The sequence below is a fragment of the Oreochromis niloticus genome, linkage group LG3 (genome assembly GCF_001858045.2).
Source record: "Oreochromis niloticus isolate F11D_XX linkage group LG3, O_niloticus_UMD_NMBU, whole genome shotgun sequence".
NCBI classification, from domain to species: domain Eukaryota; kingdom Metazoa; phylum Chordata; class Actinopteri; order Cichliformes; family Cichlidae; genus Oreochromis; species Oreochromis niloticus.
In genome coordinates, this window is record NC_031967.2 from 47,461,438 (window position 1) to 47,533,526 (window position 72,089).

At 39.7% G+C, this 72,089-nt stretch overlaps 1 protein-coding gene and 3 long non-coding RNA genes across 4 annotated transcripts; 1 reads left to right on the forward strand and 3 right to left on the reverse strand.

Annotated features, from left to right (window-relative positions):
- Nucleotides 1–24,006: 24,006 nt before the first annotated feature.
- Nucleotides 24,007–24,504, reverse strand: LOC109199124 (uncharacterized). Its single transcript, XR_002059597.1, has 2 exons — nt 24,229–24,504; nt 24,007–24,140 (listed from the first exon to the last, which is right to left on the reverse strand). It is a non-coding gene; the product is annotated as an uncharacterized LOC109199124 (long non-coding RNA).
- A 51-nt stretch (nt 24,505–24,555) lies between these two features.
- Nucleotides 24,556–25,491, reverse strand: LOC112845741 (uncharacterized). The gene is made up of 2 exons (XM_025905106.1): nt 25,437–25,491; nt 24,556–25,163 (listed from the first exon to the last, which is right to left on the reverse strand). The coding sequence occupies exons 1-2, from the start codon at nt 25,489–25,491 to the stop codon at nt 24,556–24,558; spliced, it is 663 nt and encodes a 220-aa protein (XP_025760891.1).
- A 3,490-nt stretch (nt 25,492–28,981) lies between these two features.
- On the reverse strand, nt 28,982–29,599 carry LOC102078446 (uncharacterized). The gene is made up of 2 exons (XR_267228.4): nt 29,204–29,599; nt 28,982–29,115 (listed from the first exon to the last, which is right to left on the reverse strand). It is a non-coding gene; the product is annotated as an uncharacterized LOC102078446 (long non-coding RNA).
- A 36,290-nt stretch (nt 29,600–65,889) lies between these two features.
- Nucleotides 65,890–70,047, forward strand: LOC109199121 (uncharacterized). Its single transcript, XR_002059594.2, has 5 exons — nt 65,890–66,367; nt 66,757–66,910; nt 66,997–67,089; nt 68,130–69,003; nt 69,432–70,047. It is a non-coding gene; the product is annotated as an uncharacterized LOC109199121 (long non-coding RNA).
- The last annotated feature ends 2,042 nt before the right edge of the window (nt 70,048–72,089 follow it).

The following is a 72,089-nucleotide window of genomic DNA, read 5'->3' on the forward strand; positions in this document are numbered from 1 at the left end:
AATGCAACTACTGTCAGAGCCTACAGCACCAGAACTCGTTTGTCTAAAATAAACCAGTATGTGTCTCAATAAAATAAAGCTGAATACATATAACTTAGAGTTTTTAAATGATGACTTTATTTCTAAAAGTTAAACGCTAATCAAGCCTATGTCCAATGTGAAAAAGCAACCTCCTTTTCACGGTTTGCGTGGCAAGCCGTGTGGGAATTATTAAAGGACCCAAGATGCTGGCACTGCTGATGTGAGTGAGCTTTATTGAGGAGGATGACATACAACAAAAGGCGAGGGTGGCGAGAACAGAACTTGCAAAACCTAAACTGGGAAATCTAAGAATAAAACAAACCTGATACCTTGAGACACAAACGGAGATGCAAGGGAACCATACAGACAAACCAGCAACGCACACTAGAAAACACAGGGCTTAAATACACACAGGGCAATCAGGGAATGGGAGACAGGAGGGAGACACAACTGGGATTAATTGGACATAACGAAACCGGGGGAAGCGAAACTAGAAACACTGACAAGAGACACAGACCTTCAAAATAAAACAGGAAACACACAAACCTTACACAGACTGGGGAGACAGAACATAGGAATGTGAAACGTGGAACAGGAGAGTACAAAGGACATGAATCTCTAGGGATAATCATAAAAAACAACCCAAAATAAACTAAACCACAGAAGATTAATAAACTTAAACATAAACACTGAGTCCAGAGACTCCAGACCATGACAATCCCTCCCTCTCCTCCACACCACCATTAAATAAAGTTTCACCATCTAAAAAAAGAAATAAAGTGGAAAAATCCAGATGCTATTGCTGCTGTTATGGAGTAGATAACAAATTTTCTCATGCGAAAATCTATATTTTTAAATATGTAAGACTATAGTATGGTAAATGGTAAATGGCCTGTATTTGTATAGCGCTTTACTTAGTCCCTAAGGACCCCAAAGCGCTTTACACTACATTCAGTCATCCACCCATTCACACACACACACTGGTGATGGCAAGCTACATTGTAGCCACAGCTGCCCTGGGGTGCACTGACAAGGGCGAGGCTGCCGGACACTGGCGCCACCGGGCCCTCTGACCACCACCATAGTAGTGCATATGCAATCTATCATCCTCAAGTTAACCTTCACGTTCACTTATTTTTATAAAAGCAACATCTGAGTTTTCCTGCCGTGTGTAGATAAAGGAGAGGCAAAATCAAATGACTTGGCAAGTTGAACCAGCTTACACTCATATCAACCACACACTTGATAGTGCGATTCAGCTCAGGGTGTTGGTTCACCGTGATGTTTACAAGCAGCCCTACAAACCACAACCAGAGCATGCCTAATATAGAGGTGATGGTGCAGAAAGCTCTCTGCTTTGTTTGGTTGACCAACTCCTTTTCTCTGACTCCCCCTCTTGGCCCTGAACGAATCAAAGCATAAAGAACAGAGAGGCTGCAGAAAGATATGATTATTATCGACAAAACCAAAGTACAGAACAGTAGAATGGCGATGTCATTACGGATACAAAGAGCTCTAACTAACGTCAGTCCAAAGCTCAGCAGTCAAGCACATCCAATGCTAATGTTTCTCATCTTGACCCCACGGGCAGTTCTTAGACTCAGGTAGGTGGTGGGGTGAACAACAGCCAGGTAACGCTCTACACAGGTCAGGATGTGTAAGAATATCTCTGCATAGAAAGTGATGTAATGAACACATACTCCTATCACTGCCATTAATGAGTGATTAGTGTATGTGCCATATAAATAGCAGAAACTCCCCAAAATCCACATCAGCTCTATCACAACCATGTGATAAGTGATGATGTCGGCATGACTTGCTGTTTTAAAGGAGCGCTGCTGCCTCCATCTTTGGTGAGTCAGGCAGAGGACGAAGGTGCAGAGAGGGAGGATGAGGGTGATTCTCAACGAAGTGAAGCCAATGTTCATATAAAAACGAACCGTCGAGCATTGGCCACCCAGAACATTGTTGTAGACGGATGAAGAGTTACCAGACATATCTGCTGTTAGAGAGACTAAGAAAAGGAATAGTGAGATTAAAACAAATTGAAAAGGAGTGATAATTTTTGTTATTCCAGTAACTCCAGTGTTTCTTTGAGTCTTTTTCATTGTTCTTGTTCTTTTTGTCAACAAATTCTTAAACAACTCATCAATTCATGCTTTGCATGTTTCTGCAGGTGGGTAGTGTAAAATATTTGAAAAAAACAAACAACCAAAAAACAGATGAGTTTAGTGTCACAAACTATTAAATTAACCTTAAGGTGAATCTCTGCTCTCTTTTAAGAGTAAACCTAGCAGTAGTTAGTTACTGATTAGTTTTTTCAAGTAACTTGACCAACACTGTTTTCAAGTATATATATTTTGTTCATCTTCCTGCAGAACAGTTGTGTTTGCAGTATTTTAGCATATAGCTAAGATTACAGAAGAGAAGCAAGCAGTGTTTTAAGTTGCTGAAAATTTCAAATGCAGTGTTTAGATAACATAGATAAATTTGAAGTCACTTTATTTTCCAGGGGTGAAGAAACAAACAATAAGGAGAGTTAATATGTCATATTTGATCATCTATGCAAAATGTGTTTTTAGGTTATCTAAGTTATTGAGAATGTCCACTGACAACACTACAGGAAAGAATGAAAACAGGCTTTATGTCCAGTGTTGTTAATGTTACAAAGCTGTTGCTGCTTTGTGCAGCATGGCTTCTCATCTATAGCCTAACAAAGCTTTTGCTGATGTGGCATGTTCCTCATCTTATCTGCTTTGCCACAAATAGTTCTTTAACTTTTTTAATGACTGAGCCTTTGCCTTAGATTTGGTAACTAAAGGCTCCACCCTAATATTGGTGGATTAGATTGAAATCATCTGATTATTCATTCTAAATTACAATAGTTCATCTAACTAATTGGGTTGCCTTTGAAGGTAACATTTTAATGTTTTTCAAATTGAATTGAGATTTGCAAATGTGGAAAGAGCTGATTACATTTGCAAACAATATATTCCCTTAATATTAATTATAAGGCATTTTATGCATGGCATGATTATTGGGAGCCGAGCCCCCCTAAATCTTTGAACCTAGATTCTCCCCTGGGTCCTAAGTAAAAGAGACAGGACAGTGGAAGAGCTCTGAACAGAAATGCATGGAAAAATTTTGAAACAGCAAAATGGTGGTAGAAGTTCAATTTCAAGATGGCATAAATGTTGTCTTGGAAAAAAAATCTATTGTAATGTTAGTACGTGTACATGGATGGACATTATCTGGAATCTATAAAACCAGTTTAATTTGAGTAATTCGATAAAACTAATGAAGATACATACATTTAGTATCTTGCTGCCACGTTACTAGATTATTTATTTGTCTTTTTATTATTGAAATTCATAGTTCAACTGGTGTTTACAGATAACATTGTCATAACACCATGGCTTAATTCATCATTATCAAGTTTGGGATGACCAAAGAGAGGTTGATTCCTCCACCCCCTGGTATTGAGTATTAGGGTTTAGGAAAATATTGGTAGCTTGTAAATGTAACAACAGTCAGGCATGTACATTTTTAATTCCAAGTGAGTTATTATTTGGATAATTATCACATTTTATTACCTATGTATTACCCTACAAATGCCATACAAGTTTTAATGTAAAGTGTTCCCAAAGCAGCAAATCACTGCAAGACAGGCAATGTATTCGCTGCTATTACAAAGAATGCATAAGGTAGTTGAAAGAAAAAAATCTTATTGCCATTAGTAATTAACGAACTAACCAAATGGAATTTACACTTTTTAAATCTGTTGAAGATATTTTGTTATGCTGCTTGAATAAATAAGTTACTTTAGGAAATTAAAAAATAATAATTATTATTATTTGTGTGAAATGAGGACATTTAAAATATTACATTAAACAACACTAACCTTGTTAGTAGTGTCCTTTGCTCCAAAGTCAGTGACTACTGCATCATGGTTGATGATGTTCATGTGTACAGCTGCAGAACGTTGTGGGTGTTTTGCATGATTATGTGGTGTTATGTGCCTTCATTTACACCATAGCTGCAATAAACATCAAATTACTCTTCACCATGTGGGTCAGAAAGGATTATATACATATTTTTTCCTTTGAACAATGACCAGTTTCTAACTAATATAGAAAATCTTTCAGCCAAATTTGGCATGTTTGATTCAAAAGTTCAGAAAATTAAACCTGTTTGTGTAATTAGCATTGAGCTGATATTCATTTTATAACACCAGAGATCCAAAAAGCTAAAGTGTGAACTTTTAGTTAAATGTAAAAAATGAAAAAGTAATCCCTCTTAGAAGCTAGAGCAGTGAACATAAGTGGCTCATTTCCATATAAATAGCTCTGCTGCATTCTATCAATTCAATACATTTGTCAGTATTCAAATTTCCCTGTACAGGTGTTCATTAAAGTAAAACACTAGCAATATAGTAAGAGTGAACACAGAGGAACTTCTCATTTACATGAGCCATAATTTTAGTACCCATTGGCCCCAGTTGTCATTATTAATAGCAGGATTAGTGAAATATTTAACCAGTTTTTGTATATAAATATACAAATACTGAATTACAGAAAACAGTAATGGTAGTATTTGGTTTGTAATGAACCAGAGAATTAGCACCTATAATTTTGGACAAATTTCTGTTATTTCCGATCAAATGGTTTAATTATTTTGGTGCCACCATGAATGCCCTTACAATTTGTTTTTTCATCTTTCTGACTACCCCATGTTTTCTTTGCTGAACTCCTTCTTTGAATACTTTCCTGTGCAATCTTGTGTTTCTTGTCTTCTTACTCTCCTTCCTCAGTCCACAGGGTACACCAAACACTTTCTTTGCAATTACCTTTGGTGCTAAAGCTGCACTTTTCTAGTCATCTGTTAAAACTTACCCCCAGAGTCTGTCTTAACTCCTTCCTTAAATCTTTGAAGGGTTCTTCCTTAAACTCATAGGCACAGATGTGGATTTAGCTAACTCTGCAATTTATTTTCTTTTAATTCTAACATTGAACATTTGTGTGATTCTCCCATATAAATTATCTCAAGAGAGGTGGGATTTAAAGAGACCGAAGTCTCCCCATTACCTCTATTTACATCTGAGAGAGTAAAAGGACTTAACATCCAGTCTTTCATGCTAAAAGTGATCAAATGCTAAAACAGACTTTATCTAATATGTGAGTTTCCTAATACAATCCCAATCAAAAGTTTTTGACCACATGAAAAAAGGCAAAAAATAATAATAATAATTTTTTGCATGGTCAGATGGTAAATGGACTGGTTCTTATATAGCGCTTTTCTACTCTGAGCACTCAAAGCACTTTATACAACTAATTCTTTCACCCAATCACACCCATTCACTTTTTCTAAGCTATAAGTGCTCACTATCTAACAGTCATACACATTCACACACCAATGGATGCATTGGAGGGCAACATAGGGTTAGTATCTTGCCCAAGGATATTTAGGCAAGATTTGGCATGCAGACTGGAGCAGACTGCGATCGAACCACCAGTAGCTGACCTGCTCTGTCACCTGAGCTACAGCCACCATAGATCTTAACAAGGTTCCAACTAGAGCTTCCACATGCAACAAGAAGAAATGAGAATGAGACAAAAAATTTTTTAAGCATGCAATTTATTGGAAACAATGTTTAAACTGGAAAAAGGTGACAGGAGAAATGTTGTGCAGTTAATGGTTCAAACATTTAATTAATAACTGACCCCGAAATTATGAAGTGATTTTTATTCATATAGCAGGTCTCTCTCTCAGTATACTTCAAGAACAGTTTCCCGTCTAAAAATCTGTTTTGTGCATTATTCGCTTGCTTGTTACGCACAAGTCTACTGTTGTTTACAGCGCTGTCGGCTGCTGTTTTTTTTTTTCGTTTTACATACTTCCGAAAAGAAAACCTAATTTCTGCCGTTCAATACTGAACCAATTTAAACTTTTTAAAATTATGCAAAATGCAAAACGCTCAGCCGTGTCTCTAATAAAACCGCTGTAACGTCAGAGGTAACGTTCATATGTTGATTAATGGTTTTCTTTCGTTTTTGATGTACTGCAGAATATTTTTATAAAATCCCAGGCCAGGAAAACCACCTTCATGTTTTTCTGTGTTTTATCTTCAGCTTCTTTGACACAAAGGCATCTGCTGTGACGCTTACACCTTTGATAAAGTCTTGCGTGTGTCAGCTTCCTTTTTATAGATACAGAAATATGTAAATGTACTGATCTGAATTATAATATTTCTGACTGTCAAAATTTCCCAGATTCAAATCGAATTGAATCGAATCGTGGATCAAATCGATTCGGGACCTTGTGAATCGGAAACGAATCGATTCTAGAAATCAGTGACGATACCCAGCCCTAGTTATTACTACTACTTTATTAATATCACAACTGAAATTCTAATGTTAAAGGATCAGGACAAAAATAAAAATAATCAAATTTACAAAAAATGAAAAACATAGTGAAAGTAAGTATCATAAAGGGAAATCCAAAACACCCAACCTCTGTGCTTTTTTTTCCCCATTCGTTTTAATCCTCTTCTGCAGGCAAAAAACTGTGAGTGAGTAATAACAGTGACAGGTTAAGATAAAGAACAGTAAAAAGTAAGAATGCATGTGCAAGAGAGTACTGCAGATTGCATGTAGAGATGCACATGTATAAAGCTAACAAACAGGTACAATATGATATAATACATAAATATGTGTGTAAACTTTCAGGTTTGTTCACCAGAAACAGAATGAAGAATTATTGTACAGTTTCAATGAGAACAGTAGAAATTATTTCCTGAAGCATTCTTAATTACAGTAGGGTTGAATTAGTCTGAGGGTGAATCAGCTCTGGTGCCTAAATAGTCTGGAATGGACTGGGAGAGATCGATTGTCCATGAAGGAGAGCACTTCAGTGACCTCCTGTCTTTCACTGACATCTCTTCTCATTTGTTCCAGGCTGCTGGCCTAACAGGAGACAGCATACAGCAAACTAACACTCATTACCACAGTCTGTTAGAGATCTCCAACATCTTGCTGTGCAGATTAAAGGATCTGAGGACTTGGTGACAGTGTTTCATTTTCCAGTTATTCATGAAGACAGAGCTAGTATTACTGTAACTTTATGATGCGTGTGAGCCAATAAGTTAAAGATTAGGATAATGAAGTACAAGAAAAAAATAAACAGATTTTAAAAATTAGCCCATTTTTATTGTAAATTCTCTTTAGACTCAACTAAATATTGATAAGTTCTGGTTTGTACAAAGTTAATCAAATCCTTACATTTAACATAATTAAAACATTATTCAAACAGGTGTTAAATTAAACAAACTTGTTTGGTTTTTGCTTTTCCACATCTTTTTCAAAAGACTTAAATACATGCTGACATGTGTGGCAAAAGAAGTCCTAACAGCCCATCCACAGTTTCTAAAGACATGTCACACAAAACTATATTTAGTCACATAGCGGAAAAAAAATCTATAAATTTTAATCATAGAATACACATTACATCATTTGATTTGAAATAACATCTAATAGTGTAATTATTTCAAATTGTAATTGACTTTAGAACATGATTAAAATTGTATTCAGACACGTGTGAAATTAAAAAAAAAAACATTTTGAATTACACTATTAGATGTCGACTTTACACAGACACCACTTAAACACAGTATTGGAATCTGATTGGAATTCAACCAATTTATCATCTATTAAAGAGCTGAAGAATCAAGAAACACTAAAATTAAATGAAAGCTATCTTATCAAATACAGAACATATCCAACTAAATACAACCAATATCCTACAAATTCTAAAGAGACCACTACGAAATCCTTAAAAACATCCTAATAAGAAATTACAACACCTAAACACCTGTTAGAATTTTGTGAAAGACTTTATAACCCAAACATTTCTACATGAAGCAAAATCTCTGCTATAAATCACTATTAGTTGATACTGAAAAATAAAATGCTAATTTTTTTGTAAATAAGCAAAATATTAATGGTAGACATTGTTGCTGATGTACTCATCAATGCCTTTATTCACTGCTCAAGCCGCATGAGAGTTTTCCTATCTTGTGCAGATACAGCAGAGGTAACACGAAACTGCTGGGCACATTAAACCAGAATGAAATAAGTTGCACTGCACACTTCACAGTGCTGCTTAGCACAGGTGAGTTGTTCATAGCTATAAAACCAAAGACCCCCAGAAACCACAACCAAACAACACAGGTTATAGTCGCAATGTAGCACAAAGCTCTCTGTTTTGACTGGTTATGCTTCTCCTTTTCTCCATGTTGCTGTCCTGGCCCTGGGCGAATCAGAACCCAGAGTACAGAGAGACTGCAGAAAGATATGATTATTAAACACAAAACTAAAAAGCAAAACAAAATTATGATGCTTTTGTCAACTGTATCCATGGCTGCAAGTCCAAAGCAAAGAAGCCAAGCACAACCAGTGGTAATGTTTCTGATCCTGGCCCCACGGGCATTTCTTAATCCCAGGTAAATGATGGGGTGAACAACAGCCAAGTAACGATCTACACAGGTCAGGACATGAAAAATAATCTCTCCATTGTAAGTTAACAAACAAGCAAAAGACCCCACTGTTTGAATCACTCTCTGAGAAGTGTATATGCCATAATAGTGGATAAAAATCCCCAAAACCCAGATCAGCTCCATGGCAGCCACTTGGTAGGTGAAGATGTCAGAGTGGCTTGCTGTGTTGAAGGAGCGCTTCTGCTGCCATTGTTGGCGACCAAGATAAAGGACAAGGCTGGAGAGAGGGAGGAGGAGGATGACTCTCAATGCAAAGAAAGAAGTGTTAATGTATGAGGTGATTGTGGTGCAGTTGTAGATCAGAAGATTGTTGGAGGTGACGTTGGAAGAGTTCAAGAACATTTCCGCTGCATTTGTTGCAGGTCTTAAGAGATAAAAATAAAAAGAGAGACATGTTTGAATAAAAACGAGAGAAAAGAGATTGAAACACACCTATGACAGATTATATTTCAGTCATTTACAGTAAGTTTAAATAACTGCAATATAAAAAAAACAAAACAAAGAACACAACCACACATTACTTCAGTGGCATTTTTAATCTCATGCTGACTGATGTTACATTTATAAAATAACTGATAAAAAAGGACAGGTTAGGAATCTAAATTAGGGGTTGGTTGATTTTAGATAACTACCCCTAAAAATCCTGCAAATTTAAATATATAGAAACCATCCATCCATCCATTCGCTTGCACTTATCCTTTTCAGGGTCTCGGGATATGCTGGAGCCTATCCCAGCTGTCATCGGCCGAGAGGCAGGGTACACCCTGGACAGGTCACCAGTCTGTTTCAGGACTAACACATATACGCAGACAACCATTCACGCTGACATTCACTCCCACATTCACATCTATGGGCATTTTAGAATTTCCAATTAACCTATCCCTACCAAAAATGTTATAGTTACTTGTTTGTTTGACCTTCACATTATCCAACCAAAATACTGATTTTCACTGACCCATGACAACCATAAATATAAGTAACATTTTGACTTTGTTGTAAAATTAGTGAAAGTTATTATTTTATGGTGTTCCAAAAAAATGATTTAATGTAAATCTAATACACATATAAAAATCTTAAAATATATTAGACTGCACAAAAATGAGTGCAACAATTGCTATAAATGCTATGAATTAGGTAGTTCACTAAAAGCACAGTCTTGCTTAGCTTACAAAATTATCAGTTTCAATTATGGTCTTTTAGTGCCATCAAGTAATGTATTTTATCAGTGTAGTTCATCTGTGTATGAATTGCAGCGTTGTCATTAAGGAGCCATTTCTTGAGGAAAGTGAACTCTTAAACTAAACAACATGAATTGCACGATTATACTGGAAGCAGTATCACTGAATTATACTTCCATCTTACTTATCACTTCATTATACTAACCACTTTTTGGTAGGAATGAGTGAGTTGTGTTAATTAAACAAAAAATATAACACATGTTTAAAAGTATCTGAAAATTTGTAAGTGCTGATATATTTGTAGTCCTTTCAACAGCATCAGTAAAATTAACAACTTCAAAAGTTCAAGGAGAAACAGCCCTTTAAAATACTATACCTTGTTAGAAGAATTGTTTCTTGTTGATGTTTCTCTGATGGCTTTTCTCCTGACTCTCAGAACTTACTGAGTGGCTTGGACTTGCACTTTATTTGAATTTATGACATGTCCTTATTTGCAGAGCATGTGATGAGCAGGGATGAGTTCATGCAAAACTGGCAAAGACTATTGGATATTTTTCATGGTAAATTTCAACAGGCAAATTTTTGCTCTCTTGCTGACACGAGACAGAAAAAGGTGTGTTTATTCACCAAGTTTCACGCAATAAAACCAAGTTTATTTAAAGGGCATATTTCATGTGATACCAGAAGACTGTTTACAATATACATCTTTTCTGGTTCAGTTAATCATACATTTAATCACATTAATTTGCCAAGGATATAATTGCAACAATGTATTTTTCTAAGCATGTAAACATTATACAGACATGATCTGAATACAGTATTCAAATCTTCTTGTCATTCTAAATATGTTTACCCATCATTAATAAAAAATTTGACTTTAATGTGACAATGCAACTACTGTCAGAGCCTACAGCGCCAGAACTCGTTTGTCTAAAATAAACCAGTATGTGTCTCAGATAAAATAAAGCTGAATACATATAACTTAGAGTTTTTAAATGATGACTTTATTTCTAAAAGTTAAACGCTAATCAAGCCTATGTCCAATGTGAAAAAGCAACCTCCTTTTCACGGTTTGCGTGGCAAGCCGTGTGGGAATTATTAAAGGACCCAAGATGCTGGCACTGCTGATGTGAGTGAGCTTTATTGAGGAGGATGACATACAACAAAAGGCGAGGGTGGCGAGAACAGAACTTGCAAAACCTAAACTGGGAAATCTAAGAATAAAACAAACCTGATACCTTGAGACACAAACGGAGATGCAAGGGAACCATACAGACAAACCAGCAACGCACACTAGAAAACACAGGGCTTAAATACACACAGGGCAATCAGGGAATGGGAGACAGGAGGGAGACACAACTGGGATTAATTGGACATAACGAAACCGGGGGAAGCGAAACTAGAAACACTGACAAGAGACACAGACCTTCAAAATAAAACAGGAAACACACAAACCTTACACAGACTGGGGAGACAGAACATAGGAATGTGAAACGTGGAACAGGAGAGTACAAAGGACATGAATTACAATTTAATTTAAATTTAATTAATTAAATTTAAATTTTATTAATTTAATTAATTAATTGTATTAATTAATTAATTAATTAATTAATTGTAAATTTAATTAAATTTACAATATTCATCTTTTCTGGTTCAGTTAATCATACATGCAATCACATTATTTCTCCAAAATATAATTGCAACAATTTATTATACTACACATTACAGAACAGTACCCATAACACAGACACTATTTAATTACAGTATTCAGATCTTCTTGTGATTCAGTATATTTCCTGCTAGAGCTGGGCGATATATCGAGTATTTTAAAAATATCGATATATTTTTATACGAGATATAAGATGTGACAATATCCTTTATATCGATATAGTCTATGTTACGTTATAATTATACTTGTGGAGCTGCAAGTTTGCCTCTCTTTCGTCCACTTTTGTCTCTACGCAACGTTACTCGGCCTCGCCTCTCCTTCACTGAACACAACTCCCTCTCCCCCATCGCTTCACCTGCAGGCAGCGACAAGATGGACACGGCAAATCTCCGTTAACGAGCTACTGGGCATCGCCCCGTGCGTGGGGCTGGACGCCGTCAACGTGTTAACGAGCTAACCGCGCTAACGAGCTAACCACGCTAATGCTATGCAGCCCACAGGGGCCGATTTTATGTGATACACGGCGCTCAGCAATCTGTCAATAAATGTTTTAGTTCGACTTTGGTAAGCTACGGAGCTGCACCGCTTGATGGATTGTCGGAGCATTACGGCTACCGAGGAGCCTCACGGAGTGATACGTACTGTGCTTCAACGTAATATTACCGTACTGTGTGTATATAAGGACCATAAATGGCACCTGTTCAGAGACATGGTTACGAAGCGGATTTCAAACTCCAGGCTGTCAGTCACGCAGTAGAAGTTGGGAATAGAGCAGCTGTGAAATCTGTCTGTCTTTGTTATTATGCTCAGCGTCTTTTAGTTTACATTTTGACTGCACAATTGTGAGCTCTTTGTTATGCACAAAACAACATTGTTTTATTTTATTTATGGAGCATTATTGTTTAATGCTCATAATTTGAGTAATTTTTTCATGTACATCTACACTGTATGTTAATAAAAGTGCCTGTGTGACATCTGGGACACAGCTTTGACTAAGAACTCTCTTTTTGTTCTTACTTTATGGCTTTAAAAAAAAATATCGAGATATATATCTTATATCGCCATCCAGCTAAAAAATATCGAGATATGAATTTTGGGTCATATCGCCCAGCCCTATTTCCTGCTATGAGAATCTCCTGTACACCTACATCTGTCTACAATGCTAGATTAAAAAAAAATTCAGTCTTAGACAAACATAAGATCAAATCAATTCAAATTTTTAATTAATTTAATTAGCCCCCAGGCCCAACCCAAAACAGACACAATAATATCATCAATCAATTTTCCTAGCTGCTAATCTTGTGGAATGCCCTATTAAATCACATTTCCCACTCGGAAGGTTGGAGCCAGCCCTGAGTTAGCGGCCCAAGATGGTGCCACCTAAAGTAAAATTTAAACTGTAAAATGTTAATCTCTACTGTCACTGTCGTGCATTTTTGACTCACTAAGCCATAAAATTAAAAAAGCACTATCCTGTATTACTGGTGATACCTGCATAGATCTACCTTAATAAGAACCAAAACAAATCCTGAACTTGTGACGTCACAACTGAGTTTTGACACCTAAGTACTTAGAACACAGTATCAGATGTGCTACACGACTTAAGACAGTACTTTGCCACATCAGATATCTTGCAATGCTAGTATTTGCATGTATGTTAAGTAATGATGGTCAAATTTGATTCCAAAAAGTAAATGATGATGAACACGGTTCCTGTTTGGCCAGACAATCTTCATTACACAAAATTGCCTACCCAAATACTATACTGTGTCAGTGTTAGGCCTTGTCTTTTTGTAGAGTTTGTCTTGAAGTCTTTCCTGTCTTGCGAGCCAGCCGTTTGATGAGGTTAGTAGGTTCTTTTTCTAAACTTGCCAAAGTCCTTTGGCTTTCAAATAAATGAAGTCTCAAGTTCTTTACATAGAAATCACTGATAGAATGATTGAGGAAGATGCCACTTTTTCCAAGCAAACCTGTAAATTCAGATCTATCCATATGCAGCACTGCAGTAGTTGTTCAAATAACTATAAATATAATATTGCAATAAAGTTATTTTGAGACAAATAAAACAAAATATAAAATCCAGATGCTACTGTTGCAAGTGCTGGTATAGAGCTGATAACAATTTTTCTCATCCTAAAATCAATTTACAAAGTATGTAAAACTATAGTACTGCATAAGCAAATCTATTATCCTCAAGTTAACCCTCATGTTCACTTATTTTTATAAAAGCAGTACTTGAGTTTTCCTGCCCTTTGTAGATAAAGGAGAGGCAAAACCAAATGACTTGGCAAGTTGAACAGGCTTAGAAACATATCTAGCACACACTTGATGTTGGTATTCAGCTGAGGATATTGGCTCACTGTAATGTTAACAAACAGCCCTACAAGCCACAACCAGAACATGCCTAATATAGCTGTGATGGTGTAGAAAGCTCTCTGCTTTGTTTGGTTGACCAACTCCTTTTCTCTGACTCTCTCTCTTGGCCCTGAGCAAATCAAAACATAAAGAACAGACAAGCTGCAGGAAGATATGATTATTATTGAAATGACCAAAACACACTGCTGGATGGTGATGTTATTAGGCATATACAGAACTCTAACTAAGATCATTCCAAAGCTCAGCAGCCAAGTACAGCCAATGCTGATGTTTCTAATCTTGACCCCACGGGCATTTCTTAGACCCAAGTAAGTGATGGGGTGAACAACAGCCAGGTAACGCTCTACACAGGTTAGGAGGTGTAAAAATATCCCTGCATAGCAAGTGGTGTAACGGACATTTAGTCCTACTGTTTTCATTAATGAGTCATTAGTGTATGTGCCACTTAAATAACAGAAACCCCCCAAGATCCAGATCGGCTCGATGACAACCATGTGATAAGTGATGATGTCGGCGTGACTTGCTGTTTTAAAGGAGCGCTGCTGCCTCCATCGTTGGTGAGCCACGCAGAGGACCAAGGTGCAGAGAGGGACGATGAGAATGACTTTCAATAAATCAAAGCCAATGTTTATATAAAAATCAACTGTCGAGCAGCTGTCATCCAGAAAATTGTTGTAGGCGGATGAAGAGTTGACAGACATATCTGCTGTTAGATGGAAAAATAAGGAAACTTGGGAATAGACAAAGAGAAAGGAGGAAAAGCAAGATAAACACAAAGTAACTGTTGGGATAACTGTTGTTCAGGTTATATTGTAATTGTACTTTAAGTCAGTCTGTGAAAGGTGGCACAGTGGTGAAGACTGAGACCAACCAGTGTTTCATTTTGTATCATTTTCTTCCTTTGTTAGTTTTTGTCAACAAATTCTAACATGACAAATCAATTCACACTTTGTATGTCCCTCCAGGTGGTTCTGTATAAAAGCTTTGACCAAAAAAAAACAGGTGAGTTCAGTGCCATGAACAATTAAATTAATCTTCAACTGACTCACTGTTCTCTTTTAAGAGTAAATTCCTCCGTGTAGCTGTATTAACCCAAATGGAAAAGATATATATAAATCCTATAAAGTTTGTATCTGTCTTGTGTGAAACTTGTATGAAAAGCATACAAGAGTGAAAACAGATATAAGATCCCTTGAAAGTTTATATAAATGAAACTTGTATGTTTTGGATACTTCCTAAAACAATATATGAAAGTAATGAGAAAGTGGCCACTTTCATGAGTAAATCATATAAGCCTTATATGATTCACTATATGAAGTAGGCCACATCTTATGCAAGTCTTTTATAAGTTTTTACTATTTCTTTTCCATTTGGGAACCTAATAGAGAAACTATAACAGTACAATACGCAAAAACCAAACAAACAAACAAACAAACCAAAAAAACTTAAAAATGATAAAAAAGTCACATAATAGTTTCTATTTTTGAGCTCCAGTAGATTTGTTTTGTGTGCTGCATTGTTACATCAGAACTTATGATTCATCCACCTGCCACAAACCCACATTAGCCCCACTTTATACACTTCATAATAGTTTATAATTATTCCAAACCTTATCCATGAATGTTTACCATGACATAAATGAGACCAGTTAAATTTGGAGACATGTAGATGGCATAAATGTGTTGCTTATGTTACAAAATAGGCTTCTTGTACTATTAGTATGTGGACATTTTCTGCATGTCTTTTCATGATGCAAATCAATCAAAATAGCTGACCACTATTTATTTAATTTTTTTTTACATTAAATAGATAATAATAATAATTAACTGAATTTTTGCTCTCCTTATTGCTACCACCTTACCAATTTATTCATTGGTCTTTGGTAATTATTTTGAATCCGTAGTTCAAATGGTGTGCAGGAAAATACGTAAACAGCACAGGCAAAACAGAGGCAGTAGATGATATAAAAAAGATAAGCAAATATAATTTTACCACTTTAACTAAGGAAATGTAATGAAATCATTTGTATTTGCTGCTTGAATAAACCAAAGTCACCAAAGTAAAAAAAAGTATTTATGTAAAGGAGGATATTTAAAAATCTATTAGGCATCACCTACCTTGTTGGCAGTGTCTGCAAACTCAGTGACTACTGTTCACAACAACTGTCCACTCTTTCTTCATGGATTCAGCTCATTTCCATATAAAAAGCTATTCTTCATTCTTTCAATTCATTACATTTGGCAGGATTCAAATGTCCTGTACAGAAAAAAAAAACATAAGCAGGTGTTCACTAAGGTAAGGCAGCATTAATGTAGTAAGAATGTACATAGGTCTTAGACAAATGACTTTTTATTTATGTGATTTATAATTTTGTTATGCAAAGCAGTTGTTACCCAATTGCCATTATTATTTGCTGGATTAGTAAAATATTGAACCAATTTTGGGAGGGCATTATAAATATAGAAGTGCTGAATTACAGAAAAACCATAATGCAACTATATGTTTTGTAATGAACCAGAGAAATGGTGCCAATAGTTTCTGACACGTTTCTGTCATGATCAGATGATTTAGCATTGTGGTGATGATATCCAAAATCACAGTAGTATTCAACCTTGAGGCACCATGTACCATTTTTTTCTTCTTCTTGAACTGAATTGATTATTCCACATTTTCTTTGCTCACCTGTTCTTTTCAATAAATTCCTGTACCTCTTCATTCAACCAGCAAGTCTCGCTGTCTTTCCTCTGTTCAGAGGATAGTGCTTCCCGTCATGCAGTCTATCTTTATCTCTACCTGAACACTGTGCAGCATTATTCAGCCCATAGGCACACACATAGCGTTTTCTTCTTTTTTCAATGCACATGCTGGATAAACAGTGTGGGTTGCTACATTATGTGTTTGATTTTATTTACAGAAACAAAGAATTATTGTTCTACTTTTGGTAAGGGATGTTCAGCTACTTTATTTTTTATTGTGATTACCCCATACATATTGTTAACCAAGCTTTACCATTGGACATTTCCAACGGTAAAAACAGTGTTTTCTACAGACAGCGCTAGCAAACACTCTCCGCTTGCGAGTGAAAAAAGAAAAAGAATAAACACCCCTTCCCTATTGGTGTTAGAGTTTACCATGTCAGCCAATCAAAAAAATGATAAGGCAACATGTGACATCTGGTTGTTTAGGGAGAAGGGGAAGTTTTTAGGAGTGACACCCACGACGGAAAGCGGGCGAGCGAAAGAAAGAGAGAGAGCGAGTTTTCATATGTGAGACATTAGTGACGTTTAGCGTGTTTGGAGGCTGTAGTTAGTGTGTTGTGTAGTTATTGTTTTGTATTGTGTGTCAGTTATACTGCTGAATGTCACAGTTGCTCCAAAAAAGCCACCAACGGCAGATTCCAGTGTAAACGCTGTTCCCACATGGAAAACTGGACTGATTCACCTCCTGATGTCAGACCTGCAGGGTTTAGGCCTGTGGTGTTCTCCTCTGTCTTATACTGAACACAAACTACATTTTTTGGACTGGCACAAATAATTTGTGTGCCTTCTTATTTGATGCAGCACACCTGATTGTTCTGTAAATAGATTTAAATGGTTATATAAAAAATGCCTGAGGCCTTTGCTGCATTTTTAGGTAAATTGTACCATATAACTTTGTTGTTTGCAAAACATGTGCATAATTTTTAGAAATGTACAATTTCTATTTGCATTTCAAGTTATGAAAATGATTCGTTAAACATGTTTGTGGGATTTACAGTAAAAAATATAACTTTTTTCTACTCGGATTTTGAATTTTTTGTCTGAATTTAGATCAACTGTGCTAATATAGTATACCAAAATGAAAAAATAACTCAAATTTCAGATATTTGAGGTTGTGCTGAAAATAATGATACCAAACAAGGAAAGAAAAACATATTTTAAAGGTGAAATATAGAGGTAAAATCAAAAGTAGTCAAAAACGGCCAATTATACCCTGGACCCCAGAGGGTTAAAAATACTAAATACCAATTCACTGCTTGTTCAGAGTGGTTCTCCCTCGTGAATGATAGAGTTGTTCCACTTCACCTCATCAGGTAAGAGGTCGTATGTTATTGTTCCAATGTAATTGTTCCAATGTAAAGTTGCCTTTGGTAAGAGAGAATGGGCACTGTATCAGACAGGATTAAAAAAAAAGAACACTGTACAATAACTGTTACTATTAAAGTAGTGAATGTTATAATTGACACAATGGACTGCAAGAACTACTGTGCTGCTCTTTTACTTGACTTGTCGAAGGCTTTTGACACAGTTGACCATGCCATTTTATGAAAACAGACTAAACAATATTGATTTAAATCAGTGTTATAACTCTGTTATTAAGTTACTTGTCAGCTGGAACAGAGTGTCCACGTTGCTGGGTCTTCTACCACTTTCATTCCAGTATTCAAAAGAGTTCCTCAGGGCTTCATATTGGGACCAATATGTGATAATTTCTCAAATGCTGCCTTCCATCTTTAGGCATATGATATAATTATCTATTGTTCATCTGCTTCAGTAACACAAACCCTTGAATTTCTGCAGTCTCATTCAATCCCATTTAACTTAATATAAGTTGGTGCTGGTTCAGACAAATTGAAGTTGTTATTATTGAATTGCAAAGAGCGTTACCTACAGGGAGTGCAGAATTATTAGGCAAATGAGTATTTTGTCCACATCATCCTCTTCATGCATGTAGTCTTACTCCAAGCTGTATAGGCTCGAAAGCCTACTACCAATTAAGCATATTAGGTGATGTGCATCTCTGCAATGAGAAGGGGTGTGGTCTAATGACATCAACACCCTATATCAGGTGTGCATAATTATTAGGCAACTTCCTTTCCTTTGGCAAAATGGGTCAAAAGAAGGACTTGACAGGCTCAGAAAAGTCAAAAATAGTGAGATATCTTGCAGAGGGATGCAGCAGTCTTAAAATTGCAAAGCTTCTGAAGCGTGATCATCGAACAATCAAGCGTTTCATTCAAAATAGTCAACAGGGTCGCAAGAAGCGTGTGGAAAAACCAAGGCGCAAAATAACTGCCCATGAACTGAGAAAAGTCAAGCGTGCAGCTGCCAAGATGCCACTTGCCACCAGTTTGGCCATATTTCAGAGCTGCAACATCACTGGAGTGCCCAAAAGCACAAGGTGTGCAATACTCAGAGACATGGCCAAGGTAAGAAAGGCTGAAAGACGACCACCACTGAACAAGACACACAAGCTGAAACGTCAAGACTGGGCCAAGAAATATCTCAAGACTGATTTTTCTAAGGTTTTATGGACTGATGAAATGAGAGTGAGTCTTGATGGGCCAGATGGATGGGCCCGTGGCTGGATTGGTAAAGGGCAGAGAGCTCCAGTCCGACTCAGACGCCAGCAAGGTGGAGGTGGAGTACTGGTTTGGGCTGGTATCATCAAAGATGAGCTTGTGGGGCCTTTTCGGGTTGAGGATGGAGTCAAGCTCAACTCCCAGTCCTACTGCCAGTTTCTGGAAGACACCTTCTTCAAGCAGTGGTACAGGAAGAAGTCTGCATCCTTCAAGAAAAACATGATTTTCATGCAGGACAATGCTCCATCACACGCATCCAAGTACTCCACAGCGTGGCTGGCAAGAAAGGGTATAAAAGAAGAAAAACTAATGACATGGCCTCCTTGTTCACCTGATCTGAACCCCATTGAGAACCTGTGATCCATCATCAAATGTGAGATTTACAAGGAGGGAAAACAGTACACCTCTCTGAACAGTGTCTGGGAGGCTGTGGTTGCTGCTGCACGCAATGTTGATGGTGAACAGATCAAAACACTGACAGAATCCATGGATGGCAGGCTTTTGAGTGTCCTTGCAAAGAAAGGTGGCTATATTGGTCGCTGATTTGTTTTTGTTTTGTTTTTGAATGTCAGAAATGTATATTTGTGAATGTGGAGATGTTATATTGGTTTCACTGGTAAAAATAAATAATTGGAATGGGTATATATTTGTTTTTTGTTAAGTTGCCTAATAATTATGTACAGTAATAGTCACCTGCACACACAGATATCCCCCTAAAATAGCTAAAACTAAAAACAAACTAAAAACTACTTCCAAAAACATTCAGCTTTGATATTAATGAGTTTTTTGGGTTCATTGAGAACATGGTTGTTGTTCAATAATAAAATTATTCCTCAAAAATACAACTTGCCTAATAATTCTGCACTCCCTGTACATTTCACTTTCAGTCCTAATTGAAATGGTAAAATCATGTAAGTATCAAGGTATCATTATAGATCAGATCATAGATTACAGATAAGAATTTTTCATTTAAAACTCACATTAAAAGGCTTGTGTCCAACTTGAAACTAAAACTAAATTACTTTTTCAGAAATTTTATCTCATTTCTCTCTCCAAGTGAGGAAACACTTGATTAATGCTTTATTTAAAAAACAAACAAACAGCTTATTTACCTTTATTGGATACTAAAAAGGTTGGATACTTTCCATCACTGTGCGTTACATTTTATTGCTGGCTGTGGAAATCATGTACATCACTGTTCTCTGTATCCTGCTGCCAAATCGCCACCGGTGTATATCCACAGACTTTCCTGTTTGTAGGTTTTTATCTATAAATCTTTCCTAAAACTGGTTCCTACTACGCAAGTAACCCCGGCGGAAGGGGTTACATGAATAGGATGAGGGACCTATGGATTATTCGATACCCAACATCCACACTAACAGCGAAACAACTAGTGACTTAGTGTTCCAACATTCACAAGAAGGGACTGCTCTCACGGATACAGATTGACGAGGTACAGCACACATGCTATGGCAAGGGGGAGCCAGGACAACAGGTCATTGGGAAGATATCATCACCCCCACCTGAGATTGGGTACCAAGCCCCAAGTGCGATAGAAGTAGATTGTTGAGTGAAAAAGGAAGTGACCCGAAAGATAGAATCATGGTAAAGCTTGAAACCTGAGAATTTGGACTAGCTGGTATATAATGATGTGCTATATGATTGCTAGCAACACAGCTATGTTAGCATAACATAAACACAGTGAAGCTGGAGGATAAAAACTGACCTTTTTCCACTCGATAAGGGTAAACGTGAGGGTTGCTGATGGTTAGGGACAAATGCAATCGCAATCGCACCAAACTTCAGTCAGGAGAAAAACTAAGATAATCTGTGCAGGTTCTCAGTCATCCAGGTCATCGTAGTCCAAGGAGCTTGGAAAGAAAAGCGTTTGGACTTCTTTAAGTTGCTTGAAGATGTTTCACCTCTCATCTTCTTCCGTTCTAGGGTCAAATGGTGGAGAGTCCCAGATTTAAACTCTGTGGGATTAACCCACTGAGAGAGACAATGGACCCCCTAATGATACTCTACCTAATCACATGAGCCAAGGTGTGAAAATGGGTGTAGGTCACAATCAGCCAAGGTTTCGGGTGAGCTCATTGTGAAACCTAGCCTCACCCTATCATGTGATTTCCTGAGGTCAGATAGCCTGGGATGTGAGTGGGCATTAAGGCATCTGGGAAGGGATCTCAAAACTGGATTATAGATGGCAGACAGTTGGTGTAAGCCACCGCCTCTGTTCAAAGATGGTTGCTCACAGTGGACATAAATGGCTTCTTTTACTCCTCTTTCAAACCATCTGTCCTCTCTGTCCAAAATGTGAACATTGGCATCCTCGAAAGAGTGACCTTTGACCTTTAGATGCAGATGGACAGCCGAGTCTTGTCCTGTGGAGGTGGCTCTTCTATGTTGTGCCATGCGCTTGTGAAGTGGCTGTTTGGTCTCTCCAATGTAGAGGTCTGGGCATTCCTCGCTGCACTGTACATCATACACTACATTGTTAAGTTTGTGTTTAGAACACAAACTTAAAAACTTAAAACCATAAGCTGCATTGCTATGGCTTTTTGTTATTTCACTAATAAAGACATTAATGGTCTATAGATGATGTGATACAAGTTTAGTTTCATATCATCTGTTGCATAGAAGAACATGTGCAGAGATTACACAACCAAAACACGGACATTGGCAAATTGATTTCATCATTTGATTACAATAATAATTTAGATGTTCACTTTACATGGACATTTGAATGCAGTATTCAAATCTAATTGCCATTGAGTCAAAACATAATTTGTTTGCCTTAGCCCTGCGACAGACTGGCGACCTGTCCAGGGTGTACCCCGCCTCTCGCCCTATGACAGCTGGGATAGGCTCCAGCGCCCCCGCGACCCTGAAAAGGATAAGCGGAAGCGAATGGATGGATGGATGGCATAATTTGTTTGCTTTGTGTTTGTCTGTGCTGTCTTTCTAAGGAGTATTAAACCCGATTCCTTTTCCCCATGACAAAACAGAGAAAACCGACTCATAGTGTGTTAAAACAGTTATATTTCTTTATTTAATCATCTTCCAGAGAGAGAGAGAGACCTCTGCACAGCTCAGACGCCAGTTGCAAGAGCTCTCTAACATTAGAATCATAATGTGTCTTATATGGTGTTATTTCGGTACTTTACACGTCACACAGTCTCACACATTGCTTATATGGAAAGTTCCTCTTTTCTGTGTCTTGATTTATTAATATGCACTGGTGCGACCAAATATTTTCGGGTAACAAAAAAAAATAAAAAATCTCTGCAACACATTATGTCCCTATCGTGGACTAAACCAATCAGAGATAGTCAGGGCGTTGTTTACAGCGCTGTCGGCCGCTGTCTTTTTCTTTTCTTTTTGTTTTTTTCACTTAAATGACCCCGGACAAGAAAGCCTAATTTCTGCTGTTCAATACTGAAGAAATTTCAACTTCTTAAAATTATGCAAAATTGCAGAATATTTTTAAGGTTATCTGCTATAAAACGCCAGACCAGGAAAATCTCCTTCATGTTTTTCTGTGTTTTATTCTCAGTTACTTTGACACAAAGGCATCTGCTGTGATGTTCACAATTCTGATGAAGTCTCATGTGTATCAGTACTGATAAATGATCAGAATTATAATATTTCTGACTGTCTGAGGCTAAATTGAATCGAATCAGGACTTTGAGAACCGGAATCGAATGGATTATAGAAATCAGTGATGATACCCAGCCCTAGTGAGCAGCCTAGGCCTGACAGAAGTGGATGTAGCTGTGGGTAATAAGAAAAGATGAAAAGAATTATTGATAACTTTTGTGTTAAGTTAAGGACTGATCCTTCTGAAATTCATAGCCAGCTCTGACACGGTGCCATCAATCTTTGAATGCTGAAAAACAGCAGTGTATCCAGAAAACACATTATATGCTGCAATAAATGCACTGCCCAAGTGTCCCCTCTCCCCACTGCCTTTCAGCAGCAGGCAGCAGCAAACAGGTCGTCAGAGGAGCCGAGATGATGATTAAGTTTAACATTTTCTACAATATTGACAAAGCAATTTAAGCACAAGTTTGTTAGTTAATAATTTAGAAATGAATATTGTCTGTATGGACTTCCCCCCAAAGAAAGTGCACATGTAAAACTGCGGTGTTAAGCGAAGCGGTTGAAAAATTTGAGTGCGCCTAACTTTTGTGCCGGTACGCCTAAATTTTTAAAGTTAGGCGTACCGGTGCGCCCATGGCAAAAAGTTAGTCTAGAGCCCTGATATGCCTTGTGCACTACAACTTCCTGTTTTTCAGTCTGGCTGAGCACTTATTTGTGAGTCAAAGGTGGCCTTGCTCTACAAGCCTTCATTATTAAAGTACATAAAACAATATAATGAGCAGATACACATAAAAATATTTCTTTTATTCCTAACAGTCCCCCTTTTTCATTTCTCACTTGAGAAATGAACTAATTCCTAATCTATCCCATTAAGTTTACTTCAATGCAATCCAATTGAATTTTATTTATATAGCGCCAAATCACAACAGAAGTCGCCTCAAGGCGCTTTATAGATACAGAGAAAAACCCAACAATCATGTGACCCCCTATTGAGCAAGCACTTTGGCAACAGTGGGAAGGAAAAACTCCCTTTTAACAGGAAGAAACCTCCGGCAGAACCAGGCTCAGGTAGGGGCGGCCATCTGCTGCGACCGGTGAGATAACAGAGACTTTGAAGAGAGAGAGACCTAATATTTAATAATGCACATTTTACTGTTTTACTCTTTGGTTCAGATGTGGATTCTGTATTGTTCTCTCTTTGTGATTGATTATGTTTTGTTAGGACAAAAGCTGATGGACCCAAGAAGCAGAACGCACGGAGGCAGAGTTGCAGTGAAGGCAGTTTATTTACAGTGAGGGGGGGAGATATTTACAAGGACAACATATGTACAACGTGTGTGAATGAGGACGCGGAGCCAGGACGTGCTAGTGACGAAAATACACATAAGCAGTGCACTCGATCTAGAAAAAGGAGAGGGAGGAGAATTAGGAGGGTCTCGCCCGTTAACCGAAAAAAGCTTAAAACTTTACAGAGAGTTGGAGAGCTTACTTGGCACAGTTTGGAGCCCAAAACCTCCAGGCTAGGCAAAACAGTCGAGGCCAAAATCCTAGGGAGGAAACAAAAACTCCTTACAGACACCAAAGTAATCCGAGGGCTCCAACAGGCAGGGCAGAATTTCCAAACTCCAAAAACGCCAATACTCCGACACTAATCTTCTGTCAGGTAGCTCCTAAAAACACTTCTGAAGAGAGCATCTGATGAGTAACAGGTGCGCCAGGTTCAGTGACTCACTGCCCCGCCTACCTATACAAAAAGGGAGGCACCAAAAACAAAAACACATACAAACAAAAACACCACATCACTAAAACCCAACACCTAACAGTACCCCCCTTCAAGGGACGCCTCCCGGCGGCCCACCAGGCTTGTCAGGATGTCTCCTATAAAAGTCTGCAATAAGACCAGGGTCCAAAACAAGAGAACCAGGGATCCAGGCCCGTTCCTCCGGGCCGTACCCTCCCAGTCAACCAAGAACTGGTAGCCGCGTCCCCGACGACGCACATCCAACAGTTGACGAACCGAATAAGCAGGAGCATCATCCACCACCCTGGCGGGCGGAGGGGGTCCGGCAGGTGGGCACAGCGGGCTACTGGACACCGGTTTAAGCTGGGAGACGTGGAACGTGGGATGAACCTTCATCGACGCAGGCAGCTGCAGCCGCACCGACACAGGATTGATGATGCGCCGAACAGTGAAGGGGCCCAAAAAGCGAGGGGCCAATTTCCGGGACATGGACTTGAGCGGAATGTTCGCAGAGGACAACCACACCCGCTGTCCCACGGCATATTGGGGTGCCAGTGTCCTCCTCCGATCGGCGGTGCGGCAAGTCCGTGTTGTAGTTTGGAGAAGCGCCGCCCTGGCCGCACGCCAAATCCTCCTACTGCGCTGCAAGTGATCCCGCACCGCAGGAACGGCAATCTCCCCTCCTGAGAGGGAAACAGCGGCGGTTGATATCCAAGGCAAATCTCAAAAGGCGAAAAGCCGGTGGCTGCTGAGGTGAGCGAGTTGTAGGCGTATTCAATCCAGGAAAGGTGGGAACTCCAAGAAGCAGGATCAGACGAGACGGCACAGCGAAGGGAAGCTTCCAGCTGTTGGTTAGCCCTTTCAGTCTGACCATTAGATTGAGGATGATAGCCAGAAGAAAGGCTCGCCCCCACCCCAGAGCAGAACAAAACGCCTTCCACACACGGGAAACAAACTGAGGACCCCGATCCGACACAATGTCCTGGGGGATCCCGTGCAACCGAAAAACATGATCAACAAGCAAACGGGCGGTCTCCAGGGCCGAGGGGAGCTTAGGCAAGGGCACAAAATGCGCAGCTTTGGAGAACCTATCCACAATGGTCAAAACAACCGAGTGAGAGGCGGAGCGCGGCAGACCGGTAACAAAATCCACGGCAATGTGTGACCAGGGCCGCCCCGGGACGGGCAGGGGATGCAACTGCCCGGAAGAGGCCTGATGGCGGCTCTTATTGCGCGCACAGGCTTCACAAGCGAGCACATAATCACGGGCATCAGTCTGTAAAGAGGGCCACCAAAAGGAGCGCCGCAAAAGAGAAACCATACGCCGAACGCCAGGGTGACAGGCAAAACGGGCCGTGTGGAGCCAGTGCAGGACACGCGCACGCACAGAGGATGGAACATACAACTTGCCGGGCGGGCCCACCCGGGGTCAGGGTCGCGACGTTGGGCATGACGAATCTGGGACTCAATCTCCCACGTGACAGCCCCCAACACGCAGGAACCAGGCAAAATGGTAGGAGCGTCAGCGGCCACAGAGCCAGACGAAAACAAGCGAGACAAAGCGTCAGCCTTGGTGTTACGAGAGCCGGGTCGAAAAGAGATGGTAAAATTGAACCGGCCAAAAAACAACTGCCACCTGGCCTGTCTAGGATTAAGCCGCTTAGCGCATCGAATGTAGGAGAGGTTCTTATGGTCTGTCAAAACCAAAAACAGATGTTCAGCCCCCTCCAACCAGTGGCGCCACTCCTCCAGAGCCAACTTAATCGCCAACAGCTCACGATTACCAACATCATAATTCCTCTCTGCAGGGCTAAACTTACGCGAAAAAAACGCGCATGGATGAAGACGCCCATCAGCAGGCGAGCGCTGAGACAACACCGCCCCCGCCCCCGCGTCAGACGCGTCGACCTCCACCACAAACTGTCGGGAGACATCAGGGTGAATAAGGACAGGCGCGGAGCAGAACAGTTCCTTCAATGCAGAAAACGAACGTTCAGCCTCGGGCGACCACACAAAAGCCCGCGCCGCGGAGGTAAGGCTAGTGAGAGGGAGCACGACACGACTATAGTTCTTAATGAACCGCCGATAAAAATTAGCAAAGCCAAGGAACTTCTGCAAATCCTTGCGCGACGCAGGGGTCGGCCACTCCGCAATAACTTGAATCTTGCGGGGGTCCGGCCTGATCTGCCCCTTCTCCAACACATAGCCCAGAAAAGAAATTGAGTCCGCATGAAAGTCGCATTTCTCAGCTTTAACAAAAAGTCTATTTTCCAGCAGCCGCTGCAACACTGCGCGGACATGACCGACATGCTCCTCCACCGATCGGGAAAAATAAGAATGTCATCGAGATAGACAAACACAAAACCATTCAAAAAGTCCCGCAACACGTCATTAATAAGACTCTGAAACACTGCAGGCGCATTAGTCAGACCAAAAGGCATTACCAAGTACTCATAATGTTCTCGGGGAGTGTTGAAAGCAGTCTGCCATTCATCGCCCCGCCGAATGCGCACCAAATGACAAGCACTCCGTAGGTCCAGCTTTGTAAACACAGTGGCCTCCTGAAGGGTTTCAAAAGCAGAGGAAATCAAAGGCAGGGGATACTTGTTTCTCACAGTAATGTCATTGAGACCCTGATAGTCAATGCAGGGCCTGAGCGACCCGTCTTTTTTCCCAACGAAAAAAAAACCGGCCGCCAGAGGCGAAGAGGAAGGACGAATTAAACCTGCCTCCAGCGACTCCGAGATGTACTTCTCCAAGGCCGCCTTTTCCGAAGGGTTGATGTTATACAGCCGACGGGAAGGTAACGGAGCCCCTGGTAGCAGTTCAATCGCACAGTCATAAGGGCGATGAGGAGGCAGGGAGCCAGCACGCTGTTTACTAAAAACGAGCTTCAGGTCGTGATACTCCTTGGGAACAGCAGAGAGATCAATAACCTCCGCCGCCGGCTCAGGAACAGGGGCTGGCAGAGACGGCAAAGCCGAGCGTAAACAGTGCAACAAGCAGTGGCTACTCCAACTCTCCACGCGGCGGGCTGCCCAGTTAATGTGCGGGTTATGGCGCTCAAACCAAGGGAAACCGAGAACAACAGGCGACTCGGGAGAGGAAAAAACAAAAAACCGGAGACGCTCGTGGTGATTTCCAGAAAGGATCAATGACAGGGGTTCTGTCTGGTGAGTGACTGAAGGAAGCGATTGCCCATTAAGGGCGGTGACAGACACGGGAACGTCCAGTGGACACAAACGAATGCCGAGAAGGCGCACAAGGTCACGATCAATCAGATTTTGTTCTGCACCGGTATCTAAAAGCGCATGAGTGGAGTGAGACCTGGCGGGCACGTGAATGACAGCAGGGAGTAGCATGCGAGGGGCCTGGGAAGGAGAGGAAACGTCACCCATCAGTACCCCCAGAGTTACTGATGGGCACCGCCTTTTGACAAAGCCGGACAAGAGGCGACAAAATGGCCCGAACGGCCACAATACAGGCATAGCCGTCCCTCAAACCTCCTACGACGCTCAACCGGGGTGAGTTTAGCGCGACCCAACTGCATGGGCTCCTCTAAATTGTCAGCGGGAGGCGAGTCAGCACGAGCCGGACAGTGAGAAGGATGAGAAGCCGGAAACTCAGTGCGCACGGGCACATTCCCTCCCTGGTTACCACGGGTTCGCCCCCCTCTGTCTTTCTCCCTTTCTCTTTCGCGCAGCCGATTATCGATGCGAATAGCCAGGTCCACTAGAGCTTCAAAATCTTCAGGTTCATCGCGAGTAGCGAGCTCATCCTTCATGCGTTCTGTTAAACAATTAACAAATGCCCCACGCAGCGCATTATCCGCCCAACCTGTCTCAGCGGCTTTAACGCGGAAATTGATGGAGAATTCGGCCACCGACTGACTGCCCTGCCGCAGCCCAGACAGCTGCCGTGCGGCTTCATCGGCGCGCAGGGGATGGTGAAAAATGGCCTTAAGATCACGAATAAATTGGGCATAGGAAATTGTCTCAAGTGGATGGAGAGCAAGGTACGATTCGGCCCAACTCAGAGCACGATCCCGGAGAGAGCCTATAACAAAAGATATTTTAGAGGCATCATCCGAATATGTCTGAGGGAAACGTCGAAACAAAAGTGAGACCTGGATCAAAAACCCTCCACACCGACCCAGCTCTCCTGAGAACGGAGTCAAAGCCGGGGGAGCCGGATCGCGAACCGAACCCACAGGTGGCTGACTGGGGGAATGGGAGGAGAGGATGGCTCGCTGGAGGCAGCCGGGGGAGCTAACCGAGCGAGTGTCGCCTGAATGGCGGTCAAGGTGTCGTTAACCCGACCCGCCCACTGTTCAGATTGCTGAAACTGTTTAGCCAACCTGGACAGTGATTCCTCGTGTTTTGAAAGCAAATCGCCGGTAGCGGCGTCCGTATGTTCTGCTGGGTCCATAAATGTGTTGGTCGGAGTATTCTGTTAGGACAAAAGCTGATGGACCCAAGAAGCAGAATGCACGGAGGCAGAGTTGCAGTGAAGGCAGTTTATTTACAGTGAGGGGGGGAGATATTTACAAGGACAACATATGTACAACGTGTGTGAATGAGGACGCGGAGCCAGGACGTGCTAGTGACGAAAATACACATAAGCAGTGCACTCGATCTAGAAAAAGGAGAGGGAGGAGAATTAGGAGGGTCTCGCCCGTTAACCGAAAAAAGCTTAAAACTTTACAGAGAGTTGGAGAGCTTACTTGGCACAGTTTGGAGCCCAAAACCTCCAGGCTAGGCAAAACAGTCGAGGCCAAAATCCTAGGGAGGAAACAAAAACTCCTTACAGACACTAAAGTAATCCGAGGGCTCCAACAGGCAGGGCAGAATTTCCAAACTCCAAAAACGCCAATACTCCGACACTAATCTTCTGTCAGGTAGCTCCTAAAAACACTTCTGAAGAGAGCATCTGATGAGTAACAGGTGCGCCAGGTTCAGTGACTCACTGCCCCGCCTACCTATACAAAAAGGGAGGCACCAAAAACACATACAAACAAAAACACCACATCACTAAAACCCAACACCTAACATGTTTAAGTTGTTTATTGCTGGCTTTTAGTTTGTTTTTGTCTGTTTGGGAGCTGACATAGTCTCTATGGATAAGGGTTTTTTGGCAGGGTAGCATCAGGAGAGAAGCTCCAGAGAGGCATGTTCCATGTTAAAAGCTAAAATATAACAAAAGTGATTATGCTAAACAAACAAAACCTTTCAATTGCCCAACCCTATCTGTCCCCTCAACGGGTTGTATGTTTTCAATGTTTCCTCATTATTTTGTCATAAAAATAAATCAAACAAATAACTTAAGCTGTGAGACAGCACCTTGCGTTTAAGCCGGGCTGTGAGCTGCCCTAAATCTACTGTAAAGTCTAAAAGATACAATTAGCTTCTTCCTGGTAAAAGGTCCTACATTATTTTCTCGACCTTTGGAAACATCCTCTATAGGGTTAACCCGTTTCATCTTTAAAACTTAGGCCTGATTTCTTCGCCCCCTTTAACGGGTAGCGCATATCCGGTCTGAACACTGTGTTTGGGCAATTTACATAACATAAAAATCCTGCAGCTATTCGTAAAGTCCCTCTCATTACTTTTATGCTCCCATTATAACCTGTGTCTAACAAGCTTCTAAACTTATTTGCAATGTAAACAACTAGGTGTCTTTGTGGTCTGTTCTTCTTCTTTCTCTGGTTGGTTCCGTTCGATCTCAGGCTTCCAGGATTCTCGCCCCCCTGTGGTCGCTGTGGTCCTGAAATCTTCTCCTGTAAAGGATAGAAAACAAAAAGCCTCTCTCTGCTACACCTCACTAATCTACTGTGTTCATCTAATGTTCCTTTAATCATTCAAAGTTGTCTCACCATATCATGCTCTGGGCTCTGTTCTTTATATTAACTTTACTTAATCTCAATGCTCTTCATGTATGTAAGCAACACTTTTAGTTTTATTAAACACACCCAGGGTAAGATATACACCATCACCATCTGAGCATGACAACAGACAGAGATCTTCTCCGAACAACTCTATTCAGCATGGTTTCATTCATTAGGGTTATGCCTAGGGATGGGTATCGTTTAGGTTTTATCCGATACCGGTGCCAAACCGGTACTTTTGAAACGGTGCCGGTGCTTAAATGGTGCTCAAACCGGTGCTTAAAGAATGGGGAACACAAAATTGGTCCAAAAACCTCTCATGCTTAGCTGTTTTTTTGTAAAAAAAAAAAAAAAAAAAAAAATGTAAGCCTTTTCTGCAGCTGTAGGGCATATATGGCATCACTCTTGGCTGGAAGCAGTGCTTAAACAATAGAAAAAACACAAAATTGGTCCAAAAACCTCTCATGTTTAAATGTTTTCCACTTTTTCTTTGGTCATTTTAGCCTTTTTGGCCAGAGTGAAGGGAGTATCTGCCATCAAACAAGAAGACAGCCGCATGTAACTACTACGTGTTTGCTAGTTTACCTTACGTGCATTAATGTAATAATGTGGTTGGCCTACTCAACGTGAATTACACACGAACAACATTAAGCTACTCACTCAGAGAAGAACAGCTGCTGCTGCCATCATCATCGTCATCATTTCTGCTACACTGGCAGGGCTAGGGGCCAGGACTCTACTCTTCGGGTTTTTTGGGGGATGTTGCTAACTCCGGGTCCGATAACAGGCACCACACCCGCAGTAGATGTGCACGGTGTGAGGTCTCGCAGCAAGCTAAACACGGCGCATTTCTCGACTTTAAAAAAACGCTATGCGTCGCAAGGTGTTTCATCGGATTCGAGGTGTTACCTCCTTTGACAGTATCACAGTATCAGCTTAAAGCACTTGTTGCAGGCTGCTGAGTTTGCACCTTTTGCTGTGAAGTACAGCCAGACTTTTGACCGCTTCGCCTTGGGCATTTTTAATGTGTAGCTCTGCTCTAAAAGAACGTACGTACCTGAGCCCGCCCACTTTCCTCGGAAACGTAAAATGATTGGCTAGAATTGGCTCAGGAAAAAAAAAAAAGCACCGAAATAAAGCACCGAAATGTGCGCTGCTTTTCGGTCTGGTTACTACTGTTTATGTCAGAACCGGTGCCATCATGGCACCGGACACCGGTACCCATCCCTAGTTATGCCCCTTCTCACGTTCTAAGAACATCATTTACATCTTAAGAACGTCATTTGCATATTTTACAGACAATGATCAATTTTTAGAGCTAAAGTCAGACACCCAAGTTCCTCTTTCTAGCATCTTCTTTCCATACAAGGCAATAAGTTTCAAGCCTACATGGTTCCTTAGACGGATGCTCTTCTTTAACTAATCTCCTATCATCTGTTAGCAAGTAAACTAAAATGCAGTTGAAAGCTAAATGAGTTTCAGGCCTTTGGCCTGGCAGGTTTACGGATTCTATGTCTTTGTAAGCGTGTATGCGGTTTATCCTTCTATGCTCCAAGTCCCTTACACAATAGATTGTCTGGACATCGCGCCAAACAAAGCTTAATACCCTTTGTAGACCAAGCAACAACTCTGAATAAGCACAATCGCAATGTGTATAAAAATCACTTCTACGTATATAATCTTCAATGTTATTCATCTGGGTAAAAAGCTCTCTCTTTCTCTCATCTGATCATCTTAAGCACGTCCTGTACAAAACTTACTTCCTCTTTTCAAGCACACATACAAGCTCTACCACCTTTGCCCTATATGGCTGTCTCGACATGTTTCCTATCAACTTATTCATAGCATGTCTATCTTTACAGTTTCTGCATCACCAGTTCCTACACAAAGACAAAGCGAACTGTGTTTCACCTCTACCCTAAAAATAAATCTATGTAATATCTTGAGTTATTCTCAGAACTCAGAGCTGAGGTTCCCCTTTTCTAAGTCTGTATGTTCTAGAAAAGAGGAAGCTGCTAGTTGGTAAATAAGTTTATCATCACAAAAGTTATTAGGTGAAAAGTCACATAGACATTTGCTTAGTGATCCTAAAAGAATACATTTCATGTAGCTGATAACATATACACAATCTTCTTCTGACATTCCTGTATGTGTAAGCCTGCATTATCACCACTTATTCTAGAAATCAAAAAGAAATCAAACATTTTCTACTCCTAAAATCTTCACTAGTTTTCCCCAAAGCATGTCTTTTATTCAACGTGTCCCACAGTTTCCCTTTAAGTTTTGTAAACAGCTTCTTATGAACACCGGCATTTTATCTTCTAAGCAGGATTCAGTTCATTTTAATCCTTTAACTTAAACATGAAAATAACAATTTCTGCCTCAGTTTTACCATATCTAAATTATCAAAAACCCCAAAAGTCATAAAATGATCCTAAAACCCCTTTCAAATTAACTCTTAAATCCCCCTTTTTGACATATCTTATGTGTCAAACTCAAAATCCTTCACTCGAGCTTAGGAAATTAAAAGAAAAGGTTAGTCATATCATTTCTCCAAACACCTCAGCCATCCTCCTCTCAGGTATATCTGCTCCGGCCCTGCAAACCTGTGTTTAAGGGATAAAATCAATTTAATCATTATGTCAGATCTTTTCGAACTCCTGGCTTCGTCCAGAGCCTGCATCCTTGGAACTTCCTAAAAACAAAACCTGTGTGTTAACCTGAACTTCACATTTCATACTCAGTTTTCCCCACTTATGATCCAATCTGTGTTATAAAAAGAAAACTTAAAACAGAGCAGTTATCAGTCATGTGTTTCTTCAGTCAATAGTAACATGAGTTATATCAAAAATGTTCCCCCTTTAGCATTTGGCATTCTCCCAACAATATAATGTAATAACATAATCTAACCCCAGTCAATAAAACAGAAATTTTCTCAAAACAAACATCAGCAACCCAAAATCAACATCGCCTTTCTCTTGCTGTGATGGCAAATTGTTTGCCCACATTTATTCATCCCCTCTTTAGTCCAATCACACACATTCACTCACCTACAGTCACGCAAGATATTTGCTGATAGTGGAGCCTCCCGCACAAATAATCAGATACTCAACTCTCAGCAAAATGAGCTCATTCATTTGTTTTACTTTTTTTTTTAGGAAAATAGTTCTTTATGCTTTTGGACTGGATTGGCTCGCTGCAATCCTTTTAGACAGAGACTCACAATCTGATCAGGTCCCCACAGGTAGCCTTCCTCAGCCAGTTATAATCTGGAAAGCCCACCTTATGTTTGTTCTCCCGGAAATTTTGTCAGCGCTGTTAGTTCACTCTTCCAGGCCTGCTTAGAACAAAAATGAGAAAAAGAGAGCTGATTATTAGCTCATCAAAGCACAAAACAAAATCACCTGACAGGTTTTTTCTAAGTGCACTGTTACAAAAATAATGGGCCCAATTCTAGACATGTCCATGTTTAATAAAACTCCCTCTATTAAAATAAAAATAACAACCTCAAAAATCTTAAACAATCTTAAATTTCACCCATTCAATACACCGAAAACCTCATCAAAAGCTGCACCGTTTTGCACACAACAGTGTTCCCCTTTAAACACTTTACCATACTTAGATTCAGCATAAGCTATAAACCCATTATAACAACATATCATCACTGAAGTATAAATTTCCTGTCCAAATCTGCACCTCTGAACAGACCTGACCACCGAAGAGAATTATCCTGTTGCTTTACCATTATATATTTCACCGAGTAATCCTCCTCAGTCACTGCTCTGTTTCCTCAATTGAAAGCCTCAGTCACACACACACACACACACACACACACACACACACACACACAGGAAGCTTCTTCGTCACCACTCACTCCAGCTAATTTGCATACTGAGTCATATCTCAACTTCAAGCTTTAAGTGTATTTTATTAAACATTCACACCATTCTATCACTCATAAAAGTAGCAAGCTGATTTTCATTGCATATGTTTGTGTTCTTAGCCAGGTTTAATCAAGGTCTATGCATTAATCTTCATGAGCTTGTCTTTGTAATGTTAATGCATTTTCTGTTTATGGGTGTGATTTGTAAATGTTTCTTTTTGCAGTGTTTCAGACCCTTCACAATTCTCCACTTAAACAGTCAGTTCTCTCTTCCCAAATTTGCTAACCCAAATTTTGATTTCCCACCTTAAATAACAGCATTCCTTGTCCTCAGCCAGGAGTCAGAGCTTGCTTTTCAGGTTCAGAGACACATCGCCCAGTAATATTACCCTAACTTTCTTCCGACCGCTGCATGTGGAAAATTGATCCAGGTCTGCTTTGCGCCTAAAAATAACACAACTGAGACATTTTATTATTATCATAAGTGCTTAAAGGACCCATTTCTCTCTCTCTGGTCAGAAATTCCAATTATGTCAGGTATGTAAGCGTGTTCTTCCTTGCGGTTATGTTAATTGAGTGTAAGCTGCTTTCTTCATTGCATATGTATTTTATAATCAGGTTTAATTCATGCATCTTTTCACTGAGCTCTGGATTCAAACTATCTCACTTCTGATTCTTTCCAAAAATAATTTCACATGTAACAATTTGTGTATGTGTGTTTTCTATTCATTCATCTAATCGTTAGTTCATGTATTTATTTTCCTCGGTCTTTCTCTTTTCTTTTTTTTTTTTTGATGTTGTGGACAATCCTAAACCTCCATGATTTAGCTTCCATTTTCAATCCAATTATATCCTGTACTCTCGCACTCGAACTCGTCCAGGCTTGACCTCTGACTGATCCCTTACCCTCTCCTCTCCTCTCTTCGCCTCAAAATCTCCAACAACACAGTCCCACTCAGATCTTCTGCTCCTCTGTTTCTTCTTCGTTGATCTTTCAGTCCTTTCTTTCAGGTTAAGTCCCAGCCTGGCAAAATATCACATTCAGTGCCTTCAAACAGTCATGTCACACTGTTCTTACCATCTTGTAGTTCATGATGTTGCATCACGTGCTTTCTTTCATGCTGCTGGACTCATCAGTCGTCGTCAGTGTTAATGCTTTACTTGCACTGTCTTTTGCCTGCTGTTAATTCTTCAAGTCCACGATGTTCTCTCGGTCTTCATCAGGAGATTAACTGTCCTTTGAGCTTCTTCTCAGGGTCGGGACAAAGTGAGAGGTCAAGCTGTAAAATTTTAGCCAAAAGCCCTGGCCTGTTTTCATCCCAATTGTGTTAATCTATTCTTTTGCCGCTGTTCTCATGTTTTCAGGTTGAGGAGAGTCCACCTGTATTGACACACTAAAACATGTAATTAATATCATTTTTTATTACTTTTTCTTAAAGCATTCAGTCTCTAATTCCTCTGTTTTCATGTTGCAACGTCTCTCATCAGCTCACAAGCTATAATCAGACTTCCTGTTTGACGCACACACACTGCAGTTTGCCTACGCACACTTCTCTCTCAGACTTCCACTTTTCCACTCACTCTCATATGTGTTATTATTATTTATTATTTTGTACAAATCACACAGAATCATTCAAATCGAGTACTCACAACATTCACACACTTAGAATCACTCAAAATACGTCTTCCTACGAGTATTTTATCAAACATGCTTTTTATAATCAGAAAGAGGAAGTGCGTATGTCCTCTTAAAAGAGAAGAGAAATAAGCACATATGCACTCAAAAAAATAAGTCATTGGATGAACGTAATTTTATCTTGCCACTTATATTCCATCTAAACAAATCATGTTATATTAATCCATCTTGGTTGTGTTGTGTCAACACGATATATGTGTGTAGGTTTAACATAATATTAACAGTAACATTCAATTAATTTGACTTTTGTTCAACCAACATGTTTGTACCACGTTAGTCTAATTAGATTTATTTAAATTCATCTTATATTGTTTAAACACTTTGGCACATCAAAAGTCAGTCTTGTTACATGAACTAGTAAAATATTTGTTTGTTACACCAATGATAATCTTGTTGAATGGATAAAATGTAACTTATGTCTGTAGTACATGTTGTATTCATATTACATAATGTTCAACAAAAATAAGATTCAACGGATTTACAGCAACTTCCAATCCACCCATCTTCTTATCTTTATCTGGGCTGCAGAAGTGATAGGGTAACAGGGGCAAGGTACAGACTGGACAGGTCGCTATCATACAGAGACAAACAACCATTTGCACTTCAACACCTTTGGGTAATTTAGAATATCCAGCTACCCTTACAACTGCATGACTTTTAACTGTGGAGGAAACCAGAGTACGCAGAGAGAACCCACTGCAAACTTCGCCTCATTGTGGATTTGAACCCAGGATCTTCTTGCTCTGAGGCAACAGCACGAACCACCATGGCATTAATCTGTCAATACAGACTTAACAAAAGTAGGAAAGCTATGCTTGATGATGCTTTATGTTGTTGTCCTTGACAAGTTAAACCATACGAAATAGTAACAGCATACACGTGGTGTGGTTGTCTGCCTCTTGTAACCCCACTGATTTTCCTGTGGTTTGACATCTATTGTGATCTTGTGGATTTCGTGAGCTGACTCAAAAAAGTGAAATTGGGTGGTTGTTACATGCACAAGATCCAAACTTGTAATTTGAACTAAATAATTCCATGTTTCTATGGTGAACGTAATTAAATCATGTAGCATCTGCATGAAATTCAGCAACGTAATTTGTTCTTGTTGAGATGACATCATACAATCTAGTAAGAGTGGCTGGATCCAGGCAACTAACCACTCTTACTAGATTGTATGATGTCATCTCAACAAGAACAAATTACGTTGCTGAATTTCATGTAGATGCTACATGATTCAATTACGTTCACCATAGAAACATGGAATTATTTAGTTCATATTACAAGTTTGGATCTTGTGCATGTAACAACCACCCAATTTCATTTTTTTGAGTGTGGGACAATTCTCCCCATCTTAGACGAAATGTGACCTTAACCCTTGCGCGTTCCTCGTGAAAAAAGTTACCATTTTGGGTAACTTTGGATTTTTGATTCTCAATATATCAGTCATTTTAAAGACTAGTTGCATGAAACTTGGTGTTACTGTCCCCCACCCTCTTCGCCTAGCTTTCATGTGGGGACGTAACAAAGTGTCTCCTTTTCTGACCCGTACACTTTTTGTTACTTCCCCCTCACCGCCTAGACCCCTCAGGGGAACGTAACACTTGGCCAGGATGTGCATTTTAGGATTATTTTTAAAATTCAATGATCCCCTCTATGGTGTGGTGTATAGTAAAGGAGATTCACATATGTGTTACCTCCTATATCCCTCGTACCATTTTGGGCACCATTGACTCCCATTATAATCACATATTTTCAATATACTGTAATCCTGACATGTGATAATGCTTTTCTCGTGAATACCTAATGGATCTAAGCCTCAGCCTTCAAAATAAAGGAAAAATAGGTTTTGGATCAAATGACCACAATATTAGGCATAGCACCACCATAGACATTTTCAGTGGTTTTGAATGCAGGACATGGTTATCTTACCTTGCAAAATGCATGACAATAAAACAGCTGACCACCATAAAATTGTAATGTGTGTGTGTGTGTGTGTGTGTGTGTGTGTGTGTGTGTGTATGTGTGAGAGAGAGAGAGAGAGAGAGAGAGACCAAAGGCCAAAGATGGTGCGTTTATGTTTTTTTTTGATCAGAGAGAGCCTCCTCTCTCTTATTGGATGCATGCATGTTGATTCAGGTGCACCTTTGAAGTTTATGAGAATACTTTGCAGCCTGGTCTTAGTGGTCATTTCTGCACAGACACAATGAAGCGTGCACTCAGTTTAGAGGAGGCTGTTGCTGCAGTTTTGCACTCTTCAGAAAGTGAAAAAGATACCACAAGCAGTGAAGATACTTCTGACAGCGAAGAAGAATTTTTGCCAGGCACCGAGGAGCTTTGCAGCTCGTCTGAGGAGGAGGAGGAAGAAGAACAGGAGGAAGAGACAAGACAGGAGGATGACCAGTGGAGATCTAAAAATGGAGAAATCATGTGGCAACCCACACATGAAGAGGTCCTGCCATTTTTTCCTCCTCCAATTTTACCCCCAGGACCAACCCATTATGCAATTCGTAGGATCAGCAGCCCTGTGAGCACTTTCAATCTCTTTTTTGCTGAGGACATTATGCAGCTAATCCTGCATTTCACCAACCTGCAGGGCAACAGGTCAGTAAAAGACTGGAAGGACATAGATGAGGAGGAGCTGCAGGTTTACATGGGGCTTTTGATTCTGGCTGGCCTGTACAGGTCTCAACATGAAACGACGACAAGCCTGTGGGATGGGGAGACAGGGCGTCTTCTGTTTCCTGCCACCATGCCAAAAAAAAGATTTGAGCAAATTAATCGGGCAGTAAGATTTGATGATCGTCTCTCCCGTCCAGGTCGCTACAGGGGGGACAAGCTGACTCCAATAAAAGATTTATGGAGCAAATGGAGCGACCGCCTGCCCAAATTTTTCAACCCAGGGAGGGATATCTGTGTAGATGAACAGCTGGTCCCTTTTAAGGGCCGCTGTTCATTCAAGCAGTATATGCCCTCCAAGATCTGGGCCCTCTGCGATGTGCAGACCTCCTATGCCTGGAGGCTTCAAGTGTATACAGGAAAGTCTGCATCAGCGAACAGAGAGATTAACCAAGGCATGCGGGTGGTGCTTGAATTGACAGAGGGGCTGCAGGGCCACACAGTCACCACCGACAATTTCTTTGCATCATTTCCTCTTGCAGAGGAATTGAGGAAGAGGAGGATGGCCCTGGTGGGCACGCTACGGTTGAATAAACCTGAGCTGCCCCCACAGCTTCTTCTGTCGTCTGTCTTTGCCTTTAGCCGCAACAGGGCTGTCGTATCTTACATCCCCAAGAAAAGAAAAAATGTTGTTGTGCTGAGCACCAGGCACCGTGAGCCACAAGTCCAGGACTTTGGGAAGAGAAAGCCCCACATCATCCTGGATTATAACAAATGCAAAGGGGCTGTAGATCATCTGGACCAGGTAAGCATAAGTCATTTATTTGCCAAATTGTTTACTGTTTCTCATTGTTATAACTGATAAAGTCAGATAATGTGATTATGATAGTTTTGATATGAGATGATAGTTTTAGACTATGATAGTTTTGATAGTTACAGAAAAGGGGGGGGGGGGGGGTTGTCTAGTTTGTCTCTTGCTTATGGCTGTATAAATCTATTCCTGTCATCTGATAATTTCTTTTTGTTTTGCAGGTTTGTGGCACCTACTCCTGTCGTCGGATGACATGTAGGTGGCCCATGTGTCTGTTCTACCACATGATCGATGTCAGCCTCTACAATGCTTTCATCCTATTCACCGCTGTCGACCCAGAGTGGAACAGAGGAAAGTGGCACTTGCGGCGTCTGTTCATAGAGCAGGTTGGCAGAGCTCTTATCACCCCCACCATGAAGAAGAGAACCTGCCTGCCCAGAACACCATTTGCTGCCAGCCTGGTCTTACAGGCCCAAGGCAAAGAGCAGCAGCAGGAGCAGCAGGAGCAGCAGGAGGAGGAGGAGGAGAAGCAGCAGCAGCGTCCCACGATAAGAAACCAGTGCGCATCATGCAAACGGCGCAGAAGAATCCAAATGACCTGCTGCAAATGTGGTGCCCTGGTCTGCAAAGTCCATTGGAAAATACTTTGTAGTTCATGTTATAAGATGTAAATTACATCTTTGTTCAGTTTGTTGTTTTGTTTGTTCAGCTCAGTTCAGTTTGTTTTTGCAATAAATTTTCATTGTTCCAAAAATAATAATGCATCCAAATCAGTGCTGTTATGAATTATTTACCCATTCAAGGCTGTAATAACCTCATGCCAAATATTTCCATTTGCAACTAATTTTTTGAAAATATTGCATATTATGGTTTTCCCCCCCCCCAAAAAACAGGGGTTTTTATGACAATAAAGCCATAAAAACCTAAAAAAATATTTAAAAAAATTATGAAAAACTTTATATCTGTGGTTAGGTCTGAAGTTGTTTAAAAGATCTGATGAGAAAAAAAAAAGAAAAAAAAATTCATATATGATATTGCTATATCACCTTTTGGATGGGGACCATTGTGGGTACCGAGGGACATGGGTGTAAATTTTGAGGGACGCACAAGGGTTAAATGTCCGTTTCTAAGTCATGTTCTTCTCTACACACGACTCTTGGCCTCCAGGGCATAAAACTTTGAACCTAATCTTTTACTTTAGCAGTGAATGAGACAGGATTTAGATTAGGTCTAGTTCTGGTAAAGTTCTAGTTCAATGAACATGTGTCGCAGTTTAAAATTAAAAGAGCAAGTAACTCACACCCAAGAACTGTGTGTGTGTGTTAATGTCTGTGTCCCTTCAAACGAAGAAAAGGTGAACATATATGCTGAGTTTTCCTCAATTTACACAAAAATATGACATTAAATATCCTTTTCTAATTCCTGTTCTTCTTTAAACACCCTGAATGACCTCCAGGTCATAACCTTTGGACTTATAACTCTGATATAAGTCCACACAGCGCACCAAGCACAGAGAAAATTCAACCTCAGTGCTTCAGAATTCTCCTCATAATTCAGAAACTGTTTCTGTCATTTATCTGCCCAAGAACTTCATCATATGGACCTCGCTGGGTCCAGTAATCTTCAGCACATGTATATCACTGCAGCCAGTGAAGATTTACACCCAGTTTCTTGTCTCAGTGCTCCCAGCATTCACTTATCAGATGGACCGCAGCCGATCCATCAATCTCAACACAATTGTGTGTCCACATTTACACAACTTATTCTTCACTTGTATCACAGCACATCTAGTAATATCATCAGAATTACTTCAACATGGTAAACATTGATTTTCCTTTAAAATCAACTTACCATTAAAACTCAAGATCACAGCTGACTCGATTCTCTGAAATCCTGAGTCAGTTAAAACACCTTGCTCAACTCACGGTGTCCTTTTCTCGGACTCCCTCGTCCGAGCTCACTCTTTTTACCCCGGCATCTCCACCGGAATGTTACGAGATCTTCCACTCTTACATTCAGAAGATCCCCTTCCCACTGTAATTCAATTCTCATAGACCCAAAAGTAAGCATATTATTTCCCTAGTCAAAAGTGAAGCCGTTCCTCACACAGTAATTCTTAATCCAACCTCAAAGTGAAACAAACACCCTTCGTGTTTTGAAACTAAAGAGAGGAAGGAACAGTGCCCAATTTTTAACTGCGCATGTTGTTACTAAACAACACACACACAGACACAGACCCAGGGCAATTCTTCCTGGATCATTTATCAACATCCAAACCAACACAGTCCGCATTGATTATTTTCAGGACCTCAGCGGATCCACCAAAATTCATGTAAATATATCAGCCATTCACTGATTTATTTCTTTTCCTCAGACCACGCCGGATCTGTTAATATCAACAACGCTGCACACTCAGAATTGTACAGCTGATTCTTCCCGTCAGACCGCGCCGGATCTGTTACTTCAGCACAATAAACACTGATTATCCTTCAAAATCAGTTAACCAAGAGCCACAAAACCATTTCTGACTCGATTTTCTGAACTTCTGTGCCACTTAAACATCCTGACAGCACCAGGTGTTTTCTGTCGGACTTCCTCGTCCGAAATTACTCTTTTTACTCACAAATAAGTGTCTCTCAAAATGATCCTTTTGATCATTAGCTGTTTTAAAACCAAGCCCACAACTCCCCTCCAATGTCTCAGAGCGGTGCGAGGTTCTTCAACCCCGTGAGTTTGACACTTATTAAACCATAAACTGACCAATAAACTCTTATATTCTCTTATTCTTAACATCTCATGTTACTTTTAGCACAGTACTGTCTTTTTCTCAAAGTTTCATTATCCTTACTTCAAAGCTTCTTTATTCTCAAGAATTTAGTTTTACCACTACTGCGCCAATTTGATAGTTAAGATCATCTACTCAGCGAACAGATAATTTAGAATTCAGCCAATTTGCACAAATTTGCTTATTGAACAGGTTTGTGCGTACCTTTTTAATCTTTTTAGACCGGTTCTCTGTTCGCCTCATATCAGATCCAACCTTCGGCCACATTTGTTCTCTCTGTTGCATGAAGAACCGGGCGGAAACACCAAATATTAAACCCGATTCCTTTTCCCCATGACAAAACAGAGAAAACCGACTCATAGTGTGTTAAAACTCATCCCCTCATCTTCCAGAGAGAGAGAGAGACCTCTGCATAGCTCAGACGCCAGTTGCAAGAACTCTCTAACATTAGAATCATAAGCTGTGTCTTATATGGTGTTATTTCGGTACTTTACACGTCACACAGTCTCACACATTGCTTATATGGAAAGTTCCTCTTTTCTGTGTCTTGATTTATTAATATGCCTTGTGCACTACAACTTCCTGTCTTTCAGTCTGGCTGAGCACTTATTTGTGAGTCAAAGGTGGCCTTGCTCTACAAGCCTTCATTATTAAAGTACATAAAACAAAAGAAATATTTTAATGTGTATCTGCTCATTATATTATTCCTAACAGGAGCAATTTAAATAGTGAGGACTGTGCTATGAAGACATCTTGTTTGGGGCTCATCACCTTAAAGGTCTTCAGTTATAATATTAATCAAATCCTTAAAAACTAACCTGTTGATATATAACACAGTCAAATACCTTTACTATTCCAGACATTTTATACAAACATCCAAGAATGCTTTAAAAATTAACAATAAGTGGACAGTCTGTAGGTACCTGGAAAACATTCAACAACCCAATAAGTTCTAGATGAAAAAAACTACTGTATCCAATCTATACCTCAAAAAACTACTCTACTATATTTGCAAGGTTTTCAACATTTTCAAGCACTTTGCCTACTCTGTTCCACATAATCCTCCTCTTGGTCTGTGATTCCACACATAGTCACTGTCAAAAGACCTGTCACCCAGCGCTCAAATGATTAAAGAAACACTTTTTAATCAGTATAGCATCCAGTCAGGTAAACTTATGGATTATTGATCTGGTCACTTAAGATTAGTTAACATTATGTTTTGGACCATCTGATGCCACCAGGTAGGGGGCAATACAAAATACTGAGTACCATTTTAAGTCGCTCCATTCTGAAAGACATTACCTTGCCGCGCCTTGCAGGAGAGGGAACACCAAACAGCTGGGCAGATTGAACAACCCTCCACACACTTTTATTGCTCACCTGATTTTGTCGCTCAGCTTGACTTCTACATCGCTTTGGAGACCAGAAGCTTCACAAAACACAACCACACATAGTTGTGATGGTGTAGAAAACTATGCACCACCTCCTTCTCCTGGACAATTCCAAGGAACTGGACTACTGGGAAGCAGTTCTCAATTCCCACCTCTAACTACTAACAGCTACTACTATTACTACTACTAACTGCTTATTCTACTACTTCTACTACTACTACTACTAATAATAATAATAATAATAATAATAATGACAATAAAGCCCCAGTAAATATGTTACAATAGTGAAATATAGCTATTAATAAAAAAATAATAATTTGAATTTCTTTTGAGTTACAAAAGAGATAACAGCAAAATGTAAAATAAAAGTAGATTGTTTATAGTCCTTTGTAATCCTTTATAGTTTTTTAATGCTAGAACAACCAAAGGAGTTATTTTAAACCAATGGAAACAATAATTATGACACATTTTGATATAAAGGCTCCTATAAGGCGATCGTGGCTCAAGAGTTGGGAGTTCGCCTTGTAATCGGAAGGTTACCGGTTCGAGCCCCGGCTCGGACAGTCTCGGTCGTTGTGTCCTTGGGCAAGACACTTCACCCGTTGCCTACTGGTGGTGGTCAGAGGGCCCGGTGGCGCCAGTGTCCGGCAGCCTCGCCTCTGTCAGTGCGCCCCAGGGTGGCTGTGGCTACAACGTAGCTTGCCATCACCATGTGTGAATGGGTGGATATGTAAAGCGCTTTGGGGTCCTTAGGGACTAGAAAGCGCTATATAAATACAGGCCATTTACCATTTATAACCATTAACATATGACCTATAACCGTGCCATTAACATTACTATTAAAAATATATGGGACTGTACTCAGATAAAAGATGAATAGCTGCTGACAGCTGAACCGGTTGCTCTGCATATTGTCTGAAGTAACATAGTATATGTGTGTCTTTATGTGCCAATCTATGGGTACATCAAAACTAAAACCACGAAATTTACTGGACAAAAAAAGCATTATGTGGAGTGAATAAATAAAAGTATATTTACGGTGGCCCCTAGAGACAAAACACGTAAAAACTCATAAGCACGTTAAAACTCATAAGCACGTACTCTGAAACACGTGCAAACTCCAAAACATGTAAAAACTCTAAAGCACGTACAAACTCAGAAGCACGTACAAAACACAACAGAAGTGCTCCAGAATGCTAGGGGCAGTGTTGAGCTTTTGATACCTAGTGGCTACACAAGCCAGGAAGTACCAACAACTGGATTTGGTGTGTGGTAGTAACAGGTAAATGAACATTTCTTTAAAATTATTTGAATATATATGAGTGCTTGTGTATAAATACACAAACAATACACATATGCTTTCAATTGTGTAATTTAAGGTAGCTCTGTTTTGGAAGGTCAGTTAACGCTAGAAATGTGTTTTGGAGTTTGTGCGTGTTTTGGACTTTGTGCGTGCTTTGTCTCTAGGGGGACCGTATATAGTTATATGTAAACATATGAATAAATCCACAATTTTTTGCATCAGTAATTTCTTTTGTCGTTGATAATAAATTAAAGCAACAAAACAACCTGAAGAGCTGGTTGGGAGCCGAAAGAGCCGTTTCTCCAAAAAGAGCCGGAATTCCCATCACTATTACCAACAGTGAAAGTGTAACCCCGCAACTGTCAACAACAGCGCAAGTGGAAGTGAAAAAAAATGGCTTCTGCTATGAATCAGGGGCATTGGCTCGAACTCAGAAATACTGTGGATTGTATGTTTATGCAAGTGCACCTTTGAAGTCTGTGAGAATAATTTGCAGCCTGATCTTACTGGTCATTTCTGCACAGACACCATTAAGCGCACACTCAATTTAGAGAAGGCTGTTGCTGCTGTTTTGTGGTCTTCTGAAAGTGAAAAAGAGTTGCACTAGCAGTCGAGATTTTTCTGACAGCGAAGAAGGGGAGGAATTTTTGCCAGGCACTGAGGAGCTTTGCAGCTCATCTAAACAGGAGGAGGAAGAGATAAGACTGGGGCATGACACTCAGTGGAGATCGAAAAATGGGGATATCATGTGCTGTCCCACACATGAAGAGGATTAGCAGCCCTGTGAGCGCTTTTTATCTTTTTTTTTGCGGAGGACATTATGCAGCTAATCCTGCATTTTACCAACCTGCAGGGGAAGAGGTCAGTAAAAGATTGGAAGGACGTAGGTGAGGAGGAGCTGCGGGCTTACATGGGGCTGCTGATCCTGTACAGGTCTCAACATTAAGCTACAAAGAGCCTGTGATGGGGTGACAGGACGTGTTGTTTTTCCTGCCACAATGTCACAAAAAAGATTCCTGCAAATTAATCTGGCCCTAAGATTTGTCTTTCCCATCCAGGTCGCCACAGGGGGAACAAGCTGGCTCCTATAAAAGATATATGGAGCAAGTGGAGTACCAGCCTGTCCAAACTTTTCAATCCAGGAAGGGATATATGTGTGTATGAACAGCCGCTCTTCATTCAAACAATATATGCCCTTCAAACCTGAAAAAAATGGGCTAAAGATCTGGGCCCTGTTTGATGTGCAGACCTATGCTTGGAGGCTTCAGGCGTACACAGAAGTCTGCATCATCAAACAGGCAGGTTAATCAAGACATGCAGGTGGTGCTTGAGTTGACAGGCTGCAGGGCCACAAGGTAACAATGGACATTTTTTTACGTTATTTCCTTTTGCAGAGGAATTGAGGAAAAGGAGGGTGGCCCTGGTGGGCACTCTGAGGTTGAACAAACCTGCCCCCACAGCTGCTCAAGATTCAACACAAAGAGGTACTGTCCTCTCTTTGCTTTTAGTTGCAACAGGGCTGTGGTATCCTATGTGTCAAAGAAATCAAAAAATGTTCTTGTGTTGAACACTAGGCAAGTGAGCCACAAGTACAGGACTCTGGCGAGAAAAAGCCCCAGAACTTCCTGGACTATAACAAGTGCATAGGGGCTGTGGATCATCTGGACCAGGTAAGCACAATTATACAGCTTCAATTATCAATTGTTTGCAAATTATTTACTGTTACTCACTGCAATAACTAATAAAGCCCCATCAGTTATCTGATAACATAAATGTGTAGGGTACAGTTTGATGCCCACAGGCAGAAAGAATCTATTTTCTATGGCTGTATAAATCTATTCATGTCATCTGATCACTTCTTTTTCTTTTGCAGATTTGTGGCACCTACTCCTGTCGTTGGCAGACACGTAGGTGGCCCATGTGTCTGCTGTATCACATGATTGACATAAGCTTTTTTGCACTACAGGCACAGGTTGGCGGAACCCTTATCACCCCGACCATGGTGAAGAGAAGCCACCTGCCTAGAACACCGTTTGCAGCCAGCCTGGTCTTACAGGCCCAGGGCAAAGAGCAACAGCAGGAGGAGGAGGAGCGTTCCAAAAAGCTGAAGCAAGGCACATCGTGCAAACAGCGCAGAAGGATCCTAACCAACTGCTGCAAATGTGGTGCCCCTCTCTGAAAATCCATCTGAAAACACTCTGTGGTACATGTTATAAAATGCAAATTACATCTACACATCAGTTTGTTCAGCTCAGTTCAGTTTGTTTTTACAATAAATTTCGTTTGTTCCAAAAAATAATAATGCATCCAAATCAATGTTGTTATCAATTATCGACCTATTCAAGGCCCTAATAACCTCATGCCAAATATTTTATTTTGCAACTAACTTTTGGAAAGGTGTGAATCATATAGACCAATCAGCCTCATCAATGTTGATGCTAAATTACTCTCCAAGCTATTAGTAAGGAGGCTTGAGGTCATTCTCCTACTGCTTATAAACCCTGATCAAACAAGCATATTAGACGACTATTAAATATTATACAATACTCGAATCAGACAAATTATAATGCCTATGTTATATCCTTAGATGCCAAAAAGGCATTTGACAGAATCGAGTGGACATACTTATTTAATGTATTAGAAAGATCTGGCTTAGGGTGAGGGTTTTGTGAAGTTTTAATCCATCTAATAAACTTCCAGAAGCTTGTGTCATAACTAATGGTGTACAATCATCAGTGTTTCCACTGCAAAGAGGTACGAGGCAAGGCCATCCCCTGTCTCCTCTCCTCTTTGCATTAGCACTTGAACCTCTAGCTGAGGCCACTCGCCAGCATGGTATAACAGTGGGTGGAACAAATCATAAGATAGCATTGTATGCTGACGATATTTGGTTGTTCTTATCAAAACCATAACAATCAATACCAGCCATTATGTATATATCAGTTCAGCTCATTCTCTGGTTATAGAATTAATTTTGGGAAATCAGAGGTCTTGCCGCTGGGTGAACAGATTAACTCTTTGCCAGATATTTCGAATCCCTTTCAATGGTCCCCCAGTGGCTTTGCATACCTTGGGCTAAACATTCCAACAGTTCTTAAAGACTTATGGAAATTGAACTTATCACCAGTTATAATAAACATTAAGAAAGATTTAGATAGATGGCAAAAATTGCCGCTTTCTCTTATGGGGCGAGTGAACTTAATTAAAATTAATACTCTCCGGCGCTTATTATATCCCCTACAAATGCTACCTGTATGGATAACCCATTTAGTTTTTTTGTGATATAGAAAAAGTCTTTTCAAAATGTATCTGGTGTGGCAAGAAACCTAGATTAGGGATTGGAATTTTACAACTGCCTACAGATAGGGGAGGCTTAGGCTTACCAAATTTAATTTTTTATAATTGGGCATGTCATATTTTTATGGGAGTGGCTACATACTTATTTAAATTCTTACTCTCACCTAGACTCTTGGTCTACTTCACTTTCTTCCCTTTGGAGCTTAGTTGTCTGCGACAAAAACAAAACAAAACAAAAAAAAAAAAAAAAAACACAGTACAAAATCATACACCGCCCATACATAGCTCCTAATGTTTTGCATAAGATCACACCTCATATTTTCCCCTTCTGTAGTAAATGTCAAAAAGAAACTGGCACTTTTTTTCATTACTTTTGGGAATGCAAATTAATCAAAAGATTTTGGAGCTCCATATCTCAAGAACTAAGTAATATTTTTAAGAATCTGCTCCAAAGGGACCCCGGATATTTTCTTCTCGGCCTACCCTCAAAAGAATTAACATTAAATCACTCGCAGCGCAAACTGTGTGATAAACTATTGCTGTTAGCTAGGAAATGTATTCTCATTAACTGGGTTAAGGATAAACCTCCCACTGTGTCTTTGTGATACAGGGAATTATTTAAAATTATTCCTCATGAAAGAACTGCTGCCGTTTTAGAAGGAAATGAGGATCTGTTTCTCAATGTTTGGTCCCCTTTGCTCTTTTATTTGGCAAATGATTTGTCCCAACTGTTGAGGAGAGGTGGTTACTTTTAAGATGTCCTCAGGTAAATAGGAAGTGAGCGTAAAAGACAACAGTTCACTCTTGTAGTTTATCTTTTTTCTGTTTTTAAATCTGTGGGTAAATGAATGAAAATATATTTATTTTCTTTTTCCCCCCCCTTTTTTTTCTTGTTTTCTTTCTTTCTTTTCCTTTTCCCCCATATGAGTATTTACACAGGTATATAATGACTTTAATGTATTTCCTCTGGGGGTTTTTTCTCTCGTTTGTCTGCTCTGTTATGTTTTTATACTTTTTGTCATGGTTGGCTGTGTGGCAGGCAGGCAGGAGTGGTGGACCCAAAATGCAGGACTCTTTGGAGACGAGATTTAAACTGAAAATGCAGCGTTATTGCTGGATAAAACTTCTACATGAAATAAGACTCAAAAAGCAAAACAAAACTCGAAACTGAGGTGTTGGAGGACTGGACATCATGAACACACAGCAAGATGAAGGTACAACGCGACAGGGAGCACAGGAAAACACAGGGCTTATATACACAGGGGAGTAATCAGGGAATGGGCAACAGGAGGGAGACACAGCTGGGAGAAATTAGGCTAACGAGACAGGGGAGAGGTAAAACTGAACACACTGACATCAGACATGAACTTTCAAAGTAAAACAGGAAACAAGAAACCATCACACACACAGACTCAACACTGAGAAGCAGACAGAAAATAACACATGGAACTCAAACTATACATGAGGCAACAAATCCTTAACACGAATAAACAGAAACATAGAATTCCAATAACAATCAAAGCACAAAAGTATCAAAGGGCAGCAAAACATCAGAAACTCAAAATGCTGGGTCGAACTGACCCAGAATCGTGACACTTTTCCTGATAATGAATAAAAACTGTTAAAATGAAGAAAAAAAAGACGTCAGTGGAAATTGCAAACAGTGCATACATGGCATTCCTGATCGATGTAGACACAGACATCGCCACAGAAGAATGCATCACTGTGTACGCTTATATCTTGCGAAAAGGAAGACCAGCGAATTTACTGATTGGACACATTGAGGTCAAGCATGCCCATCCCCAAGGTGAGCCATGTCATGTCACACAGCCAATATCATCAGTATGCCTTAAATGTTGTTATTGCATTAACCATATATACCATATTCTTGTCATTGAAAATTATAAATAGCAATAACACATGAATATAGAAAATTAAACTGAAAAAGACTGCATTGTAAACTCTTGACCTTTCTTTATTTGTTTAGGAATTTATGCTGCCTCAAAGAAAGCATTTGCTGCTCTTGGGGACCAGTGCAGTTACTGGTTGGAGAAAATCATTGCTCTGGGGGCTAATGGTGCTGCTGTTAATTTGGGCAGCAAAGGGGGTGTCATAGCCCATCTGCAGCAAGAGGCAGGTGACCACATTTTGCCATTCCACTATATGCCTCACAGGTAAGACTAGAAGACAAGATATGCCTGACACTCTAAAGTCACTGTGGGTTAATTTCTTTTATAGAGCAGATATATCTACATTTAAAAGTTTACTGTCTTTTCAGATTGGAATTGGCAATGTTGTCAGTTCAGAGGGACATTCCAATTATCAGGCAGTTGTATGACCTTGTCCATTTAATTTGGAAAACGTATCATTTCAGCCCACAATCAATGAGAGACCTCAGCGTGAAGGGGAAAAGGTGGCTCCCACATGTTTCAAGGGCACTGGAGACCTTTTTGAAACCAGGGCAGTTCACTGCTGTGTAAACTCTTGACCTCAAAGCTGGCAAAAGATGGTGTTGCTGCCACCAAACTTAAAAAGTAATGGATGCAACAATCCAATCCACTGTGAAAAATTTAAAAGCAAGATTCAGTAGTCTCCTGCCAAAGCTGTCAAATGCTTCAACATTTTCAATCATGATAGCTGGCCAGAGAACCAAGAGGATTTAGTGGATCATGGTACTGATGACCTTGCTTTTCTCGTGGATCACTTCTCCACAGTTCTGAGAAGGTAGCTGGTGGATTGGTACGATATCATATGTGGTGGTCGTAGATATGTTGTTCATGTGATCACTGATTAGCCGTGTAATCCAAATCATTTTCAGAAATGGAGTAAATGCTAGTGATGTGTCGTTCGCGAACGAAATGGCTCTTAGAGCCGGATCTTTGACGTGAACGACGCAAGCCGGGTCCTTATTGTGAGCCGTGGTTTTTTTTTTTTCTCTCACCCTCTCGCTCGCACTTTTTTTCCGCTTCACTCCGCAGGTGAGCCTTGTGCTTTACGCTGGGCGGAGGGGGAGGGGCGGTAGTTACACTCAGTAGTACAGGAACAGAGCGGGAGAGAGAGAGAGAAAGAGAGCCAGGAACAACAATGTCACATTAGAAAGGTATAGTAATCATCCACAACTATTTTCAGTTGTGGATGATAAAGGATTCAGAAAGTTTATTCATGCAGGCCCATATGACAGAGAATATGCATCTTCTTTTTGTTTTCATATTTTAATTTATATTTAATTGTGTTGTGGTTTGCAGTGTTTTGTGTTGTTTCACTTTAAATTTGTTTAAAAGGAAAAAGCTGAAAATTTAAATAGTTAAAAGTTGAAGTGTGAATAGTTGGTTTTTGTACTATATGATTTATTTATTACATTTTATGTGGAGTGAATAAATAAAAGTATATTTACGGTGGCCCCTACAGACAAAGCACGTGCAAACTTCAAAACACGTAAAAACTCAGAAGCACGTAAAAACTCCAAAACACGTAAAAACTCAGAAGCACGTAAAAACTCCAAAACACGTAAAAACTCAGAAGCACGTAAAAACTCAGAAGCACGTAAAAACTCCAAAACACGTAAAAACTCAGAAGCACGTAAAAACTCCAAAACACGTAAAAACTCAGAAGCACGTAAAAACTCCAAAACACGTAAAAACTCCAAAACACGTAAAAACTCAGAAGCACGTAAAAACTCCAAAACACGTACAAAACACAAAAGAAGTGCTCCAGGATGCTAGGCGCAGTGTTGAGCTTTTGATACCTAGTGGCTACACAAGCCAGCAAGTACCAACGACTGGATTTGGTGTGTGGTAGTAACAGATAAATGAACTTTTTTTTTTTTATTATTATTTGAGTATATATGAGTGCTTGTGTATAAATACACAAACAATACACATATGCTTTCAATTGTGTAATTTAAGTGATCTAGGTAGCTCTGTTTTGGAAGCTCAGTTCATGCTAGAAATGTGTTTTGGAATTTGTACGTGCTTTTTGGAGTTTGTACGTGTTTTGTCTCTAGGGGCCACCGCATATATTTATATATACAAAATATAATATAAATAAAAGCACTTTTTTTACATTAGTAATTCCTTTTGTGCATAATTTTATATTATTGTTAATAATAAATTAATTAAAGCAACAAAAAAACCTGAGGAGCCGGTTCGGAGCCGAAAGAGCCGGCTCTTTTCAGTGAGCCGAACCGAAAGAGCCGGTTCTCTAAAAAGAGCCGGAAATCCCATCACTAGTAAATAAGAGTTTGTAAGTTTGAAGCTGTTAATTGCCAGGATGCTCAAAGACAAGACCTACCTCAGCCTTTGGGAGCTCATGTTGAGCAAAGAGCCGTACTGCTCAGAGTACAAGGTCAGTTTTGGTTGATGTTCTTTCCTAAGATTGTGTGAGTTTTGCTATCTAACGCACAGCTTAAATAAATCTCTTGAATGCATTTTTCTCTCAGAACATCCTGCATCTTGTACACATTATGCTGCTCCTACCTGTCTCAGCTGCTGTATGTGAAAGAGGGTTCTCTGCACAGAAGAGAATTAAATCAGAAAACAGAGCATCCCTTCATTCAGAGGCAGTGGATGACCTGATAAGAATCAGTGTGGAGGGGCCAGGTCTGGAAGATTTGATAGTAAATGGCCTGTATTTGTATAGCGCTTTACTTAGTCCCTAAGCACCCCAAAGCGCTTTACACATTCAGTCATTCACCCATTTACACACACACACACTCACACACTGGTGATGGCAAGCTACATTGTAGCCACAGCTTCCCTGGGGCGCACTGACAGCACACTGATGCTAGAGAGAGCGTGGCAAGCTGGTTCACCCAAGGCGAAAGATCAAGAAAGCCAAATTACAGGAGCTGGCCATCTGAGGTGCATGTGACTGCAATGGAAGACATCCATAAGATATCAAGTTGTTCGGATATTGAAATGTTCAGCTTGAATCCTTTGAAACTTTGAGGGACTTTTAATTTAGATTATTTTTTAATTTAATATATCTGGAGGTGTTTTAAATTTGTTTAAAATGTTTAAATGTCAGCTCAGTGAAGCACAGACACATTTAAGTTATCTTTCTTGCAGAACTTTGCTACAAATAGCTTTGTGTTAAAAGGTGGTTAGTTAATCATTTACAAATCAATATTGCCTCTATGGACAGCAATTTAAAATAAAACAAAAAAACATGAACATGTAAAACTGCGGCGTTAAGCCATGCGATTGAAAAATTTGGGTGCGTCCGATTTTTGTGCTGGAATGCCTAAGAAAAAAAGTTAGGCGCACCTGGATGACTGAACATGCATCAAACGCTGAATCTGATCCATTAAAAACATGTAACATTTAGACTATGTCCACACATACAGGGGTATTTTTGAAAATGTGGATTTTTCTATGCATTTGGGCCTTTGGTCCACAAGTAAATGGTGTTTTGGGTCCTGAAAACTGAAACTTTTAAAAACTCCTGCCAGGGTGGAGATTTTTCAAAAAATCTGTTTTTCTCGTCCACACGTAAACGCAAAAACTCAGATTTAGTCATACAGCGTCAAAGGTGTGCGCCTTTTTTGATGTGACGCTGTGGCCCCGTTATTGTTTACATGAGATAAATTTCTATAATAGTGGATTGAAACAAAAATACTGTTGCTGCTAATCTGACTATCTGGAATTTTTGCATGCTTGCATATACACATGCAGTTACTGTCTCTACATTTAGAAAGACAGAGGCATCAGAGTAAACTTCAGACAGGACTTCTACATTCAACACAGACATTGTCACAACCCAAATCCGGAAGTCGGTTTTGAATAAATTTTCTTTTTAAAAAAAAAAAATTAATTTATGTATGCTGTATGCATTTGTTCTTTCCAAAGTTGTGAGTCTACAACAACTAAAATACAGTCTTTAGTTATTAACATTTGGAATGACCAAGGCACTTGAAAACTAACACAAAATTAGCTGGCCTTCAGAAAAACCAGAACTTTTCAGGAGTACTAAAGGTTTTGCCTCCTTAGTATATTTTGTCATTAGTATAATAAGAAATACATTCTACATGTGTCAAGTCGGGTGCGAATATTTGCTGTGTAGTAAAACTGAGACATTAGTCATTAAAAATGTTTATTTGAAAAAATATATAAATTCAATAACAACAACATTAAACATAAATATATAAAATTTAACTATTTACAGAAAGACAGGAACAAAAAGGACCCAGCTTGGAGTGGAAGAGCCTCAGGGAGAATGAGGAGAAAAATAAGAACATTGTTTCTGCCCTGGAGAGCTGCTGCCTCATCAGAAAACTACTGATCGCTAGGGTCCAATGTTTCCAAATTTAACACAGCTGTGCTGCTCTCAAAAACTAATTTGTGCATTTGGAATTTCACAAATTCTCGTGTCTGAGGCGGCATGCTCTCCAGAGCAGGAGCAAGGCCAAGGAGGAAATACTCCGTTGGAGACTGGCATGGCCTCTTCAGGGACTCCAGGATGGCCAGCTCCACCGCCGATCGACCATCCTGGTACCCGTCCCTCGACCGCTTTTGAGCTGTCCTCCTCTGTGGGCCTGTAAAACAGCACAAAACACAAAGAATTGAGAAGGCTGCTACTAGATTTTCATTTTCAAAATTGAAAAAAAAAAAACAGGATATGAACAGATTGGTTGTGAATATTTAGTAAAGGTGATCACCAGGGAATCCAAGTGACTAAAAAGCTATCAGTGCTTGATGTACATACCTGTGGGTGCAGCAGCAGGAGTGGAGGGACCAGGGACTGGGGAGCCAGAAGAAGCATCAGGGGGGATGGCTCTGCTGCAGAATCAGTTGACTCTATCAAGACAATATTAAATGTTAACAGGTTGAAAACAATAGTCATTCAGAAATTATATACAGTGGTCCCTCATTTATTGCAGCACATGAACAATAGTCGCAGTTCTCATAAGTTCATTCTCAAAGTGCAAACCTTTGTCGATTTTTAAACGTAAAAGTTTTATTATGCCGCGCTTTTTCTCCGTCTGTGGCGCCACTTTTGTGCGCCTTTTTCCCTCGCAGTGCAGGTGTCTATTTCCGAATGAGGGTCATAGTTATGAGTGTCTTTGTGCTGTTTTTGCTATTGGACGTGATGGTTATCAAAACCAAACATGGTAAATTTGGCGCAGGAGACACGACACGGAGGAGATTTGTTAATCAGGCTGCAGAATGCAAGGCGCATTGTTGAAAGCTGTACGGTGCACAAAAAAAAAAAAAAAAAAAAAAAAAGCGAAAAGGCGAGGCAGTGACGGATGAACTGCGGGGCCACTGTATACTGTTTATTAATAAACAAAATATATTCCTATATGACAACACGCATAAATTAACTGCCACATTAATTCATTGTAAACATACCTTCAGACTGAAACTCCCCTGCTGCCTCTCCGGGCTGTCCATCGTCCTCGGGGGCGAAGTTCTCCACGGTCTGCACCATATTGCCGCTAGCCTTCTGGGGGGTGAGGAAGGGGTCCAGAAACCCCATGACCACGTAAAATTTCCATCTCCTCCCCGATCCTGCTGCAGACCCACTCCTCTTCTCCTTCCATGTCCTCTTGTCCTTATTATACGTGTCCCTGAGGCTCTTCCACTTTTTCCTGCAGATGTCCTCTGAATAAACACATTATCTTGTTAGCGGAAAGGTATTTGTACATCAGTGGGAAAATAGCGGGACAGTAGGCATGCTTGCTAGCTTTTGCGCGGCTTCATCGGGTCAGTCTGAAAATTAAAAAGAAGACCAGGTTGCCCGATCTCCTCACTTATGTGCCTCCAAGCTAGGTCCTTTTTATTCCTGTCCCGGTAGAAGTAGCAGCTAGCATCGTATAGTTCTGGACGATTAGCCACTGCGCTGATGAGTTTTTCCTCCATACTGAATGAAGAATGAAGAGCTTTGGTTTGATCTGCCCCTTTGACCTGGTTACAGCCACGTCACCAGGCTCCTGATTGGTTGTCACGGCGCGATTTGACGCTGGAGTTCAAATTTTTCCAACTCGAGCGGTAGAGGCCAAACACGCGTATGCACAAAATGCAACACAAAAACTGACGCGTGTGGTTTTTTCCACTCTTGAAAACTAACACAAAATTAGCTGGCCTTCCAGAAAAACCAGAACTTTTCAGAAGTACTAATGGTTTTGTGAGGGTACAAAACCCTGTTTACTCTTTCCCTCTTTCAGGCTTCTAGACTTCGGATGGGCCATCATTAAGTTTTTAACATTTACATGTGGACAGAGAAATTTTTCAAAACTGTTCGTGTGGATGGGATTTTTTTAAAAACCGAAAACGGAATATTACTTTTTTCAAAATTACCTGTGTACGACTGTACATAGCGCATTTATTTAAAATGCGGTAAATAACGATGCACAATTAATCCCCGTGCTCCCCAAGACTCCCGTGCGTGTCTTCCAGTGGTGTCCGTGTTCGTGCTCCCCGCTGTCGTGCCCTTCCTCTCCACGTTCCTCCTGTAGGAAAACAATAGAGGCAGACGTTAAACACTGACCCCCGCGGGCACACACACGATCGACACTTCTTAACACACACTGACTTGGGAGTCTAACGCAATGATCCCACGTCGGTGGGAGCTCCAAGACTCTCTTAAGTAGCTCCCCCGATGAGGCCTGATCAGCAGCAGGTGTGTGGCTTCGGGTGTGGCCAGTCCCCTAGCAGGGCCACACCCACCAGACCTGAAGGCGCCTGTAAACAAGGGTTCAGATACACCTGCACCCATACACACACACACACCATATTGATATCTACAAGGACGGAGAAGAGGGGGCAGCAAAACACCAAAAATACATATAATATAACAGGTCCATGACTGCCCAGGGATCCTGGGTCGCTCAGACCCAGAACCCTGGCAGAATTGTCTGGAAGACTGGAGCAGTGGAGTTACAAGGTCCCAAAAAGATCACATAAACAGATAAAACAAAGGCGACAGGCTCAAAATGTCAAATACTCCAAAAGGTAACTTTTGGTTTATGACGATTATAATCAGGAGCAACAGGATGATAAAGACAAAGGAATCGGAGAATAATGACTCTATTTTAAGATTATTCATCATTAGTCAGCAATAACTTTAGAACGACAGATAAATATGAATCTTAAAGTTACAGCATGTCCACAGAGTCATTATATATGCTGGATAGATCTGTGTATTTATTATACAACTTCAACACAAACATTTATAAATTCATTTCATCACTTTTGTACAGTAATATTACAGTGGAACCCCACCTTATGAATACCCCATTTAACGAAAAATTCAAGTACGAAGGCACTTACCGGCAATATTTCTGCCCGTGTTACGGCAAAATGCCCGCATAGCGATATCCGCTGGCTCTGATTGGCTGAGCCCACAATGCCTTCCGAATCATGTGACAACCCCATTGCTTTCGTAGTTGCGCTTCGCTGTTCCACTTGAACAACGTATTTTTGTTGCAGTTAGCAATTGGCCTATTGCCTATTTTCCACTCAAAAGGCGCGAAAATTTACGAAAGTGTTCGACTTATGAAAGACCCTCGAGAACAAATTAATTTCATAAGTCGGGGTTCCACTGTGTATTAAACAATTAGATTTACACTGTAAAATGTAATATTATGTTTAATTAAAAATATTAATTAGGCTGAACTCAATTTTTATCAATTTGTTATTAGAACTCCATTTAAATAAGTTACCAGTACTTTTTAAGCAAAAACGCTGATAAACTCAATTTACTTGAGTTCGATTAACTTAAAAAAAATTGTTCTTAGAACTCTACACAGAATCTGTGTTTTCTGACTTATCTTTATTGAGTTTGTATGATTCCACTGTTCAAAGACACACAGGATGTATTTTTATAGATAGTTTACATCTTAGTATTGAAATTTTTGAACAAATATCAAACAGAAGAAACAAATAAGCAGTGTATATAAGCATGCAATTGCTGCATGATTTCCAATTATTTATTAATGGTTAATGATTAATACAAACTAATTGTTTTTTGAATCTTTAAGTCGGTGTCTTTCTTTTATAGTAATTTTCATAACACCACATATCTTAAAATGCATTACTAATTTCAGCTCAGTTTGAAATGTTTTCAGCAAATTGTAGGTCAATCAAATGTCTTCAATCTCTCAAATAAAACAAATCTGATGTTGTGGTTTCATAGATATATGGACAGACAAAGAAAAAATGGCATCAGAGTGTCAGCGGAAGGATAAAATAGGTCCTCCACCTAAAATTGGTGCAGATGAATCCGCTGGGACTTTGCGCTTAGTCTATTCAGGAACATTCCTGACCACACCCTGGTGCAACTGGACGGTACTTCAGCGATACTACTCGTTATTGTCAGTATCACCACAATTTTTGCCCTCGGTTCACTGCTTTGGTGAGTAAATTGTTTTTTCTTGCAGTATGGTTTGGTATCTTACAGTTTCTTGTAACTCAGTTTTAGGTTAGCCATGATATTTAGCGATAATGTTAGCCTAGCTTTTAGCTTGAACCTATACGGATAGGGGTTTTTAGGGACTTCATTTCCATCCTTACAAATTATGGCAATATCCACATAATTCCTTATTTCTCAAGGCTGAAATAATGGAAGTGGAAAATCACATTTTGATTTTTTTTTCTTGCAAATAACTTCTTGGCAAGATTTATTGAAGGCAATTTTGAGTATCAATAACGTGTTTATTGTGAATTTAAGTCATTCTGTAACAACCTCGGCCATTTTTACATTTAACAAAATCATTCTTGTCTGAAAATCTTTTGGCAGGTTTGATGCCATTAGCTGTCTCCGGCTAAAGAAAGAGTATTATTTCAAACTTGTTAGCCACGCTTCTTGGTGCGGCGTATCCTATCCCAGAATTCATAGCGCGGCCCAGCCAATTCCAGTTTCCAACAATGGCGGCAGCTACTTAGTTTTAATATTACTTTTATTACTCTTTCTGCATCAGAAAATAAACTTTTCACATATTTTCAGTCGAGAATATAGCTGTGTAAACTTCAAATATCTGCCCGGTTTATCAAGACATCACATATTTGCAAAAGTGCTCCCACGTTTTCGGAGACGTCTGTTACCCTCCAGCTCGATAGTTAGACGGGGGTTCAAGACTCACTAGAGCCGGCAAGAACAGCGGACTCCGGCGCATTGTTTTCAAACCCCCCGCGGTCTTTCGCTACTCAAGTTAAACATGATCTATAAGTCATTTAGATAACTATATTGTTTGGCTTTTATTAGTGTTTTATTTGTTCCTGAGTAAATCGGTTTGGCTGAGATTAAAGTTATAGTTTTCACACAGTTTTTAAACAGAAAACTGATTAAACAGAAGTGTGAGATAGTCAAGCGTTTACTCCAATGTTCTGTTATGTATTAGCGAGGAAGGAACAGACGGCTGAGTTTATTAAACTCAACTGAGACAGCTGGTGACGTAAATCTGAAGGCTAGACCAGCCCATTTCACCAAGCTATTGCAGGACATCACTTGCACGGCCAACATAGACCGGGTTCTCCTGGGTTTTGGGGCAGACCTTTGGTGTTCGGCTGTATAACAAGTTCACAAGAGTGTGGAGAACTAGTCCGAGTTAATAAGTGAAATCCAGAGCTGAATCTCATGGGTTTCAGGAGCAGAGCTGAGGATGTAAGAGGTTGCAGACTGAGGCAGAGCTGTGTGGATGTAGAATAGGTGACAGGCCCATTGGAGGCAAATGTGGCTAATTAAGTTTTACAGTCGTACTTTTCAGATATTTCTTAATGTTTTTTGTTTATTATGGCCCACTACAAGGTTAGTTTTGTGTTGTTTATCAGTACTTTTCTGCAGGGGAGCATACTCATGTCTAGTAATTATGTTTTAAACATCTGCAGTTGTATTTCTTTGAGGACAATTCCTACTTGTCAAAAAGAGAAAAAAAATATTATAGCCACTGTAACATTCTTCTCGGGACAAATTGCATGTGCATTGAGCTTTCAATTTCAGATCTCCACTCATTTGTGATACTACAGATATTTCAGATACTACACTGACAGTTGTAATATCTAAATTCAGTTTAAGCTGTAACTTGTATATGTCTATATTGGAAGGTATACAGTTGAATACAAATAATGCAAATAAATTGTGTTAAAAAAGAAATGTTTCCACATTTAGTTTTAATTTGTCTATCAGATCTTTACCTGCTGATTAATTTATATGCCAGGAGCTCATTAAGCAGATAGAAGGCCCTGTTCGAGTAGATCATGCGAAATAAATGTTTTATATTGTTTCAAATCTTGAAATAGTCCACTGAACATTTACTAAAAGTATATTGACTGTGGCGAAGTTTTTGATTGTCACTGTTAAATTTAAAGTAATATTGTTTTTTCTTTCTTTTTTTTCTTTTCGTGTTTGCGTTTAATTGCTGTGCACCTTTCCTCTTCAGGCGTAAACTGATGGTGGGAATACCATTCAACAATCCCAGCAGTAATGGTATTTTTACTTACACAATGAAAAACCTTTGGGAATTTGTATTTTCATAAACGCTGTAGTAAAAGTTGTAATACCAGCTGTTAATGTAATTCACACTATTGGATTTCTAAAAGTTCAGTCTCACAAAAAATAGAGATGCATGCTTTGTTTCTTCTAACTATCAGAACATGTAATTAACTTTATACTTTTGTTATATTTTACTTGAAATAAGCATCTCATTATCATGGATAATGAGATGCTTGAAAATGAACAAAGTGATCTTCACAGACGTCTGTTTAAAAACCGGAAAATTAAAGGCCTCGTCACACTGATCACATCATCTCCTTCAGTTCTGAATGCTAACAAGAAAGAAAAAGTAGAGTAAAATGAACAGCTAAAATAATAAAAGCTCTATCTATCCATGAAGCCAGGTATCACAGACCAATGAGTTAAACTGCAGGAATGTCTTAAAGACATAAAGACCTGTATTGGCGACCGTCAAGCCTTTGAGTCGCCGAGCAGCTGAATAGGGGAATAATGTTGACGCGCCCGCTGTTCAAAACGTAAGTCAAAGTTTCAGATTAAAAACTTCTTTATTTGTTATCAATCCTTAAAATCCGTAGGAAAGCAGTGACAAAAACATTCTAAAATGGGCGGTCAGCAAAAGTCGACTTCCCCCATCACCCACTCATTCACAAATTCCCTCGCGACCTGAACAGGTGATATAGCAATCACTATTACTATTACCGACACCACGTGACCCAAAGCTACGCCTATCCACAACAACCTGGATGGCCGCTAACTTTCTGCTTCTTAATTCAGATAAAACTGAGGTTATTGTACTCGGCCCTGAAAATCTTAGAAATATGGTGTCTAACCAGATTCTTACTCTGGATGGCATTACCTTGGCCTCCAGTAACACTGTGAGGAACCTTGGAGTCATTTTTGACCAGGACATGTCCTTCAATGCACATATTAAACAAATATGTAAGACTGCTTTCTTCCATTTGCGCAACGTCTCTAAAGTTAGAAATATCCTGTCTCAGAGTGATGCTGAAAAACTAGTTCATGCATTTATTACTTCCAGGCCGGACTACTGTAATTCTTTATTATCAGGATGTCCTAAAAACTCGCTGAAAAGCCTTCAGCTAATCCAAAATGCTGCAGCAAGAGTACTGACAGGGACTAGAAAGAGAGAGCATATTTCTCCTGTTTTGGCTTCCCTTCATTGGCTTCCTGTTAAATCCAGAATTGAATTCAAAATCCTGCTCCTCACATACAAGGTCTTAAATAATCAGGCCCCATCTTATCTTAATGACCTTGTAGTACCATATCACCCTATTAGAGCACTTCGCTTTCGCTCTGCAGGCCTACTTGTTGTTCCTAGAGTATTTAAAAGTAGAATGGGAGGCAGAGCCTTCAGTTTTCAGGCCCCTCTTCTGTGGAACCAGCTTCCAGTTTGGATTCGGGAGACAGACACTATCTCTACTTTCAAGATTAGGCTTAAAACTTTCCTTTTTGCTAAAGCATATAGTTAGGGCTGGACCAGGTGACCCTGAATCCTCCCTTAGTTATGCTGCAATAGACGTAGGCTGCCGGGGATTCCCATGATGCATTGAGTTTTTCCTTTCCAGTCACCTTTCTCACTCACTATGTGTTAATAGACCTCTCTGCATCGAATCATATCTGTTATTAATCTCTGTCTCTCTTCCACAGCATGTCTTTATCCTGTTTTCCTTCTCTCACCCCAACCGGTTGCAGCAGATGGCCCCGCCCCTCCCTGAGCCTGGTTCTGCCGGAGGTTTCTTCCTGTTAAAAGGGAGTTTTTCCTTCTCACTGTCGCCAAAGTGCTGCTCATAGGGGGTCATATGATTGTTGGGTTTTTCTCTGTATGTATTATTGTGCTATCTACTGTACACAATATAAAGCGCCTTGAGGCGACTTTAGTTGTGATTTGGCGCTATATAAATAAAATTGAATTGAATTTATTTGCATATCTCAACAGTTTTGAGGTAATCATTTGGTTTTTTTTAATGGTCTATTTGATTTTGAGCGAGCTGCTAAATTTATTATTTCTTTTCAGATTTATTAAGTACATCAAGATCTTCGGATGCAGTGGACTTGTATGTATTGCACATTCTGTGCTGAAAAGAGAGGCTACCTATTTAAGCATTACCGCTTAAAACACGGGATCCATACACGGACATCACCACTTCCTTGCCTCTATAAAGACTGTCTGTGCACATTTAAATCTTTTAATGCACTCAAGGTACACCTATCAAGGTGGCATGCCCAACAGGATGGAGGTAAAGGGAGGAAAATTACTTTCCATTGCCAGCTGTGTGACTTTGTGGAGCCATGCAGTGAAGTGGACTTTTTCACCCATTTGCGAAGACATTTAAAGCTGAAGCAAAAAGTCAGTTGTCCATATCAGGGCTGTAACTTTAAGAGCAATATTTATTCCACCTTCAATGCACACAGAAGCAAAGAGGATAAGCTTGACAGTGAGATGATATTCAAATCTGAAATTGTTTCAGAGAATGTCTCAGAGGAACCTCGGACTAATAGACCTGAGGACACTGTGACTGTTGAACCCGAGGACAGTGATTCTGATTCTGCTGCACAGCATTCGGATTAACATCTGACGAAAATGTAGAAGATTTGGAGAAACAGTTGGAACATAATGTAGCTGCTCTGTTCTTGAAGATGACCTCGATTTTTAACATCTCTGAAACTGCCCTGCAAGATGTTATAGAGCAGATAAACCAAATTCATTTGCTGTCACAGCCATTAATCCATTCCTCTATTCAAAGAATACTACATCAGTCGGATGACTGTTTAGTGAAGGAGATAGTTAAGGTAGTAACTGATAACAATGCATTCCTGAAATGCACTTCTAGTGGAGGATCATTATCAACTACCAGCAAGCGAACAGCATACATTTTAAGAGAATTTCCTGTGGCAATGCCCATTGAGTATATGCTGAAAAAAGACAAGCACACATTTTTGTATGTCCCTATACTGAAAATGCTGCAGACAATTCTAAGCAATAGGGACATCTTGGAGAAGGCCATGTCATCTGAGTCAAATGTGACACAGGGTTACAAGTCATACAAAGATGGTTTCCGATTCAAAGACAATCATCTCTTGACAGAAGAAGAGTTCAGAATAGCTCTTTGCTTGTACATTGATGACTTTGAGGTTGCTAATCCCTTGGGAACTTCAAAAAGAAAACACAAACTTTGTGCTATTTACTGGGTTCTTGGCAATTTGCACCCTAAATATCGCTCGTCTCTTCACTCTATTCAGCTTGCCCTGCTCTGCAAGGTCAGTTACATCAAAGAATATGGCTATAGTGAAATTCTTCACCCTCTCATTCAGGACCTAGTTTCACTGGAGCAACATGGTGTATATGTTGAGCAGTTAGGATCCAGCATCAAAGGCACTGTGTTATTTGTCGCAGCAGACAATTTAGCTGCCCATTCTTTAGGAGGGTTCTTTGAAAGCTTCACAGTCAGTCGGATGTGCAGATTCTGCATGGCAAAGCAGGAAGAAATTCAGCTCAAGGAAGTGCGGACAGGCATGTTACAACCAAGAACTAAAGAAAATCATGACAGACATGTACGTGACGTTTTGGAGGATTCTACCATGTCTCAAGAATATGGTGTGAAAGGAAATTGCCCTCTTACTGTAAGCTTGGAACATTTTCATGTTGTTGATGGGTACCCGCCAGATCTTTTGCATGATCTCCTTGAGGGTGTTGTTCCACTTGAATTAGCCTTGTGTTTGAAGGGTCTCATATCAAAAGGATATCTCACACTTGAAGTCTTGAATGCGGCAATCAAACAATTTCCATATGCATTTTCAGACAGAACAAATCAACCACAGCTCATCACAAAGAACTTTTACTCCAAGCGAACAATTGGAGGAAATGGCCATGAAAATTGGACACTTCTCGGGCTTTTGCCACTACTAGTTGGTCATCGCATTCCTGAGGGGCATGAAACCTGGGAGGTTTTGATGAACTTAAAAGATGTAGTTGAATTGTCATTGTCTGCAAGCTTTACAGAGGAAACCATGTACTTTCTTGACTGCAAGATTGCAGAACATAGACATCTATTTCAAAAAGTGTTCCCGAATGAAACAATAAAGCCAAAGCACCACTACATTGAGCACTACCCTCAATTAATCCAAAAGTTTGGTCCATTGTCTGCTGTGTGGACAATGCGTTTTGAAGGAAAACACCAATTTTTCAAAGAAGTTGTGCGTCATGCTCACAATTTCAAGAACATAGCACTTACTTTGGCTATGAGGCACCAAAAAATGATGTCCTTCCATTTGTCATCAGCCTCTTTTTTTAAGGCATCTGTTGAAATTGACAAAGTCTGTGATGGTTGATTCATTTCCTGAAAATGTGCAGAAGTATCTTTTTCACAGGAATGCTCAGCAGAACACAGTCCTTGTGGCATCTTCTGCATGTGTGCATGGCATTAAATACAGTGCTGATATGGTCGTTTCTGTTGGATCTTGCTCGGGACTCCCAGATTTCAGACAAATAACAAAGATTGTGGTGATCAATACTGAGATATTATTTGTCTGCAGACTCATGACCTCATGGTATCATGAGCATTTTAGAGCCTATGAGCTCTGTGGCAACCATTTGTCCACTGTCTCAGTCACTGAGTTGTGTGAGCTGAATGACCCTTTCCCCCTGTCACTTTACAAAGTGAAAGGAAGACAGCTTATTACACTTAAGCAGTACATATTATGTTAAGTGACAGTAACTTAAATGTTTGAATTTCATACGTCTCTTTTCTCAGGATCACTTGAATATGGACCAAGGAATGTTCCTCAGAGTTGTCATCAGTGATGATATTAGAAAGTTGATGTTGAGTAAGAGACCAGATTCTATCGAAGACCTGAAAGATCAGCTGAAGAATCAACTGTCGCTGCAGTATGACTTTAAACTACAGTATGAAGACGAAGACTTCAATAATGCCCTCTGCAATTTAACTGAAATAGGAGACTTGCCTGAAAAAGCAACACTGAAAATACTCCCTCTCATAACTCTTAATCTAAGAAGTCTTTCATCACACAACATATCATCAGACACGGAGTTCAGCACAGCAGACACTGAGATCCTGTCAGCTTGTGGGACATCACATTCACTAAGAGAACAGTGGCCGGACTTCTTTAATATACCCAATTTCTCAGTAGATGTTGAGTACAGACTTAGACAGGGAGATCTTGCCTTCATGAAAGATGGGACACAAATGACTGTATCAAGAGACATGAAGCATGACATACTTGAAAAAATTGCTGAGTCAATGTACCATTTCAAGGCATATCCAGAAGATGATGACTTCACCAGCGTTGCAAAAGCACTGATTAGCAAGCACCCCTGCCTTACAGAGCCTGGTCTTCAGCCAGGATGGTACGGCTGGAAAAACAGCCTTAAATTTAAGATGGCGAACTATCGCACAAAGCTTCGGAAAGTTGGATTTGAAGATGTAACGGTTAATGGAGGTAAACGAAGTAAAGCCAACCCAGAGGGAGAGTACTCAAGCAAGAATGTGAAGCGACCAAAAAGAGGTGAAGCAAATTATCTGCCCAACTTTCCTGATGGACATGATGAAATAACCCTTGAAAATGCAAGGAAGGTCATGGCAGATGAAATAAAGAAGAAACTGCCAGATGCCACTCTCATCTCACAGTTGATGGATCTGACATTTCCACTACGTAGGCAAGAGATTGTAAAAGAGGCACCTGCTGTACAGAACATGGCTGAACGGTAGCCAGGTCTTTTCAAAGAGAGACAGGTAAGCTACCTGTCTTAAGGTTTAACAGAAGAATTGAGTTTTATGAAATCATAATTTTCTGTCATCAAAAAGTAAAATCACGCAGAGTCAATGACATCACATGAGTAGAATGTATTGCAGATAAAACAAAGGTTATTACAAATTGCACAAGAGATTTTACTTATGGTGAGGATTATGATAAGATGACAAAGCCGAATCGCCATAATTCCCATTAGCTTTATAGGATTAATTTCATTACTTATTATTTTAAAGAACCTTAAGGATTTATTGATGAAAATTATTACCTTTGTCACCAAGTGTTGTAATTGCTAGTCTCTGCTGGAAGACGGTATACAATAACCAAATAATTTGCTCTTTTCTCTACCCCTCCTTCCTTTGTACTTTTTAAGATATTTGCTGAGTTCTTTAGAATTACCAGCAAGAACCTAGAGGGAGACTTCTTTGAGACTTTGGACCAGCTAACCCCACATTTTATTGAAATATTCAAGTCCAAAAAAGGAACTACTGGGCAGAAACTGACCAAGCTATTGCAGGACTGGTTTTGTGAGTATTTTCTTATTGAAATTTTACTATTTTCATCGTGGCAAAATTGTTTCTTTTTACAAATATTTTCTCTATTCTATTATTAGACTCAAGATGTCACTGCACTGCATTCTGTTGTCCTGAAAGGCATTCCAATCATTCTTGGTGATGACGCCACTAAATGTTACAAGACGTGCTTTGTAAGTATGTGCACACAACAATGCTTTTGTCTCCATTTCAAAGATCATATTCACTACTAACACAAACACTTTAGAAATGCAGCTGTGTTTATACCGTATTTGTTTTACTGTTTAGCTTTTGAACAGTAAAATATTTTGGCTGCACGTTAACAGATAGGTATGAAACAGCCTATATTTAAATAAAAAATAAGGAATTACTTGTAATGTCAGAGTAACTAGATTGCAGGGAATGGCCAGTAGTTATGTTTTTAAATGCGTAGCTTTTGTTTAATATACTTGGTTGGATTGTCATTTATGCTTAGAAATACATATATATATATATTCATATATGCTTTGAGGTATATAATCAATTGTATAATGATAGAGGTCTGATCCTTAGCAGTCTGCAAAGACTGTGTGCCTTCCAGAGTGTTCTGGCATGCACACACATCCTAGGGTCATGAGAGAGGTCGTACCTTCTCTTTCTGATTTATACTATAGGAGGACACCTACTCTGTATCTGCTTAAGTATAAGAGCCCTTTGTTTAGGTGGACCGCTGGACTCCTGGTACCAGCTTCAAGGAGTTGTTCACAGGGTCACATCTTGACACACACGCGCATACCTACACATACACACAGACGGTACTCTTTGTTCACATGTATGCCTATGTAAGACGTCATATGTTAATGAGACTATACATATTCATGTAACCAAAATTAAGAGCAGTGCTACGGGGTAGCTGAGAGTGACTGTGGTTCGAACGTCAGGAACAGTGCTCGTCACGGTTCTCTCCCTCGTGCACGAGCAACACAAAGAGCTATGGTGACTTGCATCTTGTTTTTGCCATTGTAGTAGAATTGTCTTGGCGTTCCAGCAATAGGTCTGTGCTAGACAAACCTATCAGCATTCATGTTTATTTTTTATACATGTACAGTACTTTTTTGGAAGCAGCGTTTTCAGTGCATATTAAGTAGCAAAGATGAAATGTTTTCTTATCAAGAGCAAATGTAGTAGGTAGCAAACATGACTTGGTGCTGACAGCATGTGTGTTTTATTGCAGGATACCGAGATCAATGAGGCCCTGGCATCAGTTACAGTTGGTGTGCTGAGTGTTCTGAGTGAAGACGATCCCCCGCAGGGTTCAAGCTCAGTCTATCTCCCTCCTACCTCCACTGCCATTGTCATTGAGGGAAATCTGGTCATGGACAACATTAAAGACTTCCCTCAGGCGGTTTGCCTATTATTTGGACTTACCTATGCTTTACACTTGGATTACCCAAAGTACATGACACATACACTCACATTTATTCAGACAGTAATGCTTGGTTTGGGAAACAAAACTCTTTCTCCAAAACTGCAAAGCCTCAGAAACAGTCTAATGATTTAGATAACCCAGTAGATTACTTGTCAGACTAAAGCAAATAATCAGCGAGGAGTCGTCAGACAGGATTTGGCAATTGTTTTATTCATTATTGTATTCTTGTGATATACTTTGCAAAATTCATAGCTATTTCCTCTAAGGTGAGGTCAGGCTGGCTTTACCAGTACAGTTCAGTTCAATACTGGTAAAGCACTTGTTCATATTTAAACCTTTAGCACGGAATTCAAAGAAGATGGCAGCATTTGTGACCACAAAAGTTGATTCCTTGCCGTTTTAAAAAGAACAAAAGAAACAAAGGAGGCCAAAAATATGTGGCTAGAAAAGACTCAAATGTTCTCATGTATGCTTTTGAATTGAAGCAAATCCTTAAGTTTTGTCAACAGTCTAAGGTTTGATGTCATTTTTGATTATGGTTAATGGTAACTTTGTAAAACAAAAACATCTTAATAGCATTTTCCATTTTGAAAGCAAATGCACATAAAAATTGAAAGTTGATTACAATAATTCTTTAGCAGTACAGCGACTGTTTAGTACCAGGTTATCGGGGCATCTTGTTCAAAGTCAAAGTCAGTTTTATTTGTCAATTTCTTCAAATGTACTTGCCATACAAAGGAATTGAAATTACGTTTCACACTGTCCCATGCGTAGACATTGACAACAATAAAGTGCAGATGCACAACAAAAACAGTCCTAACAATAAGGTAATATTAAAAAAAAGTGCAGGTAAACTTAAGGCATTATAGGTAACATACAGGATATAACAAGACAAGACCTAACATATAATAAAGTGTTCCAACAGTGTGCCCTGGAAAGTAGTATACTAGTCTACTTGAGGTAGTCCCAGGTTGTGGTTGGTAAGGGTTTTTGTTTTAATGCAGCATAAGACTGTAGCAGCAGTAGTAGTAATATAAATAATATAATTAGTGCTAAAAAAAATACTAAAAATATATAGCAGCAGGTGTGTGCAATTGCAATGCAGAGGTTCACTTGTTGTACTTTGGTTAGTAGTACTTGGGATACTGGGGTTAGTTTTTCTGATTAGTACATCTTTCTTTTCGTGTGCAAGTAATGAACATGTTCTGTTTCCTTGTCTACATTAGAACTGGTTCTGCAGTTAAACGTAAAACCACAAATCTTTTTTTTTGTTTTGATTTTTAAGCCATTTGAAAAATAACATTTTGTCTTTACATTTAGACTACGTTTTCATCTGAACAATAAATAATTTGGTAGTTTAACTTGAATTACAAACTCATCAATATGAACAACATAAATTTGATTTCAAAATGCCTAGTAAATGTAAAAACATGAAAAATAATTTTGAATATTCTGAGGTTATTGTTTACATTTTAGGTGAATGAGGAAAAAAATGTTTTAATTGGATAATCTTAAAAAATGCTGAATTTTAACAGCTATTATGGTGAAAGTGTAATTATTTATTGTTCAGTACATATACATAATTGAATCTTGGCTGAAATACATCTTGGCACTTGAAAATAAAAGTTCTGCCTTTAACTAAGTCTGGTGAGTGTTTAAGTGATGTGCTAGAACTTTCCCTGTGTGTGGTAAACCTGTAATATATTGATATATAGATAGTAATTAAGATGAGTTACTACGAAGCTCTTCAGTTTTCTGATCTTAAATATAATGTGCTAGTTGCTTAAAAAAATCAAGTTCTTTTAAGTACTACGTACTCCCATTGAATAAGTTGCCCTAACTTTATTATCTTAAGTAATCTTTTACTTTGTTTTTTTGAGGCAACGAGTTTCCTTAGTTTTTTTGAGTTCTGGGAACTAACAAGGCTGTACAGTGTACTCAAAATGAGTAAGTTGCCCTAACTTGGCCATCTTAAGTAAACTTGATCCAATTGTTTTGAGTTCTGGGAACAAATGAGCTTGTACAGAGTATTCAAAATAAATAATTTGTCCTAATTTAGTCATTTTGAGCTAAGCTTTACTCAATTTTTTTGAGGCAACGAGTTTCCATAATTTTTTTGAGTTCTGGGAACTAATTACATTTTACAGTGTAGTGGACATTACACACTTACACAGACCATTTGACATCTATTAGTTACATCTAATTGGCCAGACAGCTTGAACATTGCATGCATAGTGTTTCTGCTGACTAATTTAAACCATCATAGTCAGATGTCTGCATCTTGGATACATTACACTACTATACCTCAGTTTTACTTTTTGCTCTTATTTAACATGCGAAGCACATAATAAAGAAAAAAAGATCGTGTATAGAAAACTATTCTGCGCGTATATAAAACAAGTCTGTGGCCCTGAACCGTAGTAAAGGGACCTCTGGCTAATACGTGGGGTTTGGTGTCGTTTCAAACTATTTACAGAACAATCAGGTGTTCTGCATAAAGTTTGATGCCACACAAATTATTTTTGTCACTCCAAAAAATAATTTCTGTCCACTATGAGATAAAGGAGAACAACAGCCTGATTCCCGTAGTCTTGAATCACTCCTAGTCGCCTCATTGTTCTGACACACATGACAAAACTATTGACTACACTACACACTAACTACACAAGATTTGTGCTAAATGTCTCAAATCTCTCACATCTCAAAACACCGCAGTCACTGCTAAAACTTCCCCCTTTCCTAAAAAAACTAAATGCCATGTTGCCATATCATTTTTTTGATTGGTCGACATGGTACATTTTTCGACCTGTAGGAAAGGGTGGGGTTATTTGGTTGTGATGTGCGGATCAATACTGAAATACTGATTCCTCCTATACCAGTCATTTATGTTCTAGAATCGATTCTCACATTAAAATATCGATATTTTAGTAATTTAGGGTAGATTTGTAGTTTATCATTAACAGGAACACAGTGGAAAGAAACTATATCATTCGGATTGTCTACATTGGAAGGAACTACTTCCTCTTCCGCCTTTAATTGTCATGTGCGAAATACGGCTGTATAAATGTGTCGCAGCCCCTGGTGTGCACACTCACAACAATGGCTGACCATAAATGGAGTCACGTTCGGACGTATTTTACCTCCACAAACAGCCAAGACGTGGTTTGCGATATATTTGGCAAGAAAGGGAGGTGTTGTGGCAACACCACTCATCTTGTCAAACACCTCAGAGTAAATCATATCACAGAATATGACAAGCATATGTTGAGGCGAACTGAAGAGTAGGAGTGGACAGGGACAGGTGCTGCTAGGGCGAGACAGACGTCTCTCACGGAGTTCTTTAGTGCTGCAGGAAGGCAAGGTGTTCAAATAGCGCACAACTTCAGTTTTCTATTTCTATATGATGAATTCTGCATTATTAAGTGATGAGAACAAGTAATCTTATGTCCTGTAATCATGCTATCCGGTCTTTAAGTGATGACGTGACGAATCCTACTTCCGGGCCTAAAGCAGTCTGCGTTTAATATGGCTTTTGTGTTGTTAACATGTTTAATGTTTTGTATTTTCTTCTATTTAATCTCAAAAAGCTCCTAAAACAGTCAGTGATCACTGTTGACCTCCCTCGGCTTTTATTACCATGAATCATTTAATTAAGCTCAGTTTTTAAAACCTTAGGATGTAACTACAGCCCAGCCCATGCAGCAGTATATAAATGACTAACCTCGTATTGTGGATGGATTATCTCAGTTTTTCTCCTGACTGAAG

What these genes read in the sequence shown, in the direction of transcription:
- LOC112845741 (XM_025905106.1), bottom strand. Translation starts at nt 25,491, where the DNA reads ATGTTTTTCGGTTGCACGGGATCCCCCAGGACATTGTGTCGGATCGGG. An exon ending in GTGTCGGATCGGGGTCCTCA is followed by an intron (nt 25,164 to 25,436) that starts GTTTGTTTCCCG and finishes TTTCCCTCTCAG; the next exon opens with GAGGGGAGATTGCCGTTCCT.